Genomic DNA, 71,926 nt, shown 5'->3' on the forward strand with positions numbered 1-71,926 from the left:
GTGACTGAAAAAGCATGGGATAAAACCGGACTCTTTGAACATGGAGGACAATGAGGGCTGATGAGAAGCCAAAGACAATGGCACTGGGTTTTGATCCTACTTCATGTTCTGGCTTTGTGGGAGCCTAGCCAGTATGGATGTTCACCTTCCTAGACCTGGATGGAGTGGGGAGAACCTTGGACTTTCCACAGGGCAGGGAACCCTGACTGCTCTTCGGACTGGAGAGGGAGGAGGAGAGGAGTGGGGGGAGGAGGAGGAGAGTGGGAGGAGGGGGAGGGAAATGGGAGGCTGGGAGGAGTTGGGAATTTCTTTTTTTTTTTCTTTCAATTAAAAAAAATAAAAGAAAGAAAGAAACCTAACTGCAGGTATGTCTAGAAGCCTTGAAGATCCTTGTGTTCTGCCTAGGACATGGATTGAATCTAATTATAGTTTTAAGAGAACACATCAAATCCTGCCATCAAGGACTTGTTCTGACTTCCAAGAATAAGCCCATGATTCCCAGGAGAACTAACTCTGTTGAAGTCCTAGGTGGTCCACAGCATGATGAGTTTATGTCAGTTTACTCAGTGAACAATCGCTTAGCACTGACTTTGCGCCTGCCTTAAACACAAGGAGTCAGGCTGGGCTCCTGGGGATGTGGCTGGAAGAGAGGGATCTACCGTGTGCATGGTTGGAGATAGGATGCCGAAGAGCAGGGCCCAGTGGAAGCTCCGAAATAGGACATCTAATACAACCTCTCGTAAGTCATGGTCTTTTGTCCAGTTCACTACAAACAGATCTCAGTCAATAAATGTTTATGGTGCTCCTGTTCCACAGCAGTGAGATGCGGAAGATGGGTTTCTGTTCTCAAGGAGTTCACAGTCCGGGGGGAGGAAGTCTCCCACAGAAAACACTCCCTGCTGAGAAACCAGGGACCAGTAAGGTGGAGTGTGACCAATCCCTCTGACATCCCAGAGACTTCTTCACTGTGACCTGAAGTGGCTGGAATTGGCGAGGTGAGCATGGAAAGGGGGATGATTTTTTCCTTCTCTCTCCACTGTAGACTTCTTTCTCCTGCTCCTTCTTTTGTAAAGTCCAAACTGGGAGCAAATCCCAAATCCCAAGATGTCCAGGGTAGACCAAAATAGGGGCACTGTTTATGGTCTTTCAGTGACTCAGACGTAGTATTCTGTCCCCGTCAGGCTGTCTAAGACACTCTGGAGTTAGCAGGGACCTTTTAATCTCATTTCAATCATCCATTCCTTACTGAATTTTTAAATTATATATACATATGAAAGAGGAAACAGCATTGCTGGAGAATACTTCCTCTAAAAGTAAACATTTTCCTAATCACTACGTGACTTTCAGTCTCTTTCCCCACGTCTTGCCCTTGCTGTCTCACTTCCTGCCCATATCATAAGAGCTTTTGTTCCTCTTGCTTCCTCCTCACTGCGATCCTGGCAAGATTGGCTTTTACGATTAAATTGACCTCTTGTTTGGTTTTATATTTCTTCTCTGTTTTGCTTTGCTTTTTTTTTCTAATGTTCCATCCACACTCCTTTTCTCCAGAGTTAGTCAAACAACACATAGTTGTTGAGCATGTTAAGAACTAAATCCAGTGAAGGTTACAGAGACTCCCAGAGCTGACCCTGGCTCCAGAAACCATATGATCTAGCTGTCAAAATAAAGACAAGTCAAGACAGATGAAGATAATATGGCTTTGGTTGACATGATGTTGGTGACCCAAGAGGCTTAGGTAATTGGGCCTTCCCATTTCAAGGGAAGGAGACTTGAGTACAGGGCAGTGGGTAGGGTCTGGTAACACCTGGACTTTGTGGGCAGGCAATGACTGAACACTTAATATGTGTTTTTCCTTCCTGTGGCTTCTTGATCGTGAGCAACCTCATGATGGAGCCATGATTATTATTCCCACATTAGACGATTAGGTGAAGGCTTCTGCAGATGAGAAGACACCCCAAGGCCACAGAACCAGGAAGGAGCTGAGTTGGAACTCTAGGCCAAACCCCTCCGAGTCCAAACATCAAGATCATCACACTGTACCATCTCTGGAGCTACCTCTTCTGGCCTCAGTTTCTTGTGTGTGTGACTTTCCTGCCACAGAGCTGATGGGGAGATCAGATGCAAAGCAACAGGCATTATATGAAGTACCTCGTACACAGTAAACTATGACATTACCATCATCATTATCACCACACTCCTCGTTAGAAACCACAAAAGAGAAGCAGAAAGAAGGTCTTGACATTTATTGAGTAAGGAGTAAAAGGCGAATATTCCATGCAGGGTGACAGAAAGGTCAAAGACACACATGGATTTCTCTGGTAGTCTGGCCCAACTGTTGCCTAAGGCCTAGGTAGTTGAGACTTTTATATACTGGGAAACCACCCTTGGCAAGGACAATTCTCTGGTTGGGGAGTGGTGAATCACATGCATGTACATTCGTATGTGCTTCTAAACATCTATTCACCGTAAGTTTTCTATTTTTGTTTTGATTAGTAATAATCAAAACAAATTAGTAATTAATAATTAGTAAATTAGTAAAAACTAATTAGTAATTAGTAATTTTACACAGATTAAAATAAAAACATTCTAGAATGCATTGAGATGTTTCATTCACACCCTGACCTTTCCACCCCACTCTAAAGTCCCTGGAGGCAACCATGAGATTTATTCCAGTATGGGTCTTTATGCAGATATGATCAGACCTATATGCATATTTTCATTCTCCTGATTTGTATGCTATAAATGCTATAAAAGTGACATACTAAATATATTGTCTTTGTGTTCCTTTTGTTTATCATATATCTAGAACTTTTTTCTACATAAAGCATAGAAATGCTCTTAGTTCTTTTAAATTTTATTTTATTGCGTGCTTATTTATTATGGGTGTGTGCACATACACACATACATGAACATGCACATACCACGGCATAGGTATGGAGGCTTTTTGTAAAAGAAAGCAAACTACCTTTTTTCATTTTACATACCAATCCCAGTTCCCACTCCCTCTACCTATCCCCACCCCATCCTCCATCCACTCCTCAGAGAGGGTAAGACACATTGCTTTGTGGAAGGACCAAGGCCCTCCCTACTATATCTAGGCTGAGCAAGGTATCCCTCCAAAAGAGAATGGGTTCTCTAAAAACCAATACAAGAAGTAGGGATAAGTCCTGGTGCCACTGCCAGTGGCCCCACAGACTGCCCCAGCCATACAACTGTCACCACATTCAGAGGGACTAGTTTGGACCTGTACTGGTTCCTCCCTTGTCCAACTGGAGTTGGTGAGCTCTTATTAGCTCAGGTAAACTGTTTCAGTGGGTGTCCTCATCACGATCTTGACCTCTTTGCTCACATTCTCAGCCCTCCCACTCTTCAACTGGACTTTAGGAGCTCACCCCAGTGCTCTGCTGCAGGTCTCTGCCTCTGTTTCCATCAGTTCCTGGATGAAGGTTCTATGTGACATTTAAGATATTCATCAGTCTGACTACAGTGAAGGCCAGTTCGGGCACCCTCTCCAGAGGACAAGTTTTAAAAATTGTTTTTCACCATCCACCTGGTTGAAGCAAGAATCTCTCTTCTAATTGCATAATTCTGCTGAGCTGCATACCTAAGGCTAGCTGGCCTTCTAACATTCAGGCCAGAGTTTCCCCAAGTTCCTCCTGCCTCTGCCTCCCATCCTGCCATAGGGAACGCTGAGATTAGATGCACTTTTACGTCGGTTCTGGATATTGAACTCAGGTGATCAGGCAGCTGGTCTTTCACTCACTAAGCACGCCCTGCACTTAATTCCTTTGTATGGGTACAACTCAACAAACTATAGTTTACCAACTGCTCGGTGATGGGCACCAGGGCTGTGTTCAGTCTTCCTGTTACAGATCATTGGACCATGAAGGCCTTGGGCAGATTTGTCACTTTGATATACTAAGCTGAATCCATAGGATAAGTTTCTAAAAATAAAAACAAAAACAAAGAAACAGAGTTCTTGAGCTAAAAGGTAAATATAATTGTACTTTTGAAAGCTACTGCCAAATTGCCCTCCAAGGAAAATAAATCAGTTAAGCAGTTAAATTCCCATTAGCAGTAGTAAGAATTATTGCTGGTTTTCTGCTTGGTTTGAGCTCCCTTTTCATATCATCTACATGAACTTAACCTGTGGTGTGTGCCTCTTCCTGGTACAGCACTTCTTCTACCAATGTCGTCATTCAGCTTCTTCAGGGTTTATTACTGTTGCTCTTATTGTTAATTTAGGGTCCTTATTATTTTTTTTTTCAGATTGGCTTTGGAGGAATTGCCCTTGTTTCTGCAGAATAGCCAGACAATGACTCAGAAAGTGGGCTCAAACACTAGGGGTTAATTTTCTCATCACATGTTGGAACAGAATATCCAACAAAAGCAATTTAAGGAAGCAGGTGGGGGTTAGTTAGGCTCACAGTTTCAAGGGATGCAGGTCTTCATGGAGAGAACATCATGGAGGGGCCTGTGAAACAGGTCATTTTGCCTCCACAGTTAGAGAGCGAAAGGAGCTGAGCACTGGGATGTGGGCTGGGGCAGGACTCATTCAAGGTGTGTCTCCTGTCGGGGACCAGCCTCAACAAAAACACCTCTTGCCAGGGTGAGAGCATGGGCATTTAGAAATATAGTAAAGAATATGAAGACACGAATAAAAATAATAAAAAGGGGAAACAAATAGGATAGTATCGGGAGGGAATTTTTCGGTGAGTACTGAAAATTTGGCCTCATTTAATTTCTAACTGCTTAAAATACCCCTGACCCCAAAAGGTAGGAGTAAGACAAAAGACTGCATTGATATGATACAAGGAAATTGTAATTCCAGCCTTGGCCTCCGTCTTTGGAGGCCCCTGCCCTGTGCCCACCAAACCTTGAGCCTTCCCCAGGAAAGGTCAAGACCACTCCCATAAGCTATTTAAACTGTTCCCCAGAAAATAAACACCTGGTTTCCCTCTTCCTCTACATTGGTCATGGTCACCTTGGCAGCTTCCCATTTCCCCTCGGGACCACCTGGGAGCTGTCTTATTAAACCCTGATATCTTTTAATTTGGTTTGATTGGGATTATTTTTGCATTATTGGTGGAGTGGCTTGGTTAGAAAATATTCCTAAGAGAAATGAACATACCAATTGAAAGTCATGGGCTACATTCTGTTGCTAGAACAAAACAAGTAGCCAAGTCATGCTCACACCCTAGACCAAAACTCTCTGTAGGCGAACCACTCCTTGGGTGGAATCCCAAGTTATTTCCATAAAGAACTGGAACTTAGTTGGATCCTTAGACTTTTGTTTGAGGTAGGAACAAACTACTCCCTATTCCAGGAGCACCAGGTCTGGCAATTAGCCACACCTGTTGACAATAGCCTTGAGAAAGTGGAACTCTCTTGAGTTACAACGAGGTGGGACCTTTGTCTGAGGTAGAAGCACAATAACCTTGAAGGAAGTAGAAGCGTCCCAACTCTCTGACCTTTGGTCACTGTGGAAATAGACCATTTTGGGCCTCCACGGCCTTCCTTGGTTAAGCCTCTCTAGAAACATTCTCACTAGCATGCCCAAAGGTGTAGCCCATAAATGACTCCTCTTCCAGCCAAGCTAATGATGACTTTTAACATTTGAAACCTTGAGGCAGGCTTTCACTAACAGTGGATGGGGTTGGGACAGAGTGAATGTCCAAAGTACGAAAGGGTTTGAAGTTGACTTTAGCTTTCCATCAGGTCCTCTTGGGCCTTATTGACAGAACCTACTGGTCAGCCAGAGATGTGTGGGAAGAATATGTCCCCTCCTTGAAGCTCTCTTTCTTCCAGATTCCTGTAAGACTACTGAATTGGTTGAGCTTCCAACCAACAGCGGAACAACTTCAGGCCAGCAAAGCCCAGAGCAAGCACATTCGTACTTCAGGCCAGCATGGCCCAGAGCAGACACATTTGCTTTGTATCAAGTTTGCCCCATGTACTGAAAACTCTACTGAGTGCAGAGTTTTGTCCTCTTCTCCAAACCAAGACAACTTTCTATAAAGGAAACCATAGCCCTACTTTACCCAAGCTTGGAAGGAAAGAAGCAGCCTAAGCAAGAAAACCACTTTTCTCATGAATAATCTCAATACACTATTTGTAGCTGATCAACTTCAAGAGCCCTTAAATGATGGGATTTTTTTTAACATAATCCAATCTCACATTATTTTTTTAGAGGGTTTGTCAACCATTTAGCTCTTGAGATTGCTAGAAATCTAACTGAAATTACCTGGTGCAGGTGAGAAGGAAACACAGAACACGCAACAAACTCACTTAGGAGTTTATTAGAGGGTGGTGTACAGGCCTGGGGAAGTTAGTGTGCAGAGAGAGAGAGAGAGAGGAGGAGGAGGCGGAGGAGGAGGAGGAGGAGGAGGATGGAGCATCCAGCTTTTAAAAGCTGCCTAGCACATGCGCACAGGGGTTTGACGTGGCTACATCATATGTAGATGATGGGACTCACGCAAATGTGGAAGGGCTTAGCTGAGTCATACATGGATGGTGCAACCACGCATGCACACAAGGACTTAGCTGAGTCATATATGGATGATCCACATGGCACATGGGTCACACGGGGGCCCTTTAACATCCCCAGGGGCCATTAGGCACTTCTGCCTGAGAGCTTGTCTGCACATGCATGGCCCCTAGAACCTGGAAGTAACAGCCTTATGTGGCTGAAATCATTACATTCCACCCTTTGTTTATTATAAAAATTTGGGGAATTTGGGATCTTTAATGGATGGGAATGGGCTGTCGTTAAGGTCTCTCATGACTGCTTCCTGCTGATTTTGTGGATGTCGGAGAGCTGAGATGCTTGACCATGTCCTGGGGTGGCTGATTATTTTTGTGGGTTTTTTTTGGGGGGGGGGATCTGAGGAACAGGTTGGCTGGCAGCTTGAACCTCAGAAGATGCTAGAAAGGCAGAAAATTATGTCTGGAAAAAAATTTAGGTCCTGGCGATTAAGGGAGGAGAGTCCCAAGATGCAAGATAAAGGGTATTTTTGGAGGGGTGGAGGAGGGAATTTCCCAGGGGTTCCAAGATACAAGATAGAGGGTATTTTGGGGGGGGTGGAGGAGGGAATTTCCCAGGGGTTCCCGAGACCAGGAATGATAAGGGAAAAATTAAATGATACTTATTCTGGGCATGTCTGGTCCATTTAGATAGGTCCAATTGGCTCTCTAGAGCTTATGAAAAAATGTTTGTAAAGAAACAAATTTTAGACATATTAAAAGCTTAAAATTATGATGATATAGTATTGGAATGGAAGACGGTAGGGAGGAAAAGAAGGGGGAATTATTAGACCCCGTAATGTTTTACCTGAAGCAAATCTTTTTTTTTTTTTTTTTGTGGTTTTTCGAGACAGGATTTCTCTGTGGTTTTGGAGCCTGTCCTGGAACTAGCTCTTGTAGACCAGGCTGGTCTCGAACTCACAGAGATCCGCCTGCCTCTGCCTCCCGAGTACTGGGATTAAAGGCGTGCGCCACCACCGCCCGGCTCTGAAGCAAATCTTAAGGCACTTGTTCTCTTTAGCATCATGGTATTACCTTAACATCCAGGAGACACTGCTGCAGTCAGTGATAAACCTGTTATGTTAAAGTCTGTTTTGTGAGTTCTTGGAGTTTGGGCCTGTGAATGTCCCCAAACTCATTTTTGTTTCTTACCACCTGGGATTTTGACAGTCCTTGTACCTCTGGCTCTATGTTTAATGATGGTCCTTGTAATGACAGCTGAGTGGTTAACTGGAAATTTAAACATGACATTGGAGATATAGAGAAGTTGATAAAGCAGATAGGAGAAAGAGGAAGAGGGAGAGCATACGGGGGTTTTGGCACAGGAGAATTGAGTATGGTGATGAGACTTTTATTTTTCTGGAACTGGAGAAAGAGTAGCTGATCTTGGTGCCCTCTGGAACTTAAGGGAGCAGGGCCCTATTTGAGTTACCGTATATGAGGGAGTATCTTGAGCTGGAAGAGTAAAACATTTAAGGTGGGACAGATGGATCCAATGAGGAAGTCCCTCTAGCTTGGCAGCTATGGGAGTTACAAGAATTACTTTAAAAGGGCCCTGCCATTTAAGGGAAAGGGGTAAAGAACATTGGTCTGGGAGAGCGAATAGCACCTGATCCTCTACTTTAATCAGTGGTGGGCATGAATTGACACATGGTTGGGGTAATGAGTTGTCGGTAAAATCCCATAATAGGGAGTGAAGAAGGGATAACAGTAGAGTAAGCAGGTGATCAGGAAGGGGAGAGGTTTTAGGTGAGAGGCTGGGGGTTAAAACCAGCTGCCCATACATGAGTTCAACGAGTGAGAGGGAAAGGGGATTTGGGGGAGATCCCTAAGCCTAAGAAGGGCCAGAGGCAAAAAATTTACCCAGTTGAGGTGAAGCTCCTGTGACATTTTAACAAAAACATTTTTTTAAGGAACAGTTAGTTCGTTCTACCTTCCTTGAAGACTGAGGGTGGTATGGGATATGAAAATGTCAGGGAATGTTAAGAGCCTCAGATAAAGTTTGAGAAATCTGAGAAGTAAACTCTGGGCCATTATCCGACTAAGAAGAGATTGGGATTTCAAACCAGGGGATGATTTCTCGGAGAAGAAAAACGGAAAATGTCTAGGCCCTCTTGTTAGTGGTGGGAAATGCTTCAATCCACCCAGATATGGTGTCCGCCAAAACCAGGAGATTTTTAACTCATCTGGCTGTGGGCATATGAGTAAAGTCAAGCTGCCAGTCAGTTCCTAAAGGAATGGGAGTAGCTTCCCACTGAAGTAAAAAAGGCAGGGGTTTGTTAGCTGGGTCCAGAGCGGAAGTGGAATGTTCTTCCAGCTCAGATGGCATAGCCAGGAACATGTGAGCAGTGAACAACTTGCAAGGACAGAGAGCCTAGACTTAGAGCTTTGACAGTAAAAGGCTTGGATATAAGGAAATTGCTTCCATATGTCTATGCAATAATAGTAGTTAGAAAGTTCCCATAGAATATTAAAAAAAAAGAATATTAGGATCAAAGTTGCCATTAGGCAGCCACTTTAGATTGTTATCTAAATTGTAACAAGGCCAATTTTTGAACAAAGATGGACAAGTGTGAAAATCTGTAAGTAGGACATTAAGGCCTGAGGTTTTAGGACCTCTAAAAGGCATCTTTGGGAGGAGGCTGGATTGATGGGTTTGGATGGCTTGCTACCCATAGCTGAAACTGTGAAAACCTGCTAAAATGGCAACACTACACGGCCTACCGGGAGACGTCTTCCCACTATAGCCAGGGTATAAATCAGTGGAGAACACCACAGGATCTGTAGGAGAGCGTCTTCTGCCTACAGGTGGGGTGCTACAGCCTGATTGGATCCAGTTGGGGTGACTCAGAAGCCAGAGAGGCCCCTAGGCTGCTCCAAGCAGCCTTTCATGGTGGGGGAGGGGGAGAAGGAAAGGAAAGGAAAGGAAAGGAAAGGAAAGGAAAGGAAAGGAAAGGAAAGGAAAAAGAGAAAGAAAAATCTGAGGGGCCCCGGGCCCCCAGTTGCAGAAGGACCAATTTTAGCTAAAGGAAGCAATCCAGAGAATGTCAGTGAAGGGCTCAACTGTAGCCATAAAGACTGTGCTTGGGGGCTGGCCCCCCATTTCTAGGAACACCAGAAGATTTCCAGGAGCTCAGCAATCAATTCCTCGGGTTTGGAGAAATGGTTAAACTGACCAGAATGAGGGAAACTCACCAATTGGAGCTGGTGGCGTACGTAGAAATCACACTCAGGCAAATGGAACACGTGGTTGTTGTGGAAAAAAATACCCAGTTCCAGATCCCGACCCCGGAAGAGGAGCTTGGGGCGGGAGAGCCTCCTGAGTTTCATGGCACCAATGAAATTACCTAGCTTGAGTGAGAAGAAGAAATGAAACACGCAACAAACCCGCTTAGGAGTTTATTAGAGGGGGCGTGTACAGGCCTGGGGAAGTGGAGGGGCGGGGAAGATGGCGCGCCCAGCTTTTCAAAGCTGCCTATCGCATGCACACAGGGGTTGACGTGGCTACATCATATGCAGATGACAGGGCTTACGCATGCATGCAAGGGCTTAGCTGAGTCATACGTGGGTGATTCACGCCGCACATGGGTCCCATGGAGCCCTTTAACATCCCCAGGGGCCATTGGGCACTTCTACCTGAGGGCTGGCTTGTCTGCACATGCACGGCCCCTAGTACCCAGAAGTATCAGCCTTATGTGGCTGGAATCATTACACTAACCTCTTGTTTTTAACAAGAGTTGTAATCAGGCTGTCCACACAAGCTATACTCCACAGTCCTGAAGCACAATTAATAAAAAACTCAGAGAGAGATATTGGGGTTCAACCTGAAGACCAGAAAAACAAAGCAACCAGCCACTGGCTCTTACCTCGACCTCAGTCCAAAAATGGTGATCCTGACACCAGGAAACCTCAGAATGAAATTGAGTCTGAGAGCTGTCCCCTTCCATCTTATAATCCTCTCTAGTTCTGGGATTAAGGGTATGCACCACTACTGCCTGGTTTTTATGGCAAACTAGTGTGACTACTGGGATTAAAGGTGTGTGTCATAGCTGCCTGGTCTGTAAGGCTGGCCAGTGAGGCTATTTTACTTTTCTGAGGCTCAGGCAAGCTTTATTTATTGAAACATGAACGGAATGTCACTACACAGTCCTCTGCATTTTATGAAGTCAGTGCATTATATAACCCAGGAGGACTGCAGTTAAAGTTAGCCTTAAAACCCACACTTTGTGGAAACATTTAAAACATCACGTAATGAGCCATTGTCTGTGCAGCCAATAAGCAGACGGGGGGAGGGGGGGGTACTGAGCAAGTCAGACCCCCAAGCCAGTGCCTGAACCCAAGATTGAAGACCCAAAGGGACAGTAATGCATGCTTTCACGATGTAGAATGTCAAAAGCCTGAGGAAAAGTTACACCTTTATTTCTGACAAGCTGCCCAGACCAAACAGAATGTAGAGTGCTGTTTCCATGGGCTGGATTCTCACACCTCAGTGAGGCGTGTACGGCCTCTCACACTGGCCAGAAGCTGTGTTGGCTGTTACAGATGTTCACACAGCTAACAGTGCATGGCTTCACTCGTCATTGCATAATAGAAGCAGCTTTGCAGGCGAAAAGATCTGCCACACAGAACACCTTGGGGGATGGGCGGTAGGATATTTGAAAACAAACCTAAAGACGGAGAATGAAGGAGAGGCAGGCACTGTGCGATGGACTGCCGATCTGAGAGACTGACTTCTCCTTGGTGCCGTGCCTTCAGTCAGCCCCACTCATCCACCATTCCTTGCATTCCAGGCCCTGGAGAACAGATCCACAGCTGGTACCCTGCCAGAGCTGCCCGACTCCCTCCCCCCACCCCTCGTCATCCCTTCTGCCAGGGAAAGAACCTTCCCTCACAGTGGTGGCCCTGAGAAAGTCTAAAAAGAGTCAAGCAAGGCTAAGGACAGCCATGCCTGGGAGGAGACAGGACTCCCTTTCCGGGGGGTAAGATATGCCACCAGTCACAGTGGGGCAAAATGCAGCAAGCAAACCCCAGGGGGAGAGGGGGTGATGAGCAGGGAGCTCCTGGCACCTGTGGTCGTTAGGCAAGCCTAGAACCTCTGGGGTGATCTTTAAGACATTGCTCAGTTCTAGGGGTCTGCAAAACTGGTCTGCATACACGAACCACATGGAGAGGAAGGAGGAAGCGGCGTCTAGATGGAGAGACCTGGAGGTATTAGGTCAGGGGCAGTGTCAGAGATGTCAAATTTGGTTGGAGGCTGACTGACAGGTGCCTCCTGGCCCTAGTTAGACTCCAAGTTAGTGCCTAAAATCCTCTCCTACCCTCCCCCCAAGCTCTCCCATTCCCGTTCCGAAGCTGATACAGTTGACAGCCATTTTTGCTGTGTACAAGGTACAGTAACCCCTTGGTTAGTTCCAAGCAGCCTCAAGAAGACTGGGAGTGTTGTTCTGAGGAAGGCTGGAGCTGTTTAACTTCACTGAAGCTTCCGTTCCTAGAGTCTGTATTTTTAGAATGGGGGGGGGGGGGGGGTGTCAGAAGAGATGTGACCTCAGGTGACTGAAGGTGCCGAGGCTTGAGGCTTGGCAGATAGGTGGGAAAGCTCATTTTAAACTCTCAAAATCTCACCTTCCCCTTTAAAAAGAATAAATCCCCAGGACATTGTTTGAGGAGTGTGCAGTGGGGGAAGGGGAGGCAGTTAGTTCAGAAATTCAAGCCTACAGCCCTGCAGTCTCAACGCCTCTCCTGGTGCGTGGGTGTCGGATGGCTTCAGGGACGTCTTCAGGTTGCTGCCTCAGTCAGAGCCGCAGTCTGCAGCGCCGTTATGTGTGGCTCCCTCTGGTGGCTGATGGCCACACGTGCACCGGCTCAGTGTGCTTGAGGAGATTTCCATGGAGGAAGGGGTTCATGCTTTTACAGATAACCTGCTAAAGGGGGTAGGAGCAGACTTCATCACCAAAGCCAGACAGCACTGTCTGGGTTACTACTCCATACAGCTTAGCACGCGCTTCCTATGTGCTCGGCACAGGGTTAACAGGTAACGTGGAAGTAACGTGTAGGCAAAAAAAAAAAAAAAAAAAAAGTTAAAGGGGTGGACTCATAAGACTGCGGTAGAGCCTCCCGGGGCACTGGGGACAGCCAGTGAGAAAACCATTGTCCATCCCTGTGCTTTCTGAGTTTGAGGACCAACAAGGAGGCAGCTGGCCCAGCAGAATGAACACAGGGAGGGTGGCTGGAAATGAGGTCAGAAAGGTACCCAGGGACAGATGGTAGAGAGCCTTCTAGGCCACAGAGGACTTTGGCTGTGGTTCTGAGGGTGAGAACAGCCATTGAATTTTGAACAAAGTCATAACACCACCTGGTTTGTTTGTTGTTTGTTTTTTGTTTGTTTGTTTGTTTGTTTGTTTAGGTCTCTCTTGCTTCGGCAAGAGGCGAAGGTAAGAGCAGGGGGCCCTGGGAGTCCACATTTAAGACAACAGTGTCTGGTACTGGTACTGAAATAAGGGATTAGATACCCCATTCAGGTAGATTAGTCAAAGGCTGCATCCTGGGGTTTGTGTCTGAGCAGTTAAGGAGACTTGCTACCTAGAGAGGTGGGGGAGATTGGAGGTGTAAAAAGCAAATGAGAATTTGCAAACCTTGACTGTCTGTTAGACTTTAAGTATTGATGCTAAGTCACCCAAAGAGGGTTCTTCACCCCTTGGCCTACCTTGTGGGCTGGCTGGTTGCTTGTTTGACTTGGTTTTGCTTTATTTTAGACAGAATCTTTCAGTGTAGCTTCAGCTGACCTTGCTGTGTTGACCAGTCTGTCCTCAGATCTCCCTGCCTCTGTCTCCCGAGTGCTGGAATTCTAGGCATGGACCAGTGAGTGCAGTCCTTGCATTTCTTTTATTCTTTTATAATTCCCCTGCTTTTTCTTATCTAAGGCCTGGACTCAAGGCAATGCAGACATTCTAGGGAGCAATTAGAAAAATGTCTTTTCCCACACAAGCATAGGGGCCACCCTCCATGTAGCACAGGGTGCGTCAAAGTGTGGTCCCATGAGCCCTGTCTGTAAGCAGGTGTTCTCCCTGTGCTCCACTCACAAGCAAGATCCAGGTAGCATCTTAACATTCATCACCAGATGCCCATCTACCCAGTGTCTCATGAGTGAGCAAGCCCCTTGAGGAGGGACAGCATCCTTATTTTTTCCTACCACCAACGTCTGTCAGCTCCAGAGTCTTTCCACCTCGCAGACCTAGCCAAAGCATGCATCTGGAGCTCACTTCCAGATGTGAGGTCTCATCACACAGATGAGCAGGAAGAGGGTGGGGGGGAGAGGGGGGCTTCGGTTAAAAAGCCTATGAAACTTTTGTCAGATTTCTGTAAAGTATTGTTTTTAACTCTACAGATGCTGCCAATGAATCATTTTGTTGTTGTTGTCTCCCAAGGTCCTGACCCCAGTGCAGTACAAACAGTGACCCTGAGAGATACGGTGGTGTCCAACCTGCCATGTCCTGTGCTGGGAAGGTAAGAAGGACCCTTTCCTCCTTTGCTTTCCCCCAAGATGTGACCATCCTAAAGAATGCTACCTGGTACCTCCATATCTCCTCACTCCATCTACATTGTCATCCAGGGGGTCTCATTCTCCCCTTGGTTTCAAATGTCCTTCCTTGACAAAAGACTGGAAGCCTCAGCCCCCAGAGCCTCAGCCTCCATCTGATCATTGAGTCAACATTGCCATCTGCTGCAGTAACAATGAGGGCCCTGTTACACTGACCCCACAAGCTCCTACCTGCCAGAGCTTCCAAACTCTGGGGACTGTGCCTTTCCAACAGTTTCTAGCTGGCACTTTCTACCTTTGTCTTCTCTGCCCTCTTCCCTTCTAACCTTCCTTTACTTGAACAAGTGGCTTGAGCCCACACCCTTGCCATTTCTCATCGGGAAGCAACCTTTCCCTGCTTGGTTCCCAGATCCACTCACTATACTACATTTTCTTTACAAATTTCACCATGAATTGCATAACGTTTATCTGAAGTTATCTTCATTATAGTTGTCTTTCTGAAACATGGACTAGAAGAGTCGGTCTATCATCTCTCACCCCATGCCTTCAATGGTCCCCTATTCTCATAAACACAGTAGATCCAAACTCCTCATATGACCCTTTCAATCTTCCTGCAGCGGTCTCTCCTGGTTCACTATGACCTTGCACGATTCATACATCATTGTTGCAGCAAGGTGCCTCAGTTTCTCTGTTCTGTCCGATGTCCCCTTACCCTGGAATTCACTCAGCCATGTAAATTCTTATTCTGCAGATATGAATTGAGCCCCCGGAGTGTTCCACCCTCCTCGTGAAATTTGACTTTTAATAAAAGAGAGATAAGATAATTAAAAAGTGCCTAGGCAGCAAATTGATAGATAAAGGTACATCACATGAAGAGGCACACTGTGTGATAAAGGGCAGAATAATCAGAGGTGTTTGAGATAGATTGCTCTGTCTTCATCCAGCAACTGATGGAAGCAGGTGCAGAGATCCACAGTGAAGCACCGGGCTGAGCGCCCAAAGTCCAGTCTAAGAGATGGAGGAGCAATAATATGAGCAAAGGGGTCAAGACCATGATGGGAATACTCACTGAAACAGCTTACCTGAGCTAGTGGGAGATCACTGACTCCAGACTGACAGTGGGGGATCCAGCATAGGACCAAACTCTGAATGTGGGTGGCAGTTGCAGGACCACTGGCAGTGGAACCGGGATGTATCCCTACTGCTTGAACTGACTTATTGGAACCCATTTTCTTTGAAGGGATAGCTTGCTCAGCCTAGATATAGTGGGGAGGACCTTGGTCCTGCCTCAAAGCAATGTGCTAGACTTTGTTGACTCCCCATGGGAAGCCTTACTCTCTCTGGAGAGTGGATGGGAGGAGGTGGAGAGAGCAGGAGAGGGGAGGGAGTGGGAAGTGGGATTGGTATGTAAAATAGGAAAAGATTGCTTTTTTTAAAAAATAATTAAAATTAAAAAGAAGAAATAGATGGTTCTAGAGAATCTTTCTTCTGGTTCGGAAGGGAGATAGATAGATAGATAGATAGATAGATAGATAGATAGAAAGAAAAGAAGGGAGGGAAGAAGGGAGGAAGGGAGGGAGGGAGGGTAAAACATGTAGATATTCCTGCAAATGCTCAGTCCCCACCCCAGGCACAACAGGAATACCTGCAATTCCCAGCTACTAAAAAGACTTAAACCCAAGAAGGGGGGCATTGCTTTGAGCCCACGTGTTTGAGACCATCTTAGAACATCCACCATGGTAGGCCTTGTGCTTAAAGAAACAAACCTGCTCAAACCTCCCAAATGCCCATCCTTTATGAATGCTTGCTTGCTTCTTTCTTTTCTTTTTATTTACATAGTAGCCCCTGTTCCCCCTCCCTTCCCTTCCTCTACCACCAACCTCCCCCCATTCCACCCCTATCCACTCCTCAGAGGAGGTAAGGCCTCCCTTGGGGAGTCAACAAAGTCTGGCATATCAAGTAGAGTCAGGACCAAGCCCCTCCCCACTATATCAAGGCTGAGCAAGGTATCCCACCATAGGGAATAGGCTCCAAAAAGCCAGTTCATGCACCCAAGATAGGTTCTGGTCCCACTGCCAGACACCCCCCCCCCCAACAGATCAAGTCACATAACTGTCACCCTCATTCAGAAGGCTTAGTTCCTTCTTTCTTACATGCTGTTTTCCAATTGGCTGTCCAGCTTAAGCAACTCTCAGCCTTGGGTCAGAAGCAGATGCTGGCCACTTTGCTTCCCCACCCATCCCTTTAGCATCTACAAACTGAACTAATATGTACATGCCAGGCTCTGCGTCCCCCACAGAGGTGGGCCCAGTGCCCTTGGGACCCAGCCAGGTCAAGACTCATCTCTTCCTTATGCCCCTGGTTCTCATCTATGTGGCCATGGGCAAGTCACCTTACCCTAAGCTTTGGTGTCAGTGTGTCCAATGGGGATGAAAGCAGTGCCAACCTCCTTTAGATCACTGTCCTTCTCACACATGCCTGGAAAGACGAGCTGTGCTTTGACCCTCATCCTGGTTCCGTGCCACCTCCCTTCGGCTCGAGCTTTGTGTCCTACTTTAAATTATTAGAGAAAGAGCTTGGACTTGTTTCTAGGAAGTTCCCCGATCTTGAAGAGGGTGTGGCGGCTGAAAGAGAAGTGATTCTCAGTCTCCAGTGAAGTAGCTCCTCTCTCTCCTCTCCAGCCCACTGTGCTGACCTGAGAGCCGGGAATGTGACCTGCTCCAGACGCATCGGGGGAAGGCCAGCTGTTGGGTGCATGTTCAGGCCTTCGTCTGTCCACCATCTGCAAATTCAGTCAGGGAGATTTGCAAGCCTGTGCTATAGGGTTCAGAGAAGAGAGGAAACCCTTCAGGGCATGAACTCCCCTTAAAGCTTGACTCTGCCTAGGTCCACAGACTCCTGGGGACTCCTATACCACACCCCCAGCTCAGGAAAATATTCAGTTTTCTATACTATCTGGGCCTTTTCCTCTTCCGTCAACCTAGTTGCTGCTTTCTTAGGCACGGTCCCGCACCTTCTACACATGGCCACTGGGTGGCGCTGCAGGATGATCCTGGAACATCAGGTGGTCCAAGTCTCCTGCTTGGAAGGGTGCAGGAGGAGGAGAAACCACAGGGACTCTCCCGGTGCCTTCCCTCCCGCATCCGCACCCCCACCCCGACCCGGCCCCACTTCCGACCTGATCATTGTGCCTCCAGATCCTCTTTCTCTCTCAGTTGCATCTTTGCTCTCCAACACCAGGAAATCATCAGCCAAGATGACTCAGAAGCCTCCTTGATCTTCTGATTTTCCCACTCCCTGCTTCAAAGACTGGGTCAGAGAGGCTGAATCTCTCCAGATCCGTCATCTGAGCTCCCTGAACAAGATCTGCGTTCTCTCGCTCTCTCTCCCTTCCTCCCTTCCTTTCTCTCTCTCTCTCTCTCTCTCTCTCTCTCTCTCTCTCTCCACTCCATGCAAGGTATCCTCCCATTAGCTGATATTCGGTACTCAGTCATCATTCAACAAACATTCGGTACGAAGTAGCAGCCCAGCTTCTGCTCTGACCTGAAAGATTCCATTGTGGGTCTCCACCTATCCCCTGAGCAGGGTGAGCCTATTGTCTCCCATGAGGCCTCAGCACTGCAGGCTCCCTGTGTTCTGCCGTTGACGGCCCTGCTTGGACGTGGAGAACATCATTAGGATGCACTGAGCGTCAGTTTGGCACTGTTTTCGAATTTTTGAGGTACTTGTTTTCCAAGTGATCTTGATTTTTGAAGTCTCCAGATCCTTCCCTTCTAAACAGACAATGGGAGAGCTGCAATGAGAACTGCTGTCCTGGAACTTGGAGAGGCTGAAGCTCAGGTCCCACTCGGTCACTAGGACCAAGTGACCTTGACCTCTGTGAGCCTCATCATCACTCAGTACAGTAGAACCAAGGATGCTAGGAGGGATGCAGGGGGTTTGTCCACTGCTTTTTTGAGATGCTAGGAGAGATGCAGGAGGTATGTCCATTGCTTTCTTGAGATGCTAGAAGAGATGCAGGGGGTATGTCCACTGCTTTCTTGAGGCTCCCACTCCTCAACTAAAGTCAAGGCCACTGTCTTAGAACAAAGAGATCACACATGCATCCAACTTTGACATTTTCCAAATCAGTAAAGTGGGGTATAAAGAGGAGAAAGTGTCCTTCCCCGTGTCATATACTCCATGGTTACCTAGGGAGTAGCAGGAATTGATCTAGTACGGTCAGATCTAGTACAGGCCAGGGCCATCGCTTGATTTTAAGTGGCTTCTCTTGTACCTGCTCTGTTCTCCTTCTCTATTATCAGAGAGGAAGACTAGGGATCAGACTAGCAGCCAGGCACAGATAAACCAGGGTGGAACCTGGATACTAGGGGTTAGTGTGTGCCAGGCTGAATTCATAGAGGTATGCCTACCTTTGAGTCAATTGGGCCACAAACTGAGTTAAGGTGTTTCCATCTGGGGACAATGGTGTGGGTACAGATACTTGGAAGCTAGAATGATCTCAGAGAATGGCCAAGTTGGTGCAGGGCAAGAGAAGGTGAAGAAGCCAGGTTGTACCACAGAGTCCATTTGTCTGCTGGAGTGCACCAGGCCACAGTGGATGCCAGGAAAGCCAAGATAAGAGATATAGCCTTGCCCTCCTAGTAGACAATGGCATGGAATGACAGTGGGGATCTCAACCTGATCTGATAGGTTTATATCCTGGGCATAGGATCAATAGACAGAAACCAGAGAGAAGGCCAGAAAGACTTCCTGGTAGACATAGCATGAACTGAGTATTAGCAGTCACTGAGTGGGCAGAGAGGGTGTTAGAGCTGGCTGAGGGATAACTAAAGCCAAAGCAGGAAGACTTGCAGGTTCCAGAAGCTGTCACACATGTGGTAAGCAGCAGAGGTAAGAAGAAATGGACTCCAAGCCTGTCTCATTTCAGATCTTAGCCTTATACGTCTAGATTAAGCCACTTGGACCTTCAAGTCAGTCTAGTGTGGTGCCTGCATAGGCTTCTAAGGTGGAGGTCATGGAGGACAGAGGACCATCATAGAAGGCTTTGGTTGCCTTTCAGGAAATGTTGGTTGACGCAGCAATACAGAGTCAAAGAGGAGTTAAAGGGATACATGATCTGGTGTGCACCCTAGAAAGGTGACTACTTCCCCTTTAAGGAGAGGAGAGCAAATGGGGCCCTTAGTATGAAGGCAGAGGGCCAAAATGGGTTTGGAGAGATGTGATCATGCCCGCTGGTGGCCAGAGCTGACCAGACAGGAAGGAGAAGTGAGGGAGAGCATGCAGGGAGGTCGAGGCCAAGTGTTTGGCTGGACGTAGAGGCCGTCCGCATAGAAGAGGAAGCATAGGTCTTATAATGACTTTCAGGTGACTGGATTAGACAACAGGGGACATGACAGTGTCTCAGGGAGCAAGGGACATGACAGAGACGTGGGCCTGGGAAGTGAAGCTCACACAAGTCTTAGGCGGAAGGCAGAGAACTCGGGGAACTTGTAAAGAGTACAGCTACCAGGTAGCTTGGCTGCTTGGAACCCAGGCCCACAGAGCAGTCAAGTGGCCTGTGGCATTTCACATTTTAGCCCATTCCAACTGGTCTTCAGATGGAGCCCTTACAGGACCTTACAGGACCACCATCCTGGCCACACTGAGAACTATCGAGGAGCCACTGGGTGACATGAGCTGTCTAAAGAACGTGTGTTGCCAACCTCAAAAAGAGCCTTGAGAGAGAAAAACCAAGGGACAGTGAGTGAATTTACCTGGGCATTGCACTCACAGGCACCTTATACCATAGATGGTCTGAGAACCCACAGAGTATCTGCCCTAACTGCCTGGTGTAGACCATTCAGCTCCCATTTCCCACAGAGGATGGTAATACTGTCTGTGTTACATTTGCGTCTGCTTGGACAGGCTCCACTCCAAGTGGTTTATCCTCCAGCCTCACCCTGAAAGTGCATGATTGAGGAAACTGAGTCACAGCTAAGGCCCAGCAGGCTGGAATCAGGCCCCAACCCACTGGCATTGTTTCATTCACAGGTACTTGGCGGGCCCACACTGAGCAGGCCAGCCTTAGGCAGAGGCACACCCTCTGCAGCCAGTCTTGAGTGAGGAGTACGGGACACAGCAGACAACTCAGGCCAGTAGCCAAGTCTCCGGCTCCACCCAGAGCTCTTTGGAACCAGCTGGAGTTCATCTAGACACTTCCTACTTCCTACAGAAACTGACCTTGACTTTTCTGAGTTGAGTAGCAGATTTGTGAAGTCGGTAGGGCAGCACTCTACTTTCAAGGATGTTCTCCGATGTCCGTTGATACATGCCTGCAGGGCCCCACCACAGCAGAGCAACGGCAGTGATGTTCACGGTAGACTCAGCCCACTGGTGAATCAATTTACCAGTGGACTTCGCCAAACCCATTCTTAAGTTCCTTAAGCTCCTTGATCCTTTGAGATTTGAGATTTCAATACGCACTGGCTGTAAACATAGGTTTCAGTCTTTCTGCCCTTTGTCCTCCCCCACCCCCACCCTCATCATCCCATGAACAAGGACGTGGGGCTTGAGAGATTGCATACCTTATTTCACAACTGAACTCCTGAAAAGAAAGGTCAAGTGAATATCCCCTGGACCACACAGCTCTGCGCACCAAGACTGAAACCAGATGTCGTCTGGTCCTCTCCTGAGCAGTGCTTCAAGGCTGTGCAAATATGAGAAGCATTCCCCGAGCCTTTGCTGGAACAGGCAAAAGAGGATTAGAGTCTGGAAGCTCATACCACTGATTCCAGTCCCAGAGTTAACTTGTGGCCAGTTAACCATTGACATGAATCCCTTTCTAGAGCAATCTTCCTGCCATGTCACAGTCCCTCCTCAGGATAAGAGGATGTGCCTTCAGGGGTTTCTGATGGTCTGAATCCACATCCTAAATGGTGAAACCTGTTATCCGGTTGGCAGGGTGACTTAGCAACCTGTGGACTCGTGCCACTTTGAGTTTGGTCCCAACCATACCACTTACCAGCTAGCTTACCCTGGCCAGCGTCTGGTCCTTTCTGAACTTCATTGTCTTTCTCTGTAAAACAGTCAGTCACATCTTTCCCTAAGCCTGGCTATAGGCATTAGATCACATACCCACAATGCCGCCCTGCCCTGCCTGCCTGTGCCAGCACACAGCAGGTACAGGAGCACCAAGAAGAGGTGCTGCCCATCCTAGCAAGGCGACTCCAGTACAATCAGGGAGACTTTCTGGGCCCCTAAATGGTGTTAAATGGGAGGGACTGGGATTTGGAAAACCTTCTTTTCTGTTTCTGAGTCTAAAACTCAGATAAATACTTTATTGTTGTATGCTTTATGTACAATAAATTGTATTGCTTAAAGCATAAAATTTGAGACATTTTGACACAGGCATAAGCCTGCAAAACTGTCAACACACTCGAGATAATAAACATAGCCCTTACCCCCCCCCCCGCCTCAAAGAAATCACTGGCAGTACATCTCCCGTTCCCTTTCCAGTACTTCCATCCATGCAACTACAGACCTGCTTGCTTCCTGCCTTTGTAGATCACTGTTTTTCATCTTCTAGAATCCTATACAAATGGAGCTGCACCATGATTCTGATACTTAGTGTGATTGTTCAATATTTATCTACATAAACCGTTTTTTTCATGACTACTTGCCACTCCCTGCAGTGGTCACCACAGCCTTTCCCTAAAGGCCAAGCAGGACACTAAACAGAAGGGAAAGGAGAAGTCGCTTGGGGGGAAGGGAGAGGAGGGAGAGGGATGGGGGGGAATCTCACAAAAGAAAAGGAACAAGGGACAAGCTGGTTGTCCCTTTGGAACCAGGACTAAGAACTGGAGATCTGGAAAGGGAACTTGATGATCAAAGCCCTTCTGACTTAATTTACCCATGAAGCTGGTTAGCTGTCCCCTCCTTATATCCATTTCTACTCTGCAAAGGGGCTTTGCTTCCTTGTTGGGCAGATTAGGAGACTGAAGCACAAAGATTTTTGATGACTGCTCTCAAGTTCTCACAGCTAACAAGTGCCTGCATTTGGAATTGAAACTATGCTCTTTCCTACTGTGTCCTCCCCAGCCCTGATGCTGTCAAATGTACCCAGAGAGCTGCCTTTCAGGGCAAGGGCTATTGTCATAGCCTTTTCTTCTTTTCCTTCATTAGCTGTTTTATTCCCCGTTGTCATTCACACTTAGGTCAGATTTTAAAGGGAAGGGAAAAGGGAAATGCCAAATGAGGGGACAATAGCAGGGGGCAGAGGAAATTCCCAAAGGGAAGTGAAATTCAGACATACTTGGTACACACGCACACACTGTGGGGAATCGGGATTCCCCAGAAAGATCTAATTCAAGACCCAGAGCCACCGTATCTTGACCTCGCGCAGGTCACTTTCCTCGCCCTCTGCCTCTATTGCCTTCCCAATGAATGGCACTGACAGGCAAGTCAGAAGACTGAGAACTGAGTGTTGTGGGTCCCGGGGTCTTAGCATAGCGCTGGCCACATGGTAAGCACAAGGCAGCAATTAAGATTATTAGTATTAATTCTCCCTCAAGGGTTTCTCTGCTATCCACACCTTTTGCTCTACAGTAAAACAATGAAAATATGTGCACACTCTCCAGTGAACATAAGCATGACAAATAGGAGAAACATAAACCCTCAGGGGAATCTCCCAGAAGGAGTCCATAGCAGGAGTGGTGGAGAATGTTTTTGCTGCATAGCTGAGACCATGGGAAGCAGGAAGAACAGGAAGCACACACCAGTGGCTAGGTAAGAGAAGAAACAAACTGAAGGCTGGAGGTCTGAGGAGAGTGGGCAGAACACTAGGGATCAGTGTTTACTACCTGGTTTTTGGATGCTAAACTCCTCATACGCAATTTAACACTGACAGGTTGCCGCTTCTGTAGTAGATTTACTTATCCAATCACTGTCAGAGATTAAAGTCTGAGATTGACAGGTAAAACACCCAGGCCAGATTCTGGATCCTTCATTGACAGACCATTTCAGGAGTCAGAAGCCAAACTAGTACGGTCTTAACAGCCATCAGTTACCCCCAAGTCTTCTCAGGGTACTCCGTGCAGCTCTCGGTAGGGTCCCAATCTTAAAACCCACTCGACAGACTACCACTGGGGAATGGCCACATCCCTCAGACCCTTCCCTTGCAGGGAAGCAGGCTTTCAGAACTTCAGATGCTCTCATAGAAAGGGTCGTCTTAGCAGAGAGGGCCCAGGAACAGTCTTAACCACACTAGAGCCCTCTGAACACCAGAACTCTGTGGCCAATCTCAATATGTTTCTCTGAGGAGCACCGATGTAGACAGGGGCCTGCAGAAGTGAGCTAGTGAAGTCTTGGAAAGCTTTTGCATGACTTCTAAGGCTACCTGGACTCCCAAAATACCATCACCTCCAACTAAACCACAGACTTGCTACATAAATTCTTTCAGAGACAGAGAGTATCCTGCTCTACCCACGCCAGGATACGGTGAGCTGCATCCTCAAATTCAGATTAAAACGTGGGTCAGCTAATGTTGTCATATCTGTGAGAGGGCATTTGCAAGGAGCTGGCCCCTCCCAAGGGCAACTGTGTGTCCCCCAGCCTTCCCTGTCCAGAGCTCTAGGGAAAAGAAATCAGAAAGGCAAGAGGCTGGCCCCTCATTTCAGTTGCTCCTGCTGTTCTCTCAACCCCCTCCCGGTGAGGGGCAAAGAAGGCCGGTGAGTTTCTACCACACTGCAGCCAGGCCCTCACCTGCTGCATTGCCCTGAGAAGCCAAAGCTGTGCTGGGTAAGATCTAGGTGGGGCTCAAGGCTATAGGATGGGGGGGGGAGGGGGTTGCAGAAGCAGGAGGTCAGGGGAGCCGCAGGGGGTGGGGGGGCTAGGGTCTGCAAATCCTGTCTGGCAGCATCTTAATAATAGAAACACATCTCCCGCTGGGCTGAATCCCACCTCAGGCCTGGGATAGTTAGTATTGATCGGTTCTTCTTGCCTACTTCATTATGTTGGCAAGAACCTCTCTAGAGCTCCTTAACTTCTGCACTCTCCACCTCTCCTGGCCCAGGCAGCACCTAGTTGAGCTCTGCACGGAGTTCTGGTAGGTAACCTACGTTCTGCCAAAGAATGGGGTGTTTTCTTTGTGATAGGGGTCGGGGACACGGGGGGGGGGGGGGGGGGATCTAACCCGATGGCCAGCTCGGTGGCGCCGGCGAGCGACACACCTCGCCGGCTCTGGCCCCCGTCGGTCCCTTTAATTCGAGTTCGCTGCGGGGCCAGGTGCGGCGCTGCGTGGCGCGGTGCGGCGCGGTGCGGCTGCGGGCGGCGGCCGGGCGCTCCGTACGCGCCGCCCGCGGGACTGCAGAGTCTGCTCCCGGCTGGCCGCCCGCACCCCGCCGCCACCACCGTCACCGCCCGCTGCTCGGATTCTGCCGGCACTGGCTGTCACCCAGGAACATGGAGGCTCAGATACCCATCTGCAAGGGTAAATCAGTGTCCGGCGTTCGGTTGCGCGTGCTGCCATCCTTGCCCGGCTGCAGCGCCCTAGAGGGGCTGCAGAGCACCCCGGTAGTCTGGGCGGGCGAGCTGGTGCTGACCCCTGCTGTCGACCTGGAGGGCTATGGACCCGCGCCGGTCACGGCGGGTGGGGAGGGGGGACTTTCTCCTTCTGAAGAGTGCATGGAATGGACTCGGGGACCCTGTGGTCTGTGCGTGACTTAGGGCGGAGGGCGCAGATTGGAGGTGGCTGGTGATGGGAAGTGCAGCTGACTGCATAGCCATGTCTGGTAAATAGTGGGTGGGTAGGATAGGACCCGAATCACTTGGGTCCTCCCGGTTGCATTTGCCTCTTGGCAACGGAGTAAAACAGGCTTCTCTGCAGTCGCTGTTTTTCCACTTGGCCGGGGTGGTGGGCTGCCGCGGAGTCCCCCTTGCCTGAGAGGAAGCTAGATCTGGGGCAGCTGCCTGGAGAAGCCTGCTCTGCACTGTCAGAGTTCAGGCTCCTGTGTATTTTGGGGTGGAGACGTGTCTCGGTGGTCCCTTAGTTAGACCTCGCAGGCACCAGCTAGGCTGTCCTCGGGCCCGCAGTGGGAGCCCACTGCACTGCGCAGGAAGGGGTTAAGGTGGCACGCTCAAGCCGGCCGACGGCTGCAGGCTCCGGTCAGCCGCGCGGATTCCGGCGGGAGCGCGCCCGGCGGAATCCCGGCCGGAGCCCTGGGCGATGGGAGAGGTCCCAGACCCCTCCCGGTACTGGGGCCAGCGGGATTGGGTCGGCGGGGGGCCAGCCCGGAAGCCAGCTTCCTCTAGGCTCCCCCTCTCCGAGAAGCCAATCCGCCTGGCAGCCTGGCAGTTTGAGCGTTTGTTCTGTGCTTCCCTGCCGAGATGTGAGGGATTTTCTCTTGGGAAGAAATCAGTGGTCGAGTGCCTGCCCAGCTCAAATGCCACCCAACCCAAAGCAAGGCCTGAGGCCTAGGGATCCCGGAGGGAGAGTAAGTTCAGCGACCCCGGCTATCCAGCATTCTAACAGAGGCTATCTGGCTGTGTGCGGGGGGGGGGGGGGGGGGGGGGGGGGGAGTCTATCTCAAGCTGGGAAGGAGTGTGTGCTGGGGGAGGAAAGATTGCTTCTTCACCAGGTCGGCGTAGCTAAGGTCAAAGAGGAAAACCCTTCTCCTGGGAGATAGGTGTTCTAACACCAGGATGGAGAAAGCTGTGTCGCTCCTGGTGGCAGCAGAGAACTAAGGGGAGAAAGTACTTCAAGCTGATGAGAAGAAAGGCTTACCCAGGAGAGGCTAGGAGGGTACAGGGTAGTTCTCTCGGTCTCTGGCACCATGGAAAGCAGGCATGGGGGTTTGCCACTCGCAGAGAGGGTATCTGCCAGAGTGCTTCTAAGTCTTGGTTTCAGGTGCCAGAAACCCCTGGTTTCCACCTTGCTGCTGTGTTTTCCAGGCAACATCACACCTCCTGAGGACAACCAGGAGAACTCTGGCTTTTGCTGAGCTGTGTGTCTTACCTCCTTCCTTCCAAAGGCTTCAGACCCAGGCTTTACTCTTCTCAAGTCCTGAATGCCCCTGGCCAGGCATCCATCTGTCCCTCCAGCCCTATCCAGCCCTAGAGCACATCTCCGGGACCTGGAACCTGCCCTCCTGCTCAGGGTGACTCACCATTATTCCCAGCTCAAGTGAGAAGATGTGACAGGGAGCTGAGCCGCCTATCTGTGTATCTAGGATTCCTGTAGCATCTGATCTGCCATTCAAGGAACAGCAGGCGCCTGCCTGGCCAGGTAAACCAATCCATTAATTACAGCTTATAGAGGTATTGGGGATGGTATCAGGGACGAAGACCCAGGCCCCAAACACCTTATCATGAGTACCTCCTGTGGTGCAGGTGTTGGCAAAACATTAGCATAGTGCCTGGCAGAAGGCTCCCTTCTCGCTATGGAGCTGTGTCCCAGGATGCTGTGTGGTACAAAGGAGCATGTCTCTGTCACCTGCCCCCAGTACATGCCATTCTATAATTGAAAGATTGTTCCCTGAACCCTACTGATCCCTAGGACAAGTTACATGGCGAAAGTAGTGTCAGTGGCGGGGCTGATGGTATGCTAGTGTTCCTGAACTCTTGGCCGAGAGATGGGGGCATCAAATGCAGCTCATGTCAGGTTGCCAATGACTGGCGGTCTCATGCCCTTACCTGCCTCTGTCTTTCAGCCAAGCGAGGCTGTGTCTCCAGCTCTCAGAGGGCTCTGGGGCTCTCCTGCAGGAGCACAGCCTGATGCTTCTGTGTTCCCTCGGGCCCAGTTACCAGCACCCTGAGCCCCCTGCTGCAAGCAGCCGGACAGACGGCATAGAGTAAAGCACTCTCCTCAGTCCCAACTATGACAGTGGCTACCGGAGACCCTGTGGATGAGGCTGCTGCCCTCCCTGGGCACCCGCAGGACACCTATGACCCAGAGGCAGATCACGAATGCTGTGAGAGGGTGGTGATCAACATCTCAGGCCTGAGGTTTGAGACTCAGCTAAAGACCTTAGCCCAGTTTCCAGAGACCCTCTTAGGGGACCCCAAGAAGCGGATGAGGTACTTCGACCCCCTCCGAAATGAGTACTTTTTTGATCGCAACCGCCCTAGCTTTGATGCCATCCTCTACTACTACCAGTCTGGGGGTAGGTTGAGGCGACCTGTGAATGTGCCCTTAGATATCTTCTCTGAAGAAATCCGGTTTTATGAGCTAGGAGAAGAAGCGATGGAGATGTTTCGGGAGGATGAAGGCTACATCAAGGAAGAAGAACGTCCTCTGCCTGAAAATGAGTTTCAGAGACAGGTGTGGCTTCTCTTTGAATATCCTGAGAGTTCGGGGCCTGCCAGGATTATAGCCATCGTATCTGTCATGGTCATTCTGATCTCCATCGTCAGCTTCTGTCTGGAAACCTTGCCCATCTTCCGGGATGAGAATGAGGACATGCATGGTGGTGGGGTGACCTTCCACAGCTACTCCAACAGCACCGTCGGGTACCAGCAGTCCACCTCCTTCACCGACCCTTTCTTCATCGTGGAGACCCTCTGCATCATCTGGTTCTCCTTTGAGTTTCTGGTGAGATTCTTTGCCTGCCCCAGCAAAGCTGGCTTCTTCACCAACATCATGAACATCATTGACATCGTGGCTATCATACCTTACTTTATCACCCTGGGGACGGAGTTAGCCGAGAAGCCAGAGGACGCCCAGCAAGGCCAACAGGCCATGTCACTGGCCATTCTCCGTGTCATCCGGTTGGTAAGAGTCTTTAGGATTTTCAAGCTGTCCAGACACTCCAAAGGTCTGCAGATTCTAGGTCAAACCCTCAAAGCCAGCATGAGGGAACTGGGCCTTCTGATATTCTTCCTCTTCATTGGGGTCATCCTCTTCTCTAGTGCTGTCTATTTTGCAGAAGCTGATGAGCGAGAGTCCCAATTTCCCAGCATCCCGGATGCTTTCTGGTGGGCAGTCGTCTCCATGACAACTGTAGGCTATGGAGACATGGTTCCAACTACCATTGGGGGAAAGATAGTGGGTTCCCTGTGTGCAATTGCAGGTGTGTTAACCATTGCCTTACCAGTCCCTGTCATAGTGTCTAACTTCAACTACTTCTACCACCGGGAGACAGAGGGAGAGGAGCAGGCCCAGTACTTGCAAGTGACAAGCTGTCCAAAGATCCCATCCTCCCCTGACCTAAAGAAAAGTAGAAGTGCCTCTACCATAAGTAAGTCAGATTACATGGAGATACAGGAGGGCGTGAACAACAGCAATGAGGACTTTAGAGAGGAGAACTTAAAAACAGCCAACTGCACATTGGCTAACACAAACTATGTGAATATTACCAAAATGTTAACTGATGTCTGATGAAGCCTATTATAATGTACTCACAGCTCCACAGGACTAATGCAGATGTTGCATAATAGCCTGCATTGTAGTCAGTGTCCTACAGTGTGCATCTGGTTCTGCATGGAAAGCAATAGTCGTGCAAGTGACTTTTGACCTTTTGATTTTTGATTTAGAACACAGAATATTTATCAATGGCTTTTATGAGATCTTCATCACTGACGTACAGGTTTCCAAAGATGGGAGTCACCTATGGAGCCAGCATCTCATGGGCACAGTGCCGCCACCTCATAGCCCACACACAGTCCATCAGATCAACGCCAATCCTAACACCCTAACTAAAGGCAAACACACCTGGCAGGTGCCTTCTCCCTGCCACACCCTACCACCCCACTTCAGCCCACCCACCCCTGCACAGAGGAGCGCTACCATGGCTTAGTTTGAAAGTTCTGCTGACTGCTCCAAAGGTCATTCCCATTTTTGCCTTGAAAAGAACACACAGTCCTGTGTGTTGGAATTTCTTTCTGTGTCACAGGCTGGGGTTTGTAGATTGCAGTTGCCAACTCGATGCTCCGGAGGCTTGTGTTTCGTAATGGAGATGCAGCATTCTGCTTTTTTCTCTGCAGTGTTGGCGTGGGGGAAGCCCAGGGGGTGGGGGAGGGACAGTTAATATGACCAAATATGAGTTGTCAAGTTTTACATTTGTTCCCTTAGGCCTATGGGGAGAAGCTACCAAATTCAGGGACTTCTCAGCTTCAGATACTGTTCTTGCAAGCTTCAGGGTCACAGAACATGTTCGATTTCTTCTCTTACTCTGCAGTTTGCAGGCATCTGCTTCCCCGATGGTGTGGCCCTGCTCCACTACAGTGCAGTGGAGTGTACCAGTCATGCAATAGAGCTGCATGGGTGTTCACTGCATGAATATCAATATTTAAAACACAGAAGATAATCTCTCTTCCTAGTAGCCTATACAGTATTCATACGTAGAGTATTAATAGCCTTGCGATGGTATTGAACTAGGCTTTTTTTTCCCCATCAGAAGGCAAAAGCCCTCCATCAGGGAAAAGCAAACAGACTACTTGGAATGGGGAACCAAAACTTCTGGCTGGCCCCCCCAGCCCACCCATCTCTGTTCTTTCAATGGGAGCAAAGACTCTGCCACACCAGGTGAATGAACAGAAAAGTCAGAGTCTAAACACTCACGTGACTGAACAGTAGGAATTAATCCAGTCATGGGTATGACTACAAAGCTTACCAGGACACTGATCCTGAGGACAGGCAGATCTGTGGGTTCAATGTACATAAATATATATCAGCTATCTATCTTTCTCTCTCATGTGTTCCTCTAGTAAGCTATAGAAAAATTGCATTTGAACATTGTATAAGCTTATGCAATATTTTGACACAGGGCAATTTATGCATGTGTTTGACTATGTGCACTAGAATATATATATATACATACACAAGTGTGTGTATATGTACATTATACACACACACATACACACATATATATATATTCATTCTCTGGAGTGCAGATTCAGGAGCAAATCCGTTGCTTGGTGGGTTGGTTGTATAAGAAGCCCAATGGGTACGTTAAAACCCACTGAACCTGGGTTTGCTGTCATTGCCTCAGACACACTCCAGTGTTCATGGATTCTTAGACATTAGAATTGTCTTTCTGCCCTCCATGTGCTGCAGCTTCAGTTTCCCATGGCTGAAGCTTGTCTTACTGAGTGCAGTGCACAAGGGTCCTATAGCCCTCACAGCTCCAGCTATCCTGGGTCAAGCCCACCCCAGGCCTCCTCTCTACAATTCATCCTATTAATCATTTCCATTATTATCCTCTCCCCCATTTAATGCTCTCTCATTTGCCTCTGCATCCATCACTTTCATGAACCTGTCCCTAGGATGGATCCTCTGCTTTGAAATCAAGGAGTAAAACTCCTTGGGACCAGATTCTGCTGAGCTAGACTTAAAGGAAGCCTCCTATTGGTGGAAATTTCCAAATTCTGGAACCAAGGAATGGATTCCCTGCACAGCCCAAAGCATCATTTTCATTACTAAACTCAAACTCCCTAGCACACTGGTAATAAGAGCTGCCCTTTAAAAAAATAAGAGTTGTCCCACCTCAAGGAGATGTGCTAGACTTTGTTGACTCCCTGTGGGAAGCCTTACCCTCTCTGAGGAATGGATGGGAGTGAAGGGGGAAGGTGAAGGGAGCAAGAGGAAGGGAGAAAGTAGGAGCTGAGATTGGTATGTGAAATTTCAATTAAATAATAATTATAAAGGAATTACCCCCACCCTAAGAACAGGTAAAGAATAAATGAACATGGTAGAGCCTCAATGTAGAGAATGTATTGGCCTTAGGAAGTGGAGGACAGCTTGTGCCTCTCCATGCTAGGTTTCTTTGCCTTTTGACACAGTGGCTTAAATTCCCCAAACACAGTGAATCACAATCAGACTGTTCAGTATCAATTCCAGCCCAGACACCACTGTTCGCTAGTTGGTACCTACAGTTGTCTTAGGGGAGGGGGGGCGCCAGCCCAGGGTGCTAGTCCAGGGTGCTCTTTAGTTCCTGGTCACCCACATCCCCAGAGTATCCCATGTCAGACACAAAGCCTCTGTGCTTCTCTTCTTCCCCTTAGTGGGAGGTGGTGCTGAACTTCATAACGTGGGGTGGGAGGGACATACTGGAGGATAGAAAGTTAAAGCAACCCATACAGAAGTCTAGGTAGGAGAAAGTTACCTATTCACAAAATCCTTGGCCTGGGAACCATAAAATGTGTACACACATGCATCATAAAATAAACGATACGTCATTGTCACACAAAAATATAAAATATGCAACATATACGCAAAATACCCATAGGCCAAAATAATATAAACAGTATACAAATAAGAGATATACAAAACAAACACATTGCCCAAACATAGAATGTGCATACCAACACAGAATATCTGCAAGAGATATATTTAGCCTGTGTGCAAACACACAGCATACAACTCATATGCAAAATATACAAATCCAACTGGGGGACAATGGATATACATCAAAATGCATAAATGATGCTTTATTATTGTTTCTGTATACGAGCTCAGCATGTATACACAGTGCACAGAGTTATATTTATACTAGATACACACAAAAAAAGCAGTCAACATGCCCAACAATACACATAAAATTTAGACATTGAATCACTAACCATGCATACACTTCCACATCTAAAATTTGATGGACAAAAGCAAGGGATCAGATTTAATTGCTTTTCCTTTCCTATATCAATAACCCTCAACATTCTCCAAGGAGCCTCTTCTTTGACATCCAGCCTCATACTTGAGACAGGACTCCTGAGGTTTCAAGCAGAAAGATGGGCCACTACATTAAGCACTGAAATCTCCTGGGTTTGCTACCATTCACCTTCTTTCAAACAGCACTCAGAGTGCAGGGTGTGTGAAATGACCTGCAAGAACTAGCAACCTAATATGGGCTTCCATGATGTACCTTTTCTTTCAGAGAAAATCCACACTGATGACTCAGTCTCCCCTCCAAGTAGTCACAATCTCCAGGTTTATCCCTATTCTCTTGAAGCAGTGATGGCTCAAGAAACTATAGGGTTCTGGACCCTAAGCCAGGTTGAAATACCCCAACATTCTTTGAGCCAAAAGATCTTATTGCCCAGCCTTCCAAAGTACCTCTTTGTCTGGAGCCACGTCAGAAACTTGATTCTCTATATGGACTTAGCTCCTAAAATGAGACACCTTTTCTTGCTCGTGGCATTTCACTCACCTTTGGGCACAAATCCAATAAGTCAACTCTTGATCACCATCTCTGAGTGTTCAGTCTAGGCATGCTTCCCCACCAGGGCTCCCAGGGAAGCCCATTCAATTGTGGCGCCTTGACAAAACTGCAGACCAGTTTAGTTGAAGTAAAATGTGACAAGGGACGCTAACCTATGGCTAAAAGAGCATTAGCAATCTTTAGAGGACCTGATTTTTATCCTCTATTCTAACACTAGATTTAAACACTAGATTTACCCACCATCATAGAGCCCCAGGGGCTGCTTCTTCCTGCTCGTAGGACCAGGTAGGGCCTGAGTGCCTTTTGGCAAAGGTTTTATGTAGCCTTGGATCAAGTTTCATGGCTCTACTTCTACAGTTCCAGGTTTCTGAGCACTCCCTTCAAGGTTCCAGAGAGGAGACAACAAGAGCCGAGAATGGTCATGTGATCCAAAACTTGTGCACTGGGACTTGTGTTTCCAAAGCGAGATACCAATTTCCACCCTAACTTTGTGAGATGCTCTGTGGCCTCGGACATTTTAAAAGTTGGGGTTTCTGGGAAGTTGGGAAGGAAGGAGTCGAGGAAAGGCAGAGAAATTGTCAGGAAAGAGAAAATAACTGAGCAGTTGACTTTTTAAGTAAGTTTATCAAGAACCAAGTTTTCATTGGTTAAATAAATTTAATTCAGGAACCCAACTTTAATTTAGCTCTGTGCCTTTCTGGAACTTCAGTGGGGTATGAATGTCAAGTCTTGATGAGAAAATCTGGCTCTTCTAAGGATCCTCTGCCTGGGAACTCAGTGCCAGTTACAGCCATGGAAAGGAGGTGGAAACTGATCTTCCCCAGAGAAAGCTAGAGGAAGTGCAAAGGGCATGTGAAGGTCATAAAGAGTGCACAGTGCTCTGACCTGCTAACCTAGGAAGGAGGAGGACCCCAGAGCTCTCCTGTGGACCCCTCTTCCCCTGCCGTAACAATCTGAGTGTGGCAGATGGGATGGCTACCTGACCTGAAAGGGGTCTGATGTCTAGGCTACTATTTCCGGTTACACAATCGAAGTCCCTTTTGCCTTGATAAAGTTTCCATTGTTCAGGTTCAAATTCATGACCTTAGTTCACCAACATCACTAGCCACTCGAGTCAACCAGCAGGAGATACGTGCTGGAAGCTGTCTTCATAGTTATTGTGACTGTCATCTGTACCCTCAGATTTGGTCCTTGTTTAGACCCCCCAACCTCCATGGAGCAGAAAGCAGGGAAGGACAGGAGGGGTAAGGAAATCCCTTACAAGCACCTCAACTAACCTAGTCCACTTTGCCTCTCTGTCCCCCTTTCCCCTGGAACTCAGCTCCATCCCTCATAGTTTGTGTCTAATGTTTTTAAAGAGGAAATGCGCAATAAAAGCAATAGTGACTGTTTTCTTTAGCAATAGCTCTTTCAAAATCTTGCTCTCAGGACTGAAAAGTGATAGATAGTATATAGACCACCAGGTAATGCCCTTGACCTCTGGACATTTGTTCCCAGTTTCTGTAGTTCTTCTTCCCACTTGATCCCATGATTGATTTCTGTTTGCTGAGGTCTGACCTCCTTCCGGAATGAACAAGTACACAGAGATGCAGTGTTCCCCCAAGGAAGACCCTTGACAAGGCCTTCTTTTGTAGTCTTTCGGGCTCTTTTTTGTGCACATCTCTCTCGGTATGTGTCTCTGTGCCCCTCTTCCACTGCATCTCCTTCCTACCTGTTCTTTCACAGCGCCCTAGAGACATCTAGGCACTGGCACCCTTGCATTTGAGTGACCTCATGCCAGCTCATCTTGTTGACTTTGTGTCCGTCTGTCAGGTATAATGGAAGCCTATAGGAGAACGCTTACTGATAGATGAGAATACAGCATCCTGAGCCATTATAGAAGATCCTTTCCATGCAGTAAAAGCCATTACTTGATTCTTTTGCAGCCCTCTCCAGGGAGATGAATATGAGGGAATGTAGCCCTGAGGTGTACGCCTGGGATCAGTTACTTGAGCAGATTTGGGGAGTGCCCTCTGACTCTCCTTCACAATAGACTGACTTGCTCAACCATATAGACTTTATCAGCACTTCAGAGCAAAGTAAGTCTTATTGCTTTGTAGAGAGGTGGACAGGCACAGAGGTGTGGGTGGTCAGGGAACAGCATTCGTGAAATAAACCCCACTTGCCGCTACAGGGTGCAACTGTACAAATATTCCACACATCACCCAGGGCTTTGAAAGGGATCCCTTTCTTGAGACATCTGTGAGGTGAGCTATTGCCATTCAGACTGGAATCAGGGAAGGCTGGCGACCCCGGGAGCCCATTCCATTCCTTCTTAGTTTACTTTGCTCCGCACATCCTTGTATAGCCTGACCTTGGGAAATCTCAGGGAGGAGAGTGTCCTGAATGCTTTGCAATCTGGTTATTGGAGGGGAGATGGGAAAATGTGTGGTTCAGCTTTTGTGATTGGAAAGTAGTATTTCCGAAATAGGTTAGGATAAACTCTTGCCTTAGTTAAGTAGAGCGTTTTGAGAAGACAGAAGACCTTGCATGGCTCAGCGTCAACCTTCTAAACCTCAGCGCTTGGTGTATGGAAACGGAGGTGAAGCAGACCAAAGAGACAGGCTAAATAATGCTGGCTGCAAAATAGATGTGGGCACATCATAGCTTATCAGATGATGCTCTGTTTGCCTCTTCCTACTCAAAGTATAGAAAGACAACATAATTCCTGTCAATAAGGATTTTAGTTAATTGGTCCTGAGTTATTCGAGGTTTCCCATATATACATATACCTGTGTGTATATATGTATAGTGTATGTATATATGTATGCCATTATTTCAGAAAATCACACAAATAGAGGTAGACCAATCTCAGTTACACTAGTGTGGAATAAATTTGGCATTCTTAGGAATAAGCTGCGTTTACTTGAATTTCAACGTGACCTTTTTCGCATTCTTTCCACCTCTCCAGCTCTGTGCTTTTTCTGCTTAAGAAACTATCTAGAAGGCATTTCTTCAAACAAAAGGACAGGCTCAGGGTTGCCTCTTTCCCTTCCCTGCCAGGTGGCTGCCTGACTCAAGGATCAAAGGGAAGTGTGATCCCCGGACCAGGTGCTTTCTTTTCCTTTATTCTGCCTGCCTTGTTTGGCTGTAACTTCATCCCTCAAGACCAGAAAAGTTATGCCCAACTTTGTAGCTCTAGGGGAGTGGAATATTCTGAGACTTGGCACAGGGCTGGTCTCTAGTTTTTTCTTCATCGGTGTTAGAGTCCTAGGCTTGAATGTCTTGAGTTCTGACACAACCTCAGTGAAGAATGAAAAATGTGGGCATTGTGGTCATTGGTGAAATGAACCCAGTAGGCAGTTGAGTCCGCTTAGTGTAAACAGAGGGCCAGGCCTAGAGCAATTAAGACCCACTTGTCTTCTTGGGGGATGAGTTGTATACACCATTCAAGAAACTTCTGGGTAGAAGCCTAAACATGCCCTCCTTGCTATCCTGTCTGGCAATGTTAAAACTCCCAGGGAAACACTTTTCTCAGCCTCATCTCTGCATTAAACTGTGTGCACTCTACTTGGAAGTTGGTGGGAGGGATTCCTCGCTAGTATCTGAAGGTGATACAGGGGTGGCTGTCATCTGCCCGCCTTCCCAGAAGCTCGGCAATCTGGTCAAGTGAGCCACCATCCAGGAGTGGAAGCCTTTAGCCTCGACTTAGCATGACCAGCTGGTGAGTGCCGCCGTTGGCCTATCTAAATGGTCCCCTCTCATCCGGCGTGAGCCTCGGCATGGAAACTCATCTACACTCCTAAAATAGTCGGACATGCTCCACATGAGTGTGCAGCTGAGAAGTCCTTGCATCATTCGACTGACGGATGCATAGTGCAGGTGTGATTACATAATACTGTGAACAGCTGCTGCAGTAGCTCCGTAATGAAGGGGAGTAGAGAAACGGCTGGGTGATGGGACCTTAGGTAGCTACCCAGAGGACTCCACGCTGTGTCTCTGGGTCCTTGTGAGAGGCCTCTAAGCCCTGCTTCTCCTTGAAAACGGCTCCCTAGACACTGCTGCCGTGTTTGTCTGACTGCGTAAACACTCGGAACTGCAGAGAAAGCAAAGGAGGAGCTTAGGGAAGAGCCTGTTCAGGAGCATGCTTTGCTGGCAGACAGTTTCCATATTTGCTGCTAGCGTGACTGGCTTCTGAACTTACGAAGCCAAGGGCAGACTCTTTGGCCTGCCAGGCGAGGCTAGAAGGGAGCACACGAGTTCACAGCTATTCGCTGGAACAAAGAAACGAGAAGCGAGGCCCGGGTGGCTTTGGCAAGGGTGAGTCTCAGCTCCTGAGAGTTTGAACATGCTCCGTGCCTGCCCCAGTTCTGCCTTCACGTGGGAGCCAGCGACCCAGTTTCTTTTTGTTGTCGTGCTTGGATGGTTCCTTCATTTGAAGGGCTCCAGGAAGCTGGAAAGTCCCAGGATTGAGCTCCAGCCCTGCGGAGCAAACAATGCCCCAGCCAAATTGGCCTCTTCCTGGGTTTCTGCGTCCACGAACCCCTCTCTCCCACTGAGGGTGATCTTGGAACAGCCAGGGTTAATGGTGCCAGCAAGCAAGGAGGATTCTCTTGTTTCCATTACAGACAGAGCTGTAAAGCTCTTAAGTGGGGGGTTGTTGCGTGCTTATGGGCTTACTATATAGGCTGCCTCTGGAGACCATATCTATATATAATATATTATATATATATATTATATACGTGTGTGTATAAATATCTGTGTGTATATTTATACACACAGTGTGGAAATAGGCTCATGCAGCACAGACTAGTTAGGGTGTCCACTGGCTTCTTTGCTGCTCATGCATGACTCTGCAGCTGCCCTCCCATGTCCTGTCTCTTAAAAAAAAAATTACCGAAAACTCAAAGAGGAGAGGAAGATAAATAAGCCTCTCTGAGATCAATAGGAAAAGGAACTCCAAGGCCGATGGCAAAGCTTCCTAAGGATGATGCTGAAAGGGAACTTGGGTCTCCATGGTGATAAGAGACCGAGAACCAATGAGAGCTGAAGGCGGAGCAGGACTTGTGAGGAGGACTCATGGGAGTTGGAAGTCATTTAACTATTTGTTTGCTTCATGAAAATTTAGACACCAGCTGTAACTGCATTGCACAGGATGTATAGATGTTAGCTGTCTTGCTGACATGGTCTGGAAGCTTTCAGCCCCACCAACACTGCCCCCACCCAGGACTTGTGCAGCTGAGAGTTCCTGTGTCAGTAGGGTCTGATGTGTGTACATAGATTATACATATACGTGTACATATGTGCCTCAATGAACATTGCCTGTTCACCTTATCGTGGGTGTACATAGACTTCATAGAGCTCCACAGTCTTTTGTAAATATTGACACAAGTAAATAAGTATATAAATATATATTACTGAGGATTTATTTTAACATCATTCTGTGTGAAATGACAAAAATAAAATTTTTGACAGACACCAATGCTTTCTGCCTTCGTTCCTGTTTGGATTGTTGTCTTTACAAGATAAAGATGTGCCTGCTTTACTCTCCCTTGTCTGAAGCTGTGAAGGCTCATCAGCCCAGGACTGCCCATCAGTCCTGGTGATGCATCAGGGACCACCTTGGCTATATACCCATTTGCTGTTGCCTGCAAGTCCCATGCAGACACTGTGGGACATGGGGAAAGCAGAAATGGGTTTGGGATCTCTGCCATTACATCTGCATCTTCTACATAACTGGAGAATGTTCGGAAAAGGGGGGACTCGAGTACAGAGTCCCAGTGCAGCCTAGGTTCATTTAACTCCTTCGTTCACCTTTGTCTTCAGACCCAAACTCGCTTCTCATTACTGCAGGTGCCATGCAGCTGGACCAACTAGATTCTCAGCTCTCAAATGGTACTGCCTCCTTGGCTTCTCAACAAATATCTATGGCAATGTAGCTCAGGTGATAGAGCGCTTGCCTACCGCTTACACAACCCCCGCGTTCAATTCTCAGCACTGCGTAAACCGAGCATGGAGGTCCATGCCTGTAATCTCATCTCAGCAGTCTGAAGGCGGAGGCAGGAGGATCAGAAACCCAAGTCCATCTTTAGGTACATACTGAGTCTGAGGATAGCCTAGAGCACATAGCACCCTGTCCCAAAAACAAAATTTAAAAGGACAGAGGCAACTTGATTCTCTAGCTCTACGAGGTATCTCTTGGAGAAAATTCTGGCACATATTGCTGAGACACATGTGTCTTCTTGCCTTTCGGGGCTAAGTGCATCCAGAACTGGACTTCCCAGCTTTCCAGTGGCTCAGAAGCTGCCATAGTATAGAGTATGACCACAGCAAGGCCCTTGTCCTTGTCCTGCAACCTATTTCACCCGGCACCCATCCTTCATCCTGCCCAGGTATCCCATTCCAGACCTCAGTTTCTCCTCCCGACAGCCTGCCATGCTCTGTCGCCAGGAAACAGGCCAAGCACCTGGTACATCATAAAATGTCAATTAAAAATATATGAATATATCTTCTCCCGAAATTCCAAGCTGAAAAGACCCACACAGGGCAGGATACTGAGCACTATTGGATGTAAATTGAAGGATTTGGAGCTGGGGAGATGCTTCAGTGGGTAAAGTGCCTGCTGCAGACTTGAATACCCGGCACACATGTAAAAGCTGGACAATGAGGCGTGCACAAATGTAATCCCAGGGGTGGGGAGACAGGGGCTGGTGGATGCCTAGAGCTCATTGGCTAGATAGTCTAGCCAAATGGATGAGCTCCAGGTTCAGAGAAAGACCTTGATCAAAAAATAAAATGGGGAGTGATGAAGGAAGACACTTAGATCAACCTGTGCCCTACACACGTGCCGTGTATGTGCATGTGTGTGCACACGCATGCACGCACATGTCACCTTCTTTCACTCTAAGGATTCCTAATCTAACCCAAGATTAACCCCGGAAGACTTGAAACCTCTAAAAAAAAACACATATGGCGTGCCATATTACAGCCATTTTTCTGTAGAAAGTGTCCATAGTTATCCACAAGACCCCAGAATTAAAACTACCGCCCTGTCCTAGCCTGAGATGGCTTCATCTTGTCTACAATGTCCAGGATGGAAAAAGATACTTTCCCAGAATTATTTCTTTTTTTTAATATTTATTTATTTATTCATTTATTATGTATACAGCAGACTTCATTACAGATGGTTGTGAGCCACCATGTGGTTGCTGGGAATTGAACTCAGGACCTTTGGAAGAGCAGGCAATGTTCTTAACCACTGAACCATCCCTCCAGCCCCAGAATTATTTCTTTTATTTAAAAAAAGTAAAAGCACCTAGAGCTTAGGATACTCTTGTCTTGTGTATCCTCCTGCCACAAGAAGAGAGGAACTCACCCAACAGTGTATTAGTGACGGCCACAGAGCCAGGCCAGACTTTGCCCATCATGGCCTACCCTACCCCACCAGATGTCTCTTTCTACGAATCTGTCCTTCTGCAATAGCTGTGCCAGGGCCTGAGCTCCAGAATTCGGACCTGAAGTGTCCCCAGGCTGGTTTAGCATAGCTGTCGGGAGGAGCACATATGTTCTGATGTGAAATTCATGCTATTTAAATGATATGTAAATGCCAAGTCTGCATCTCTTTGATCCCCTCTCAACCCGACTTTCTCACCAGGGCTATTACTCCCTTTTGTTCCCTCGGGCTACCTCCTCCTCCCTCCACTCCTCTTTAGGTCAGTAACCAGCTGCTTCCACAAATCACTGCCTTATCAGGAAAAGATCAAGGCTCCTTGGCCAAGTACCTGTTCCATCCTGAACACTAGCCAGAGCTCTGAATGCTTAATGGTTTGTAGTGGAGTTAGGAAGAAGATCTTCCATCTGCACGGCTGCCAGCACTAAAGGAAAAGCTGCCTCTCTCCAGGTCTGCTGCGATGGAAGATTTACACTCTCTTTTGCTGATCATTTGGGGAGCCAACAGTCGTGTGAGAAGGAAAACTGCTGTGAGTTAGGGTGCCTTCTCTCCTCTCCTAACCTCAGCATCTTACATACCATATCTACCTCATTAGCCCCTCGATACCTCGTATCTGACCCTGGTCCAGACACTGAAGATCCACTGAATGAATGAATAAATACACCTCTCAGTCACCATGGCAATCAAGCTATCCATGTCTCTGGTCCCGCAGAGACAGGGTGATAATCTAGGGCTCCTTTACCTCTATGAGCTGCTCTGAGTCCCCTTGATTTAAATGGCCCTTGATCAAAATGCCCCCTATTTCCTACTGCTCTGCCCCACATGTCCCAGAGCATCTAAGGTCTAGAGCTAAATCCCACAGAAGCCCCATGGCCAAGTCTGACTCAAGGAACTAGAGCTCAGAAAGACTCCCATAGGACTTTCAGATTCTAAGCCTGAGAAAATCTTGTGGCTTGGGAGTTAGCATTGGGTTCCATTCTCTGTTCTACTGCACAGTACATAAAGGTTACAAAAACAAGACATATGGAGGTATTGGAGGGCAGCACAGTGGTCATAGGGGGTATGTGGTGCCTTGCATGTGCCAAGGACTTACTGTGTAAGTACACTGTGTACTCCAAAATGTGCTTCCCAAGAGGTATGTCATTAATTTACCTGCAAGTTCTGTAAGAAGGGTATAAGTTACTGTTTACATTTTACATGTGGAAACTGTAACCAGGGTTGTATTTGTAAGTCAAGGTCACACTGTCAAAGAGCTGGCAGAGCCGCTGTGCCACTGAAGCCCTTTCTTAATGAGCCTTGTAATCAATAGAATCCTCCTGTTACCACTGTCTCCTTGCCCACGTCACTGAGGGCTTCAAAGTCTTAGAGGAAGACAAATAAGAAAACCTCATCTGCATTAAGCAACCTTGATAACAGTCAAACTATCCCACGTAGCCTGGCAGAGCCAGGTTGGAAAAGACCTTGACTTTGACTCTAAGTCCATTTGTGCAGATACCTGGAAAGTGACAGCAAAGATCTGTGGGGCAGGGAAAGGCTCCAGCCTAAAGAAGCAGTTCCTCCCCCTGCAGAGCAGGAAGACAGACCAGGTAGGAACTGAGCTAGAGCATCACGGTCCAAGGGTGTTAGATGAATGATCTCCTGCCAGGCACAGTTCACAAAAGCAAGGCTAGGACCCCAGCTAAGTGCTTCCCTGTTTTAGGGGGCAAAGCCCCATTCAGATCCTGGTCAACTAGGAGTCCAAGGCAGCAGGTGGCAGGCACCTCACCTACACAGTCCACAACCCAACCACCCAGGCTTGTCATGCTTAGATTGCTGCACCAGTAGGAACAGAAATCTGTGAGAGACTGGGAGGTAGGCAGACAGACAGGGAGAGGGGCATAGTTAGCTAATAAAGGTAATGAATTCCAAATATGGCCAACTTCTTCCTCACCCTCCTGCCCTGAGACAAAAGCCTAGTAGTTTAAAACAAAGGCCTTGTTGGCTTTTATCATGGACTGGCAGGCCCCCTGCTGACGGACTAGCTCATGGAGTTACAGGCCAGATCAGGACCTGTCACACAACAGTTCTGAGCCAATTAACTGCCCTAAATTTCTTCAACTTGACAAACCCTAAATTAGGGGAGAAAAACACGTCAGAGACTTTTAAAACCCAGCCCTCAAGAAGAGAGTGGATTTTTCAGCCTTAGGAGTCCTTTGTCCCTCTGTCGCCCCCCACCTCTCCCCGTGTATCTGTTGTGTGCATGTGTTTCCTCATCCCCAATAAACTCTTCTTCAACTGCTGATTCTGTCTGGTGCTGTCTGCGGTGGCTGAGACTTCTCCGCGGCCACCTGTGGCACTCGAGAATTTTCCTGCCTTTTAATTCTTTAACTAGCAGAGCAAATGAAATCAAGACCCCCAAGACTATGTCATTAGCCACACAGTCCCTCATCCACAGCTGTCCTCCCTGTTCCTAACACTCCTTCCTCTCCAAGATGCTTCAGACAGTAGCTGTGGATCACTTTTCTGCCTCTCTCAAGGGTAAAGAAGGAACAGAACCACTGTGAGACATACATATGTTAATGCATACATGCACACACGTGCATGTGCACACACTCGTGGGCCCCCCCACACACACACACGGTAGATAAATACAAAGTCCTAGATGACTCTGAAAGATGACAAGAATAAAAGGGGCATTGTGTGTACAGTAGATTCACTGACTAAATACATGACTTAAATCTGCTCATGAACACCAACCACATGCAGGCACTGTGCCCTGCGCTTTGCCTGTGTAATCTCATTTAAGTCTATGAGGTCACCGTCATTATGCGAATTTTTAGATGAGGAATTAAAAATGCAGGGAGCCAAATTAATACCCACTCATTCACAGCTAATGAGGAACACGTTTCGTAGTCAAATACAAGACATCTGGGGAGCACTGAAACCCAGAACAGGAAACCACGGCCACCTTGGTGGGGCCAGCCCCCAGGTGGGAGTGTTACTGCCACCACATCTGCCAAGGACACTGACTCTGTTCCCCTGAGCCCTCTGATACATGGACTCCTCCAGGAAAATAAAGGAATGTCACCACCTCGATGCCTTAGGGAGGGGAGTTAGGAAGTCTGGGGATTACAATGTGCAGCAGAATTGGATCACCTGCCTTGGGTATTTTTATCAATGGGACTCATGAGGCTGCAAGGTGTGAATGAGCAATTGCTATATTAAAAGTTCCTGAAAAAAAATCTTCCTCCCTTGGGCCTCAGGTCCTGAGAAGGAGAAAAGACAAACGGGGCTGCTGAGCTTCTTCTCAGGTCCCCTCTTAGCTTTGTGTTGGCAGGGTCCAGGAAGTGGATAAAAGGATCGCCTGCACCATCCATCCCTCTAGGTCTAACCAAATCTCCTGGTTTATAAATCAAGGTAAGAGCAGGAAACGTGTCTTCATGGTGAATTCACTTAGCACAATGCCTACCATGCAGCAAACGGTAACTTCCTCTCAGGAGAAGAAGTGCCCTATAAACCAAAGTGCCCAGCTCTGTGCCCATGGGGGCCACACTGACCATCTTTGGTTTTTCTGTTTGTGTAACTGGGCCCACCAACTCCCCCATCTACAAAGTGAGGGGACACTACTCACGCCCCAGATTGCTGAGAAGATAAGAACCTTGTATAACACACCTCTCAGGGGGCACACAGATCACAGCAGTTAATTTACTCTAAGTTCTGAGGCCTGGTCATCAAGCCAACACGCACGAACGAGACAGAGCACACCCCGGCACTTCAGTCGCCTTTACACAGAGTGGTAGTCTAGGAGACGACACCATCAGAGCTCTTGTGAGCTTGACTCGGCCTTATGGTGGGCAATGTGTGAGAAAACTAGAAAAAGAAAGGAAATGGAATATAGTGGGGCGGGGGGAGACACTCATATAGGGCAGGTGGGAAAAGCCTTATGGATAAGAAAGATTGTCAGAAGGTCAGGGAAAGAGTTTTGTAAACCCAGAAAGAGAAGGGCAGAGTCCCCATGAGAGCAGAAGGTGTATGTTCAAGACCAGGGTTACAGAAACAAAATGATTAAAGAAAATGAAAAGCAAAGCCTCAAGGAAGGTTGGAAGGGGACTTGGTGACCACTCGTTAGCAGGAAACAGGATTCTGGGTTATGCTCTGGTGGAACAAGAAGTTGTAGCATCTTTTTAGCATGTTGAATTTGGTGGGGCTTGTCCCTAAAACTGTCTGAATCAGACTGCAGGGTGGGAGTGGAGACCCAGCGGAGTGCAACAGCGGAGTGAGCATGTCAGCTTAGATGGGGACCGTCAAGAGGTGGTAAGAAATAGATTCTGGATGATCCGTGAAAGTAGCGTCAGCCGGTCTATTGCTAGACTGAGTGTTCAGTGTAAGGGAAACAAAGACATTCAGGAGGACTCAGTGGTTTGCTCCTGAGAATCTGGTGGACTGGAGCCATATTTTCTAGTGATGGAGAAATCCATTGGCAAAACCAAGGAAGGCTTTAATTTCCCAAGTGACTCACCGAAGCTCTTACCATTTAGCTTTTGACAGTCTTGGATGTGGACAACTGAGTTTTAGGGAACTCCCTTTAGACAAGACTAAGTCAAGATTGCCCCTTGCAAGAGATCCTCCCATGAACTTGCGCCATCATAAATCCTTTGCCTTCTCGGAGGCAAACTTGGTCTATCTTGGAAGCCAAGAGCGAAAGCCCAAGCAGGGACAGAGCCCAGATGGTCAGCCAGGCATAGTCCTGATTTAATTATAAGATCAATCGGACCAGCTGTCCTGCCAGCAGGAGTGTCCCTGGGCCTCAACTTGGCCAGCCCCTAGGGTGCAGTTCCTGGACTTGTCAGAGGGAGTTAGGCTCACACACTGCTCCCTGGGCCCTATCCAGCAGGCTTGACTGGCCTTGCCACGGGCCGCTCAGAACCTGACACTCTTCCCTCCCAACTGAAGACAGATCTAGGACACTGCGTTGGTTACTTTTCTCCTTGCTATGACAAAACACCCGAGAAAAAGAGTTTAAGGTAGAAGGGTTTACTTGCTCACGGTTTGAGAAGACAGTCCATCAGAGTGGGAAAGCTGGGGTGGCAGGAGCCTGAGACAGCTGGTCACATGCATCTGCAGTCAGGAAGCAAAGAGAGACAGACATAGGCGCTCAACTCACTTTCTTCATCTCTTCCCACACAGGACCCTAACCCATGAGATGGTGTGATCCACCTTCAAGGTGGGCCTTTCCCCCTTCAACTAGCCCTCTCTACGAGCATCCTGACAGGCTTTGTTTCCATGGTGATTCTAAATGTAGCCAAATGAACAATGAAGATGAACAGGACTTGAAACTTGTGGCCTGGGTCTACTGAGACTTGAGCATCTAAGGTTCCGAGGAAAGGAAAAGAACCATAAATAGTGGACTTGAATCATCTGAAACTGACTGAGATGCAGGGTTGAGATGGGAGAACATCTTAAGTGTTGATTTGGAAATTCAAAAGGATACTTATTACTCCACAAGGAAAACAGGGCAGAGAGCTACTGTGTACTTGAGCTTCCTGCAATGATGGAACATGCTCAATTGTAAAGTGTGTCAGAGGATCTGGCTAGAAATGAAGCTGCAGCCTGTTGAAGCTCAGCACACCAGGGTCAGGTAGGAAGAAGAAGGCAGAGGAAGGCAGTCTGTATGATAGGGTAGAGAGATCCCATCGCTGACCTCAGGGCAAGCATATCCCAAATTTGCATCTCTCGCAAGTTCCAAAATGGAGCCACCAATGGTCCTTAGATCCTCTCCTAAGGTAAGTGTCACGCACATTTTCCAACCACAGTTCTCCCACCAGGCCCATGGCTATCTTCCTCTGGGACTCCCTAAAGATAACTCATATCTATTGTTTCTGTCCAGTTGTAAACCTATTCTTGGTACTTAGGTGAGCTGACAGGGCTATCACAAAACGGAACAATATGAGCAGGCAGAGCCTTTAAAAATTGCCTGACTCATAAGAATAAGGAGTCTGAGGCCAGTAGCACGGGTACAAGTGGATAATGAGGACAAGGGTCCAGGACGCTGGAGACCCCATTCAGAGCTATCACTATTTCCCACCATTATCCGCATGTCCCCCTACTCCCCAGAGCCCCTCCCCTGGTCTCAGTGTCTGCTTTTCCACTAGCGAATCCCGACCAGCAGCTCTCTCTAGCTTTCTTGATCTCTTATTCTTTTTCTGAACTAATCAGATTTCTTCCCTTATGATAAAACATCTGAGAAAAATCAACTTACCTGGAGGAATAGGGAGTTTGTTTGGGCTTGTGGTGTTAAGGGTTTCAATCCCAGATTACTTAGCCATGTCTCTTTAAACTTGGAACAGCACAGCACACCATGACAGAAGCTTGTGGAAGAGAGAACTACTCAACTCATGGCAGCAGGAAAGCAAGGAAGTAGGGAGAAAAGTCCTGATACATCCTTCGAGAGCCCTCTCTTCCACGATATCCTTTCCTCCCACAAAAAGCCCCACCACCTCCCAAGAGTGCCATCGGCTTGAGATCAGAACTTCCACATATAAGTCAAACTGCATGACAGCCGTTAGCATCTCCCTTAGCTTGCTGGATGATGGAACAAGCAGATTATTGACCCTTTCCAGACAAGCACTTGCAATGCTTCTTGCTCCTGGAGTACAAAATATGAGGCAGTCACGATGTACTCTGCTCTTTGAAAGGCACGTCAGTGTGTGTGTAGTTCATAGAGTGGGCACTGCACCCTCTTATACAGAGCTTCAGCAAAGCTTCATCCACCTAGAGAATGCTGTGCAGAACCTTGGACCTAGGTGTGCCTGCTGTCTTCTCTCTAACAATCCGTGCTTGCTAGTTTTATGTCAAACTGATGCAAGCTAAAGTCATTTTGAAAGCAGGAACCTCAACTGAGAAAATATCCTCCACTCCCCCCCCCCCCAATCTACCTGTCAGTAAACCTACAGTACCTTATCTGTGGCTCATCCCGTAAGGCCAATCTCACTTCAGGTAGTGTCATCCGTGGTCTGGTGGGGCTGGGTGCTGTAAGAAAGCCAACTGAGCAAGCCATAGAGAGCAAGCCAGTAAGCATGGCCTTCCATGGCTTGTGGTTCAGTTCCTAAGCCCAGGTTCCGGCTCTGAGTTCCTGCCCTCGCTGCCCTCAGTGCTGAGCTGTATTCTGTGAAGTGCAATAGACCTTTTCTTCACGCAAGCTGGTTTTAGTCATAGCACTTTTATTTGTTTGCTTACTTAATTTATTTATTATGTGCATGGTGTTTTGTCTGTCTGTATGTCTGTGTACCACATTCATGCAGTGCCTGAAGAGATTAGAAGAGACCTTCTGATGTTCCTGTAACTGGATTTACACACACTTGTGAACCATCATGTGGACATTGGAAATCAAATGCAAATCCTCTGGAAGAGCAGACAGTGCTCTTAATCCTTGGGCCATCTCTCCAGTTCCCTAGACATGTGTTTTAATATAACAGTACAAACTCTCCCTAGGACACCATCACTCCCCTGTGATAGGGGCTGAAGTGTGACCATAAGGTGAGTTCTACCTCGTGGGCCTCCGTTCCTTCTCTTGAAGAATGACAAGACCGAGCTGCACTGATCCACAGAGATTTCTCTGAAAAGCTGGTAAGGCTGCAATATTTCCAGATCAGATGTAGATTCAGGTTCATTTGCGAGCTTAGTGAGGCTGAGACTGAGCCGGTTCCTTCCCTCTGTGAAACTGGGCCATCCTACCTCTGTAGCACTAATGCCAAGAGTCACGACATACAGCCGGAACCTGCACTGCTCTTCCTCTGTTCCTTCCAGATCTGCAGAGACTAGAAAAAGTACAAACCCAAGTTCAGTTTCCTCTGGATTAGTGCTCCCGGACACTGACTTTAGCATCATCATTTGACTCCACTCAGCAGTTCATGAGACTGAGCCCCTTCCTTTCCCTTAGGAGACCCAGTAACAGCCCACGGATGATATGTCTACCCTCTGATCCCCAGTGTTCCCCTACTGACTGTCAGAAAAGTCCCAGCCAGCCCTACCTCTGCCAGCTGGGAGGGGTAAGATTAAGGACCAAAAAGAACCTTGCAATCTTGCTTTCCACCCCCCAGAGGGATTCTGCATTCTCAATATAGCCTGAGCCTTGCACTAACAGAGAGGTGTGAACCATTATTCCCTTCTGCAGATGATGGGAGTGGGGCCAAAGACACAAAGAACTATGTCAATATAACATATGCTAATGGATGGAGAGACAGAGGTAAGCAGAGGGATCCAAAGCATTGTCATGTCCTAACAGGTCACAGCCATCCTGGGAGCCAGACGTGACCTGCTGATGGAAGTCCCTGAGATCCTGTATGTTCCCTGAACTGCAAAAAAGCAGAGCTCACAGGGAATCCTGGGCTCTGACTCCTCACCAGGTCCTTGAGGCTTCCCTACCAGGCTTGAGAATCTTTGGAGTTGACCACAAACGGAGTAATCGATCAAGCAGATACATTGCTATAAGTAATGCAAGAACCTACCTGATCCAGGCCGGGTCTTAAAGTACAATAGCAGAGAGCAGACATCTTTAACATGTCTGTCACTCTGTATAAGAGGCTTGGGTACAAAACTGGATACAACTCCATTCCACAGACGAAGGGACTGCACTACGGAGTGAGTCACTGAAGGCGGCACAGCTAAGAGGCGCTGAGCAGAGAGAGCTGTTGATGGAACGCTCATCGCTGACAACCTTCTGCTCTCAGCTTAGATGCCACCATTGCAGGCAGGTCTTTCCTAAACAGTTCTTCCATATACGCAGGACTCCGTGTTCTTGGCATCTGCACTCTGTTTATTTTCTTCTGAACATTCATCACAACCCACAATCTGCTTCACGTATTTATTCGCCTGTTTATTTTCTGCCTCTCCCACCAGAATATAAGCTCCAAGAGGACCTGTCTTGATTCCTGTAGTGTCTCTAGAATGGAGCCCAGCACACAAGAGGCACTCACTCGTTGACTGTTTGCTGAGTGACTATCGACCGACTTCCAACAGTGGCCAACAAGAGTCTGGTAGGAGAGCCGTGTGTCTGCCTGAGCTTGGGTATGTGGAGAGGAAACAGGGGTTTGGAAGTCAGGCAGACCTACGTTCCAAACTCTAGATGGACCAGCAATGCGGTCCCTGGCTGGCTGCAGACTTGGGCTGTCTCACTGGCAAAGTGGATTAGTTTGACTTGCCATGGAGGACTGCAGCGAGACTTAAAGAAGAAAACAGGTTGTGAACGCCGAGAATGGATCCCAGGGTGTCCTTCTGGACAGAGCAACTCTCCCCTTCTCTCTGCTAGCGGTGAGTACCCAAACGCCAGGCTAGGTAAGATCGAGGACCCTACTTGGGTTAAGGCGGCTGCTGCTAGCCCAGCCTGGAGCCAGTTACTGCACCCCCACCCTGTGCATGCAGCAGCCAATTTCAAACTATGTAAATATGCCAGGCTGCCTCCTCAGCAAGGGAACAGCTATACTTAGTGCAATTTGCATGTATTTTAAGCTGACTTGTTCCAGGCAAAGAAGCCGATTCATGAATTTAATAACATTCACAGATTCCCAGAATGTCAGCGCTGGAAGAGACGTCAGAGACCATCTAGCCTAGCCCCTCCTTTGGCAAAGGGGACGCCAAGGGCAGTGGTATGTCCAAAGTCAGGCAGCTCTGAGGTAGCTGGGCTGGCAGACAGCCTTGGCTTCTGATCTCAAGTCCCAAGTTCTTTTCAGTTATGGTCCATATGCCATTCTATACAGCACCAGCACTCACTTTAGCAGGGTGTGGTTTCCAGTCTCAGACCCTCAAGTTTGCTGAATATCCCAGCTCCAGAGGGCAAGTTGGGGTAGCTTTGAGGCAGAAGTGAGGCAGCAAGGGTGAAAGTGGATGAGGGAACCATTAGGGTTCAGGCCATACACAAGACACAAAACAATACAAAGGAAACCAAGTCCATAAATCCTGCCAAGGCATGGAGTGAACATACAGTGAAATCTTCTAAGCCTTCCCCACGCCCCTGTATAGCCCATTAAGATGATGCATTCGATCATCTAGGGATTTACCTAGAGCATATTTTTAACTCTAGCCGACAGCAATTGCATTTGCCTGTCCAGCGATCCTTCTCCCTTCTGGTAACTGCACACGGTTGTTGCTTTATGGGAATAGTCCCTCACTACAGAGTGCACTGGGGCTGTCAATCAAAGGGCCTTAAGGGTCCTGCCATGGGGCTGCGTTTGGGACCTAGATCCACTCTATCCTTTAGTTCAGATGTGGTCGCGTGACACAAACAATTGTTTGAAGGGAGTCAGATGTGTGAGCTAGCCTCCTGGGAGAGAAAGTGTTGTTCTTTGCTCTGTAGCAAGCTGTGGGAGCTGTGGGATGTTGCAAGCCCAGTGCCAACAGCAGCTGCCTTTGCAGCCCCAGGGAAAGTGTCTGCGAGAGACATCAGCATAATGGAAGAGAGAGAGAGAGAGAGAGAGAGAGAGAGAGAGAGAGAGAGAGATGCAGAGACAGTGCACCAATGCCAATGCCAGCATCATCCACATCCAGCTGCACCAGCTCCACCCCCCTGAGCTTCCTTGTTTCCTCAAGCTGGCTTGGGTTGGGTTTCTTTGCTCAACTCTGAAATACTCCTAACTGAGGCTCTAAACCACACCATCCCCTAGGATAATAAATCCTATGAACTAACCTCTGGCCATGCAAGAATACACTATTCTGTAGGAGAAACCCTTAAGTGATCCTCCTAAGCATGGAGAAAGTTTTCTCATTAGGACCTGGAGCCTACTCTATGCTTGGATGGTAAGAACTCAGTCATTTAGCTCTCCTTTTTTTCCTGAAATCATCATTATCATCATTGTTATTAATTATTACTAGCCTGGTTTGTGAGTTAGGCTCATGATGGTCAAGTACATTTACCAGGGTCACATAATACTTAAAGATCAGAAGTGACCTCAAATCAAGGTATTTGCACTCCAGACGCACTCTTGAAAGTATCAGCTGACGATAATGAAGATGTTTGCAGGTGTGATGATGAAGCACTCTGGGTCTGCCAGGCACTATGCTGTTCACATCAATCTCTCCTCTCGGTAACCTTGAAACCTGACAGCAGCTGAAACTGAGGCTCAGGGTATCTCATAGGTAGGAGGAGCGCGGACTGGCTCTCACAACAACACCGCAGCCCTTGTCTCCAGGATGCTGGGTTTTGAGGTGATAGTTACATGTGTCCAGACTCTAATGAACTTACAGACTCAGTTAACAGGTTTGGTCTCTCCTCTCCTGCCCACTCCTGTCCCTCGGCTTCTGTCTCTCTGGGCCTAGAAAGGATCTCCTGTCTTAGGGCTGCCTCCAGTATCTAAGTTGAAGGTTAGATACTGGGTTATTCAAGTCAGTTTTGTTTTTATTTTATTTTTTTTTTTCAGTCAGAACAAGCTGCCCAGGCACAGACCCTGTCACCTGGATCCTCACACTCCGAACCTTAGGTCAGACGACAAGGATCTGAGACTCCTTTGTTCGCTGCTTTCAGCAAGGTTTAACAAAGTACGACCCAGAGTTGACCACAGTGCCCTCCACATTCCGTCCCAGCTCTTGTGACTCTGCCCCTCTACTCTGGGAGCCCTACCTGGAGGTGTGCTGGGCTGCAGGTCTCGGGGGTGTAGGCCATGCCTGCAGTGCACTTATTTACAGAGCAAGAATGGCGGTGCCCGCCTGGAACACTGGCACACTGCCCGCCTTCTAATAATAGCTCGGTGACCCAGGCCAGAGAGGCCCCATATTTGGCAGAGGGAGGAAAATCTTTACGCAGGGAGCAGCAGAATGGTTGAGAACTGCTGTCCTTTGTCAAAACTCCCTCTCCTCAGGCTCCAGGCCACAGTCTCTGGGGACGGTTCCTGTCCCCTGACATGGCCCTGGACAGCCCTCAGAGAGGCAAACAGTTAACAAAGGACTGTTTTTTCTGCTGGCTGTGACCTGCCTGAGATGCCAAGGAGAAATGTAGGCAACCACCTGGCAGGCACAAACTTGGTCTTTGGTCACCGAGTTGGCCAGACGGTTTCTCAGGGTAGGATTGGCCTAATAATGCCAAGTCTGCCCTGGAAGAAAACATCCAAAACAGCAGACACAGATGGCTCCATCAGGGCTAAGCCAATGAGACTCTCCTTAGTGACCACTGGGGTCAATCATCCAAACCTTAGTTTTTACTTTGACTATACATAAGAAGTTATAGACACTGTTTCTTAAGTCCATGGGTTCTTTGAGCCTCATGGGAGTCTACCTTTCTCCCTCCTTGCCTCTTGTACATCCTTGAGTAATGGAAGACAGTTTGTTGGAGTGGACAGAGCACCGGCTTCAGGGTTCTGCCTGGTTTGGATTTGAGCTTTCCCTCTACGGCCTTGAGTCGTTAACTTTGCCTTTCTGAACTTTGGTTCTCTCACCTGTGTGAAAAGGATGGTACTGCCTGCCTCCCCTTGCCAGATAGCTATAAAACTTGAAAAGTGTCTGTATTTAAATTGCCTGGCATGGATTACTGCTCAGTAAAAGCCAGCTATTATCACTTTTGTTATTATTATTAAATTTTCAGCCAGTAATAGCCAGTCTTCCTCCCAGCAGACCTCAAACCCTCCACAGCTGTTTTTCTGGATAACAGTTTCTCCGTGCCCTCTGCCTATACCCTGTGCAAGCCCTTGCCTTCCTTCGAGAGACCTCGTCCCATTTCCACATGTCCAGTCCAACGCCTGCTCTCATCCTTAGGCTGTTCAGCCAGCGATATCTACCTTCTTCTCCTGCCTCAGACTGCAGAAGACTGCATCACCACCACCCACACACAGCAAGCCGTCAGTGGTCACGAACACTCACGCCATATGTGAAAATGAACTCCAGGTGAATCCCAACCCCGATGGTCAAACAAAACCATGAAGCATCTGAAAGGAAATGGATTAGAAAGATCACCCAGGCGTCCACGCCGTTGGCTAAAAGCACAGGCCAACTCTACCAAAATGAAAACTTTTTGCTCTGTGGAAGGGATGATTAAGACTAAAAAGACACACTGGTAGAAACCCTTGCAAATGACATATCTAGCAAAAAAAAAAAAAACCTTAAATCTAGTTTGCACTTTTTAATAAATCTCAAAACTTGATAATAAGAACACAAACAGCATCCTCTGAAAATGAGAAAAGCATTCAAACAGACATTAAACACACACACACAGACACACACACAGAGATGTGAATGGAAAAGAAGCCCATGAAAAGGTGTTCAATTACCTTAGGAAAGATGCTCATTAAAACTATATATGAGCCAGGTGGCACACGCCTTTAATCCCAGCATTTGGGAGAGAGAGGCAGGTGGATCTCTGTGAGTTCAAGACCAGACTGGTCTACAGAGCAAGTTCCTGGACAGCCAGCACTGTTACATAGAGAAACCCTATCTCGAAAAAACAACAACAACAACAAAATATAAATACAAAATACCACCACACACCTATCAGAATGGTGAAAAATGCCCTGGCTATTGCAAGCGTGGCCGCAGCTGTGAAACAACTGCCTCTCACATGTGACTGGCTGGCTGCAGACTGTGCTGCCACTCGGGAAATAATCGTTCCCTACAAAGTTGAGCATACAGATAACCTAGTAATCCCACTCCTAGTTGTCTCCCCAAGAGAAATGAAAATGTAAATGCTCACACAGACCACTGTGTGGATAACGATGGGCGCTTTGTTTGCAATCTCCGAGACCTGGGAACAACTCGCATTCCTGAATAAGCAAGCTGGTGTGTTCAGCAATAAAATGAAAGGAACTCTATTCACACAGTGACGTCAATGAATCTCAAGTGCATGTTGCTAAGCAAAAGAAGTCAGACCCCAAAGCCTATATAACATATCTCTTCACCTATTTTTTCTAGAAAAGGGCAAACTCTGGGGATAGTCTTTTCCAGAGGGTAGAGGTGGGAGCCCTAAGAACTGGCTATCCAAGGGAGATCAGAGGGAATGATTCAGGGTGATGGACTAATTTGTCAGAATCCACCACAAGAAGTGAAAAGATAAGAGAACTGAAACAATCAAAGTGGAGATGGTCTAGGAAGCGAAATGAGCCAGCTCCAAAAGGCAAAGGCTGCATTATTTTCTTACCTGTAAAATCTAGACTGGGCGAGGGGCATGAAAGTGAAGGGGGTTTATATAGAGGGAGGAGAGAGCAAAAAGGACCAAAATGTGTTGGATATACACCTGACAATGTTTTGTCTTATAAAAGTAATATATACTAGTAATCTATTCTAATTTTTAAATATTGAAAATATAAATTGACTAAAAATAAATAATAAAATTTATATAAACCAAATAACTTATACAAAAGCTCTCAACATATGACAGACAGGATAAAGGGAATTATAAAATATGAGAGGAAAATAAAGGCTACGAAATAATTGTATAGGCCAGACAGTAGTGGCTCACACCTTTAATCCAAGCACTCCAAAGGCAGAGGCAGGCAGATCTCTGAGTTCAAGGTCAGCCTGGTCTACAAAACAAGTTCCAGGATAACCAGGGCTGTTACACAGAGAAGCCCTATCTCAAAAAAATAATAATAATAATATAACACAAATATTCAAAGACAAAATAAATATCATTGCCATTTATAGAGAGGATAGGTAAAACTGATAAAGAAATTTAGAAGACAGCAAAACAAAACTTTCCTGAAAAGCCTGTGTATTAAAAAACAACAGCAGCCAAGGTAAATAGCATTTAAGGAAGTAAGAATATATAAAGAGCAATGAATAGCTAAACCTTCTACTGAAAGTATTGAACTTTAAGGGCAAAGAATCACAGAATATTTTTTAAAAAAGGTATACATAATGTGGAAAATGTCAATTTCTTGGTTGAGTTGTTAACTGCTTGCCCATGTTGGATGTGTGTTGCTTGGGGTGAAATGATGGACCTAAAGGAAGTTCTTGATCCAGAAAGCGTCTTCACGGGATGAGGGACGGAGGAAAGAGCAGCAGGAAGACCCAGTCTTTGCAATCCCAGTGGTTTCCTGTGCTCACCCACACGCTCAGAGACGGTGTACTAGCACGGGTTTTAGTTTGAACTATAGAGGCCGTTAGAAAGTCTCCTGGATGAGGACACTTTCCCATCCATGTCTGAAAGAGATAAAGAGGAAACAATAAGGACATCTGGAGGGTAGAGTGTTCTGAAAATTAAGTGAATAAGAAAAAAATGCTAAGTTGGGATTGACACCTGCTGTTTCAAGGGTCAACAAGACATGGTTACGACACAGCGGGCAAGTGACTGGTGGTTGGCCGAAATGATGTCAGAGGGGTTGCCTGGGTAGGATAACGTAAAGTCTTATGAAAAATGTATTTATTCTAATTTGATGGAAACCATGAGAGGCTTCTGGCCGGGCAATGGCACAGTTTTATTTTCAAAGAAAAACTGGGTGTTTTTGTAGGATGGGATAAGAGAGGGCAGAATAGAAGCAGGAAATTAGCTAGAAGGTATGAGGTTTTATTGGGTTTCTTTGTTGTTGACTGTTTTCAATCTTTTACATATTCCAGACATTCAATCTTTATCAAATGAGTGGTTACTAGAATTTTTCTCCCATTCTGTAGGTTATTTCCTCATGCGATTGCTTCCTCTTAGTTCCACATCGTTCCATGTACACTCATGGAGATGAAAACACTAACCACCCTGATGTAGTGTTCTCACACGTGGGCACATATGAAATTATCACACAGCACCCCCAAACCATGCTCTATTAAAATAACAATGTTCAGTAAAAAACCGTGGGGAAACAAATGTGAAGGCTTGAGCTGGGGCAGAACCAGGGGAAGAAAGGTGAAAGGGCTTGGATTTGCTACATTTTGAAGACAGGGTCATTGCCTTTGCTTAAAAACTAAGAGGTGTGAAAAGACAGAGGGGGGCACTGGAATAGCTGGGGAGGTCACTTTGGGGTCACCATAACTTTGCATATTCAGACCATCAGAAACATCACAGGCTTCGATTTACTGCCCCTGGGCGTCACAGACAACCAGTTGTCCACAGCCGTGGATTAAACAATTAGAAACTGTAACCAGAGAACAGAAGAAGCGTGTTATTAAGTTGGGCGACATCAAAGTAACGCATTGAATGAATTCTTGTGATGTGGAAGGGGAAAGAACAACAAGCTAATTTCTTTATTTCTCATAACAAGTGTCTGAAATTAAAATCTTGCCTGAAATGTTATTCTACTTTCTTAATATTTATACTTTTTTCTTAATTTTGCAGGGTATTTTAAAAATCAATATTTCTTGTTTTTTAAAAAAATATATCTGAGCCAGGTGGTGACGGCGCACGACTTTAATCCCAGCACTCGGGAGGCAGAGGCAGGCGGATCTCTGTGAGTTCGAGTCAGCCTGGTCTACAGAGTGAGTTCCAGAACAGGCTCCAAAGCTACAGAGAAACCCTGTCTCAAAAAACCAAAAAAAAAAAAAAAAAAAAAAAAATCTATCTGATATTCAGAAGTTCTGTCATTCCTTGAGTTTCTTACTGTATTATTTAAAATTCTGGTTAATTAAATTTAATATATCTTAGTAAAAATACTAAATATGGCAGGATGGAATTCATCTTGATAAAATCATTTTCCTATGTCTCAATTTCATGTACCTCTTCTTTATGAATATCTGCACAGATAGAAAGAAGCTTCCCTCAGTTGGTTACCTCAGACTTTTAATAATGGTCCTTTCGAGATTATTATGAATTGGGTAATTTTTTTTCAATTGAACATTTTCTTATATAATCAACTGCTTTTATATAAACAAGGGAGAAAGGACAGTTAATATTTAAAAGTGAGTAGCAAACATAGTCTCTGAAGGTGGGTGATGAACAATATGCAAAGGTCCTAGGAGGGGAATGGTACCATAGGCATCATCTGGTGCTGGTTTTTCCTAGACATTTACCTGAGCTCCATAGGAGGAAGTCACTGGCCAAGCTTGTGATGGAGTCCTAGGGAACCCAGGGCTTCCCTTGCTGAGGAAGTTCTGTAGCACTGAGATTCAGAGTCTGGTCTGCTGTGTGGCCAGAACAGAGTATGTATTATAGAAGCTAGGGAAAGGGATATTGGCTGTTCTAACCTTACTACTGACAATCCTCACTTCCTCTCATCAGCTGTGATATTTTTGTTATGTATTATACATTAAGAAGTTAGAAACAAAGCAAAAGCACTGAAAACTCTATCACAGAGCCAGCAAGATTCTTGTGTGCCCAATCGGCACATCTGATGTCAGGAAGACACTCAGCAGAGCCCCCCACAAAGTCCTGTAGACAACTTCAAGAAGTCTCCAGGCATCAGGGGTCATGAAGGCTGCATGGTGCCAATGTCCTTCTCGTCCCGGTCAGCAATCTCAGTGACCATTTGGATGAGGAAATGGATGGCATGCTGATCAAACCTGAGACGGCATGAAGCCAAAAGAGATGTCAGTGTCCGTCTTCTACAAGCCCTTAGGCTTAAACAGTATGCTGAAGAGTAACAAGATCCGCTAAACAAACGTAAGATGGGAAATGCCTGGATTGGGAACATCTCTCCAGGCAAAGACTCTGGGACTTTAGTTGACTCACCCCCTTGTAAACTAAACAGATCCAAAAAGCCATGACTTGCAGATCCCCACACGCTGTCCTCACTTGAGCTATCTGAAACATGCTGTCTCTTCTGCCTAGACACCCTTCCTCTTCATCAGAGCATCTCCTCTATAGACAAGTGCCAGTCAGCACCTTCAGACAGGCCCTGTCCCCACTACCACTGCTCTTCGATGCTGTCTATCCTAAAGCCGTTACAGCCCTTTGTCTGTTTGTTTATAGTCTTCTGCCTGCTGTGCCCCTATCACTGAATACACCTAGTACACAGCAACTAATGAATAAATACTTGATAAATAAACAGATAGAAGAATTGGGTGAAGTACAGTGAGAGATGCAAGCAAGGCCTAGAGACAAATGGCCCACCTTTTGTGGCCACAGTCTCCCAATGTCAGTGACCTCATAACTAATTCTAAGCTCAGAGATAGAACCTCAGAATGATGGTGCCTCTGAGGTTTCTAAGCAGAGCCAAAAGTTATAACCTTAGTTTTCTCACAGATGAACAAATGGGTTTGGCTGCTCCAAGCAAGGCTTCCTTCATGGGCTTCCAGAGCAATCACACTGGTCCCCACATGGCTTAAAGGTCTTCCATTGCCATCCTGAAATTGTCAAATTTAGATCAAGTTTCTTGGGATTTTCATTTTGCACCGGGCCCTGCAATGATGTAGTGGAACCTGTTCATTTACTATAATCGTTAATTAGGATTCTTTGATGAATATTGAAATCACCAATTTATATCTCATCTTTGTCAATTCATTGAACAAATATAGGCCTATGTTTTATGTAGTTGTCATCAGAAATGCATAAGACCTAGCCCCTTTCTACTTATTATTTTGTACATACACACTTGTCCATACCTTCACATGGTTTATATATCTTTTATTTTTAATAATGACATCATATTCTAAAATGTAAATACACTATGAGCTTCAAGCCAAGCTCCAATGTCTGGGCATTTGGGTGGCTTCCAGCTTTTATAAATAGCATTTGTAACTAAGTACAAATTCTTTTCTTTTTAAGCTTTTTGTTTTCCTTCTGAGTTTATTCTCAGAAGTGAAATTATCAGGTCAGGGGTTAGAAATAATTTTATAATGCTTAAATATTACTAGATTATTCTCTTGAAAGACTGGATCAATTTATGGAATACTCAACAATATGTGCCTGTAACTGCTTCTAAAGTAATGAAATAATCATTTTACTAGTTTAATAGGTGCATAATGATTCTTAAAATTGAAAACAGCTTAAATGTTCAGCAGTAAGAAAACAAGGTTTTCAAAGCATGATAATCTTTAGACTTATTTTAAATATTGACAATAAAATCAGTTAAACACACACACATCCCCAGGCCTGGCTCATGGTCGGTCCTTTCTGACTTCAGCTTAAATTGCTCTCTTCTGTGGCCGTAAGCATGGGACTTCCAATGAGTGGAAGCTCTGTGTCCCATTTTTGTACTACAGAGGCAGACAAGACAAGGCGAAGTCCACACCCATTTCTCTCTGTGACTCTGGCCTTTACCTGTGAGTGAGAGACGATAATAGCCAGGCTCACAGTGTTGAGAGAAAAGTATATTTGGCTTTAGTTGCTGTCTGTTGTTGTAATGAAACACTGACCAAAAGTAACTTGGGAAGGAAAGCATCTAATTGTCTTACACTTCTCAATCACAGCCCCATCATTGAGGGAACCCCAGGTAGAAACTCAAGGCTGGAACCTGGAGCTAAAAACTAAAGCAGAGCCCCTGAGGAATGCTGCTTACTGGCTTGCTCTCCTAGCTTGCTTAGCCTGCATCCTTGTACACCTGCCCAGCAGTAGTGTTGCACACAGTGGACGAGGTCCTCCCATATCTACCATAAATAGGAAAATGCTCCCACAGATATGTTCATAGGCCAATCGGATAGAGGCAACTCCTCAGGTGAGGTTCCTTCTTCACGCGTGACTCGAATTTGTGTCAAACCGATGACAACTTAACAGCACAATAACATTGTATAGCAAGCATGCTCTCTGAAAGCCACCAGAGTGGTTGAATGGTTGGCTGTGCAATCACGGTTCAACTTGAACTTGCCTAGTACAATCTCAACCTTCCTTGGAGAGGAAGAAACAACTGTGACCCCGGTCTGTGAGCCTCCAAGAGAGAGAAGGCCACTCTCACCTCACTTAATTGTGCTACGTATTTATTCAATTTATTCAGCAAAAAGTAGATAAAGCACAATATGTTGTGCACTCTTCCATATGTTTGGGGAATTAACCATTTAATCACCTAGTCGTGTGATATGCAATAACAGAGATAAGGAGATTGAGGTTGCAGAGGTTGAGGAGCTTGCTCACCCAGATGTCTAGATATGGAACCAGGATGCAAGCCCAGGCTTTGTTCTCTAGATCACAGACTACACACAAGTTCTACACATTATACTATTTCGAGACGAGTAGAGGGACTCCAGAACCAAACAGACCCTGGATATTGTATACTCTAAACCCTTCTGTTGTATTGCTTTATTTTTGAGACAGGGTTTCCCTGGGAATCTCTGGCTGTCCTTGGAATTCACTCTGTAGACTATGCTGGCCTCGAACTCAAAGAGATCCACCTGCCTCTGCCTCCCAAGTGTTGGGATTAAAGGCGGACACCACCACTCCCCAGCTAAACCCTTCATTTAGAGATAACTAAGGGCTCAGAAGAGAAGCCATCCCAACCCAAAGTGTGCAGTGGTTGGGACAGATGAAACCCGGGCCTCTAAGTCCTGGTACAGCTCTATATCACATCTCACGATGACACCACCACAGCCTTTGGCTGTACGAGTGGGCTAAGATATTTGTGTTGCAGTTTCTATGGGATGACCCTCAAGGCCCCCTTGCAAGTTCTGAGCAGTCTCTGTGCTGATGGAAAAATCGGACTAGACAGGCCAGCAGTAGACAAACCACGCTGAGACAAGTGCTTTCTGGAGAAACACCAAACCCATATTTTGCTCTGGCAGTGGAACAATTTTGTTTCAGGTTATTTCTGTCCAGAGGAGTCAAGGGCTGGACAGAGAGAGAAGTAAATCACATTTGTCTTAAAGAAGCTAATGCAGAGCGACAGAAGAGGGAGGGTTCTCCAGGACCCATTCCATTAAACAGGAAAGGCACTTTCTACCAGATCAGTGCCAGGCTGGGCCCTCCAACACCCCTTCCCTCCAGTTCTACCCACCCCCCCAGTGCCAGCTTCCCCACAGCCAGCCCTCCCATTAGAAGCCCACCCTACTCTTTGGGCATCTCTACTGCCGCCTCAACCTCTGCTTCTGTGCGCCTTCTTTGAGTTCCTGTGGTTATAAATAAATGATATCTAGATTGATTGGAGGATTGGCTTTCCCTCTAGCACCAACCCTGACCTCCCATTTCTGAAACCCTGCTGCCCACTAGCGCCACTCAGGTTTCTTTGGCACTGGGACATTAGTGGAAGGAATCCTCACCTGGGAATGCAAGATCACTAAACCTGGATTCAGGAAATGGGGTTCGAGTCTTGGGTTTGCTGCAGACTCTGCCTTCTTTAAGGCAGATTTAAGACAATTCTCTTAAGCTTCAGTTTACTTCAGGAAAGGGGATGTGGGTTGTTGACCGCTAATTTTTAGAGACTTTTGTGAGAAGTAAATAAGATGGTGTGAAAATACTATGAACTATAGTACCCAGTGCAGACCATAGAGCTGTCCCTCATTGCGCGTGGCCTGAGGAAAATCCTGCTGATTTTTCTGTCCTTCACTTTAGAGACATCCACCCCTGTTCCTCTCCATTACCTCCCAAAGTTGTTCAGGTAGGGAGATAAACATGGCATCTACATAAGGACAATGTTAAACAGTATAATCTCTCTTGTTGACAGTGGTTTCTGTCCCGCCCAGTCCCGCAGCAGTTCAGCCCCAAAGAAACACATAGAGGTCTTCATTAATCATAAACTGATTGACCTAGTGTCTCGGGCTTTTCCTATTAACTAATTCTTACATCTTAAATTAGCCCATAATTCTTGTCTGTGTTAGCCACGTGGCTTGGTACCTTTTATCGGCGAGGCCTTCTCATCTTGTGTTCTCTGCTTCCAGGTGAGGACTGCAGACTGAGTCTTTCCTCTTCCTAGAATTCTCCTGTTCTCATCACCCTGCCTCTACTTCCTGCCTGGTTGCCCTGCCTCTATTTCCTGCCTGGCTACTGGTCAATCAGCATTTTATTAAAACAATACAAGTGACAGGCTACAAGACCACTGTCCCACAGCACTCTCTCTAATATTACATGTTTTTAAATGAGGCATGTAGAGAAGTTTATTATATAAAGAAAAAACTCAAGAAAGAGATGAAAGGAAAGATACAGTACTAGCAGCAGGTGATTGAACTGTGGTGTTTTTCTTCACGAACTCTTTTTTTTTCTACAATGACAACATATCAATAATTAGCATGGTGAATTAGAAAATAAAATATTTTTATTAAGGTTGTTTTTTTAAGTTGTTGAAAATTCTTATTCTCAAGTTGTTTGGACAGGGACATTTTTGTGACAGCAAATGATAGCAAAACCACTTTTGTAAAGACCATTTGATGTATGAGGGAGTGTGTAGGGGTGACCATAGAAACAACCAGCCCAGGAACTACAGAGGCACCTGTTTGTGGCCCAATCAGAGAGAGGTGCCTATTTGTGATGTCATGGCAAGGCTAGTGGGGCTCAGAGACTCCTACTCACCTACACTTCCCCCAGGACCCATTTACAGACAAAACAGGGGAAAAGACTTGTCTGGGGTGCCAGTCATTTTAGTTCCTTCTGACATAATATTCCTTCTGTGTCTTCTCTGGGATCTGGGATCTGTTTGACCCAATCACCACCACCATATCCACCAACCACCGTTCTCACCACCAACCACCACCCTCACACCAACCACCACCCTCACACCAACCACCATCACACCAACCACCATCCTCACCAACCACCACCCTCACACCAACCACCATCCTCACACCAACCACCACCCTCACACCAACCACCACCCTCACCAACCACCATCCTCACCAACCACCATCCTCACCAACCACCATCCTCACCAACCACCACCCTCACCAACCACCATCCTCACCAACCACCATCCTCACCAACCACCACCCTCACCAACCACCACCCTCACCAACCACCACCCTCGCCACCAACCACCACCCTCACCAACCACCATCCTCACCAACCACCATCCTCACCAACCACTATCCTCACCAACCACCATCCTCACCAACCACCACCCTCACCAACCACCACCCTCACCAACCACCACCCTCACCAACCACTATCCTCACCAACCACCACCCTCACCAACCACCATCCTCAACAACCACCATCCTCACCAACCACCATCCTCAACAACCACCATCCTCAACAACCACCATCCTCACACCAACCACCACCCTCACCAACCACCATCCTCAACAACCACCATCCTCAACAACCACCACCCTCGCCACCAACCACCACCCTCACACCAACCACCATCCTCACCAACCACCACCCTCACACCAACCACAACCCTCACACCAACCACCACCCTCACCAACCACCATCCTCACCAACCACCACCCTCACCAACCACCATCCTCACCAACCACCATCCTCACCAACCACCACCCTCACCAACCACCATCCTCACCAACCACCATCCTCACCAACCACCACCCTCACCAACCACCACCCTCACCAACCACCATCCTCACCAACCACCACCCTCACCAACCACCATCCTCACCAACCACCATCCTCACCAACCACCACCCTCACCAACCACCACCCTCACCACCAAAGTTGATGCCTTTCTGCTCATTGACAAGAAGGCACCCAGATTCTCAGTTCTCTGTCAGGACATCCATGGAGAAATCAGACACAGTTGATATAAGTGAATCTGCCATTCCTCTGTCCAGGAAATAAGGCCTTTGTTTCCCCACCTCCACTTTTTCCTCCCCTTCACGTCTCCCCTGCCACTCAAGTTAGAACCTTACTCTCTCCAGCCAGGCTTCCCTAGCTGTCGGAAGTATATCATCAATTATGCTTCCTCAACAAGTGAGGGACAGACACCCCTGATCATGATATAACCCAGGTATATCAAAAGGGTTAAAGGTGAAAAACCAATCATAAGCACTGCACAAAAACACACGACAGTGCCTTTACCTTGGACCAGGAAGGGTCCCTGGAGCCCTTCGATGGGAAAGGCAGCTGCAAGTCCTGTGCAAGAAAGTCCAACTGATGGCTTTTCAAGAGAAGAAGCTGTATAAAGACAATTGAGGCCTCTTTCAGCAGAGAGATGAGAATTTCTCCCCAACAGGATGTTAAAAGATGTCAGACTCGCTCTTAATGACTGGTAGACCCCCAAGATCTGCCCTGAGGGGGGCAGCGTGAACCTCTCCAGGCTTCCCCAACCCACTGAGTAAAATGTTTTGACTCAAAAGCAAAAGAAAAAAAGATGTCAGACTCAGGACATCTGACATTCACTAGAACATGTGATTATACGGGGTCTCCCACCAGGGGTGTTCATTTCTCTCAAGCCACCCCCAGTCCCAAGGTGAACACCTTAAAGTTGTCTACATGTTACCAGTGAATTCCAGTCTCTAAAGGGTTCAATGACCATACATCTGCTCAGTTTCACAAAGATAAGCCAAAGGGTTAGGGGTCCATAGGAAAAAGAAATGTGGTTCCCATCTTTAATATTTCCAATCACGAAGAAACTTAGGACTAAAAATACACAACTTAGAAGAGCCAGTATCAGGCCAAGAGACTTCAGAATGAAATCTATAGACGGTGTGACTTGGGCATGAATTTCACCACACTGAACAGTGTGGAGTACAGAGACGGAGATCAGTAAGCAAGGATGTCACGGAGCCGTAGCACAGCAGGGTGCAGTCAGAGGCCCTCTATTGCAAACCTCATGGGTCCTTATAAGCTTGGACCACTATGCTGTACTTACAAAACCTGTTTCTCAGCGGAGAGATCACAGGGTACAGATTATACTCAACAAGAGAGGCCTGCCAGGCCGTCAGAGAGCAGGGAAAACTAGCTTGGCCCAGTTTAGCTAAAAATTAGAGCCTACAATTTCTCATGTCCCTGAGAAAAATCTTCAATGAGATCAGCTGTCTCCTTCGCCCTTGACCTTAGGAAACACCACACTTCCTTACTGTACCTTTACTGTCTCCTTATGCTCTGCGGCCAACTCTGCTGTCTATGTGCCTCTAAGAACCCCAAGTTCCATGGTGTATTCCTCTTTCTCAGGCCCACTTACGGACATCTTCCTGCACGCCTCTGTCTTTCAGCCTGTTACTCTTGAGCTGATCCTAATGGCCACTTCTTGCAACCTCAATCCGTTTATCAAGTAGTCTGATCTAATTTCTGCACTCTTCATCCCTGCCTCTGGGACCGCTCCCAGAATCTGCACGACCAGCAGCTCTCCCCACATCCTGGCTTCCCACTCTGGTATTGGCTGGGCTTGTCACATAATTCTCACTCTCATATTAGCCCAGGCGAGGGGCCTCAGCGGGGGCTACTCAGCTTCATCAGTGCATGGTATCAATGAATTAAAATGTCAGTAAATGCCTTCGCTACTCAAAAAACCTCTGGTTTCCCCAGTTTTGGAGTAAGCCCACCTCTCCTGCCATTTCAGCCAAAGCCACTCACTGCCCAGTAGTCTTTAGATCCTAGAGAGAGGGGAAGTCATTCTCCAATCACAGAGGAACTCTGACATCCTGGTGGAGGATCTAAACTACTCTGGAGACTTATAGCAGACAGTTTGCTCTCCCTTCTTCCTCTGCATATGCAAAACACAGACTTGTCAAACAAACCTAGCCATTTAGACTAGGGCATTGGGTCACAACCCAGCGAAAGCCAGAGCATCCCTGCCAGCCTTCCCTCCCACAAATGTGGGTGCCACAGATGCAGTTTGGCTGCCTGCCCAGGAAGCTCCCCATCCTCTGCAACCCCGCTTACCACTCACCTGGAGCCTCCAGGAAGTAAGTACCCAACAAACTGACAGCGGCCACAGGCCACCCCACATCCCCCTCCCCAGCCCAGAAAATCCCATTCGAGGCAGACAGGGCTCCTTCACAAACAATTAGCTTGAATTTTTCATTAGCTGCTACTTCCTTTGCAGTTCCTGCCTCCAACCTTTCATATCTCTAAGCTATGTATAGCCGGGGAGGCCCTGGTTGGTCATAGAGGAGAGCCCAGCGGATATGTGGGTTAAAGCATCCATGAACCCACCTCTGCAACAGACCTCTAATGAAGCCGATTATAAATTAAACCCACTACTCTATGTAGCCAACACGTGGCCTGCTTCAGACAGGCATTTCCGAGCACACTAGCGAACTTTACCCCGTTGCAGGCAGCTTTACTGTTGCCTACTAAGGATCACAGTGATGGTGAAGGCGGTAAACGTGTTGAAAACAGGACAGAGGTCTTGCGCTAGTGCACAGCATTGCTTGCAATGAACCTTCCTATGCAGACCTCATCCTGGCCTCTGAGCATCTGTGGTCATTATCATCCACCCCAGGATTATAGAAGAGGATTGAGCTTTAGGAGTGGAATGACTTCGTCTAAGGGACACAAAACGAGTAACCGGCTAGGGTGGAACTGAAGATGTACTCCAGTCACATTTCCCTGCTGAAATCACAACGTGGGGAAATGGATCATGTTCCTTTTCCTCCCTGAGCCCAGATCTAGGAAATACTGGATGAGTGGATGGGTGTGTTCAGGGTTGCTACTCCCAGCAGACTCCTTAGGGATGATTGAGAGGAGAGACAGAGAGTCAGAGACAGACAGAGAGAGAGGCAGAGACAGAGACAATCAGAGACAGAGACAGTTAGAGACAGAGGCAACAAGAGACAATCAGAAACAGAGAGACAAATACCTCTGTTCCCACATATATACAGACTGTGAGGGAAGATCAGACACACACAATCTTACAAGGGTTCCCTACTAGCCTTTGGGGAGGAGGTATCTAGGTCCTGATGTTGTTTGCACAACCATGGCAGGGGTAGCCACCTGAAATCAGCAAGACAGGCTTCTTCCAGACTGCATGTCTGTCCTTTGGGGGCCCAACAGAAAGGTAGCATCTGGAAGGAGAACAAAAGGGCCCTGCTCTTTCTAGCCCTGCTCTCCACCCCTGAAGAGAGGACCTACAATCCACTTAGCCATCTGCCTAATGCCCTGAGTTCATTCCAAGTTACCTCTGGACCTCAGATAGAAGCAGAAAAAGAGCTGGTCATCCATCCTTAGGTTGCTCTGGTTGCTCATTGTCTCTTTCTGTCTCCTCCATCAATGACCCCTTGTAAATGAGTGAATATCAAGAAGAAGGTCACAGCCTCTTCCCCCTCACAACAGCCACCCTTCCTCCACAAGCCTCAGCGTTACCTCTTGGGAAACACCATGCTCTCTTACTGTTTTCTCTTCTCTCCTTGTTTGAACTTGAGTCAAGTACCTGCTGAAGTCAATCCTGTCCTCTCTGCTCCTGGACTTCAAGGAACATGTGAACAATGGGTGAGCTGGCTTGGGGCAGGTGATCAGAAAGCCAACACAATGGAGGTAACCCTCCACCAATGTGATCTGAAGCAAACCAACCGTTATGCCCAGATCACGGAGTCCTCCCAAAACCAACTGGGAGACTGAGTCCTGTATGTAAAAGCAAAGAGTCTTTATTCTTACACAAGTTCTTTTTTTATATTTTTTTTTATTGAGAAAAGGAAAAAAAAAAAAACAAGTTTCCGCCTCCTCCCAGCCTCCCATTTCCCTCCCCCTCCTCCCAACCTTCTCCCTCTCCCCCTACTCCTCTCCCCCTCCCTCTCCAGTCCATAGAGCAGTCAGGGTTCCCTGCCCTGAGGAAAGTCCAAGGTCCGCCCCCCTCCGTCCATGTCTAGGAAGGTGAACATCCAAACTGGCTAGGCTCCCACAAAGCCAGAACATGAAGTAGGGTCAAAACCCCGTGCCATTGTCCCTGGCTTCTCATCAGCCCTCATTGTTCGCCATGTTCAGAGAGTCCGGTTTTATCCCATGCTTTTTCAGTCACAGTCCAGCTGGCCTTGGTGAGCTCCCAATAGATCAGCCCCACTGTCTCAGTGGGTGGGTGCACCCCTCATGGTCCTGACTTCCTTGCTCATGTTCTCCCTCCTTCTGCTCTCCATTGGGACCTTGGGAGCTCAGTCCAGTGCTCCAGTGTGGGTCTCTGTCTCTATCTCCATCCATCACCAGATGAAGGTTCTATAGTGATATGCAAGATATTCGTCAGTATTGCTATAGGATAGGGTCATTTCAGGTTCCCTATCCTCAGCTGCCCAAGGAACTAACTGGGGACATCGCCTTGGGCTCCTGGGAGCCACTCTAGGTTCAAGTCTCTTGCCAACCCTAAGGTGGCTCCCTTAACTAAGAATTGTGCTTCCGTGCTCCCTTATCCAACCTTCCTTTATCCCAATCATCCTTTTTCCCCAAGTTCCCCCCATCCTCCCCTTCTCCCTTTTCTCTCCCCATCTCCCCTTACCCCCATCCCACCCCACCCCCAAGATCCCAATTTTCTCCCCGGCAATTTTGTCTACTTCCCATAGCCAAGAGGATAACTATATGTTTTTCCTTGGGTTCACCTTCTAACTTAGCTTCTTTAGGTTCACCAATTGTAGACTCCGTGACCCTTATTTATGGCTAGAAACCAATTATGAGTGAGTACATCCCATGTTCATCTCTTTGGGTCTGGGTTACCTCACTCAGTATAGTGTTTTCTATTTCCATCCATTTGCATGCAAAATTCGAGAAGTCATTTTTTTTACCGCAGCATAGTACTCTAATGTGTATATATTCCACACTTTCTTCATCCATTCTTCCATTGAAGGGCATCTAGGTTGTTTCCAGGTTCTGGCTATTACAAATAATACTGCTATGAACATAGTTGAACAAATGCTCTTGTCATATGATAGGGCATCTCTTGGGTATATTCCCAGGAGTGGTATTGCTGGGTCCAGGGGTAGGTTGATCCCGAATTTCCTGAGAAACCAAAACACTGATTTCCAAAGTGGTTGCACAAGATTGCATTCAAGTTTGCAAACTCAATCTCTCCATGTGTCCAATATATTGGAGTGATCTTAGAGCCCCGAGCTCAGTTGGGGCTCAGTTTTTATAGTAGCAAAGGTAGAGGTGAGAGAAGGTTTAGGACCCCTGATTCGCTGACATTTGTCTAGGGGTGTCCTGATGAAAAGCAATGGGTGTGTGTTGGCAGGTGATCCTATCTACAATGGTTAGAACGTTGGGAATTTCCTCCCTGGTGAAAAGGGATGGGTGTGTCCTGCCCTAAGGGACATCTCTCCCTGGGTGGAGCATGGCTGGTCTTGGTTTTTGGTCTTTCTTAGAACCAGGTATTGCCTTAGTGGTAAACTGAGACTCATAGAGCCTGTCTGGACAGGTGAGTTCCAAGCCACCCTGCATCCTACACAAACAAAAGTTCCTCGGTGGGTGCCTGGGTGGCCCATTGTGACATAGTCTGTATTCTCCCAGGGAAGACTTACTAGATAGAATCAGGCTTTAGTATCCTCCAGCAGGGTCTTCCGTGTGCAGCCTCTTTCTGAGTGTTCCTTCTTCCTTTCATCTTTCTGGATCCCCTCAGATATGCCACCTGCCCAGGATACTGAGTAATTCCACCCATCATTTTTATTTCCTACACTGTATTCAGGATGGTATCTTTCTACCTACAAATGGAAATTCCACAGCCAACAGTTCATGATATCATCATAAAGACAGAGGGTGAAGCACTGACCCTTCCATAGACTGTACTGTGCACTTTCAGGCCACATTTCCTGGCCTCTTGGCTACCCTCTGAAGAGAGCAGTACCCTCTTACTTTCCAGAAGCACCAAGTCTGGGAAGAACAGGTCACCAGCCACTGTAACAGACAACCACTGGCCAAACTAGAAATTAGACCTCACTTGATATCATATAGGAGTGTACATCTGCCCCTAGGGTGGCAAAGTGATCACCAGAACATCTTGAAGCTGCACACAGTCCTGAAACTGGCACCCCAGAATCCCATGCCAGAGCTGTAACTAGACCAAATCCTGGATTGTGGGTACAGGAAAGGTGAACAATGACAGCATGCATGGCGGGCTGAGAGGCTCAAGGGCTCAGGCACCACATTGTGTAAGCTACATGTGCTGACATGAGAAAAGCAGGTGTTTTCCTAAGGTCTTCTGAAGGGTGAAAGCTCAGAAGCAGGACAATTGGGTTCCCATTTCAGAAAGACTTCTCAGCTTCTCTGTCGTCACAGGACGACTTGACTAAAAATCCAGAAAGACGAAAATAGCTGAGGGCTGAACGAGGGCCGGTGATACAGGATGCTGAAGATGGGGATGCCTGAGAAGTATGAGAGATGAGAGAAGAATAAAGTAGAGCACCTCCAGAGCTCCTCTGGAGCAGCTCCTACCTCACCTCCTCTCCCCAGCACCAGCAGTTCCAAGGAGCCAGCCTACAGAGGATATAGCCCTACACTGTGGTCTCTGGCAGAGAATAGAAGTCTAGCCTAATCAAGCCATGGGTGGGGGAGGGGCTCACCTTACCAAGGTCTGGTCAGGAGCTCTGGGAAAGAGGAGGCTACCTGCATTCCTGTCCTGAAGTCTCTGCTGGGCATCTCTGCCCACTGCAACCTGTGAAATATTTACAGTCAGTCAAGCAGGGGAAGCAAGGGGAGATGGGGCATGAATTATTGACAGCTTCACTCTCATCTTGGCCCAGGCTGCTTGGCCGAGCCGAGGCCCAGGGGAGACTAAAGGCAATCTATGGGCATTAAGCGGTGTTCTTGATGAAGCTGGAGGTAGAGGCTCCTGACTATCAGAGGGCCAGAGATAACTTGAGCCTTGTACCCCCATGCCCCTTTGGGGTGCCTAGTATTTGTCAAGTGAAATGAGAGTAATTATTAAGGAGCCTGCCGCTCAAAACCCTCCTCCAAGCCCAACCAAGCTGCCCCTTCTTCTCTGGCTGTCTCCCAGTGGCCCAAAGACTTGGCAGCCAGAATGTCACTAAACTCCTGCAAGCTGCACTGTAGCCTGTCATTACAGAAGCCAGCTGTCCTTACTGAGCTCATTCAAGACATCCAGTCTGGTCCTGCTGGGTACCAGAGCCAGTGCCTGACCCCTGGACCAGCCCTAGCAGGTGGTTGGTCACACATTGTCCTTCCCAGGCCAAATGCAGAGGACTACAAAAGATGCTGACGCCTTCCCAAAACCTCCACCTAACCCTCCAGGGAAAGGTCCTTGGGCAACTGCCTCCTCCTCAGTTACCATCGCTATTTTCTGCCAGGAAAAGAAGAATAAGGGTTCACTGCAGACAAAAAAAAAGGTTAGATAAAGAATCAAAGGACTCTAGTATTGTAGGAGGAAGGGTCGTTTGTTCCTCCCGGCTGCCCAGCTAGCTTAGACCCGAAATAATCACACATAAACTATATTATTTAAATCACTGCTTGCCCCATTAGCTCTAGCTTCTTATTGGATAACTCTTACATATTAATTTAACCCATCTCCATTAATCTGTGTATCGCCCTATGGCAGTGGCTTACCGGCAAAGTTTCAGCATGTCTGACTCTGGCAGCAGCTCCATGGCATCTCTCTTGACTCTGCCCTTCTTCCTCCCAGCATTCAGCCTAGCTTCCCCTGCCTACCTAATTTCTGCCTTGCTATAGGTCCAAAGCAGTTTCTTTATTCATTTATGGTAATCACAGCACACAGAGGGGACTCCCACATCATAGTATTAGTTAGAGTATGCCTGGCCAGCCATGGCCCTGAGCCTCAGTTTCCTCCTCTGGATCTGGAAGACATCTGCAGGAGAGTACAATAATGACCCAACTCAGAGCTATTGTCTTTATGAGCCAGCTTTTCCCTGCCCCCAACTGAAGCTGTAACTTCAACCCTCCCAGAAACTGACAACTTGACCGCCAAGGTGGCAGGCCACCCAGCCGTGTGACTTGGCCCCAAGACCAGAGGCTTTTTATATTTTCACATTTGTCCTTCCAGGACATGTGGTGCTAGACTCCCCCTCTCTCCCTCCCTGCCTCCCAAGCTGCGCTGAACAGCCCAGTCCTGAGCCAAGGGAAGGAACCAAGATGGGGAGGGGGACAAAGTAGTTCCTGACCCTTATATAGTGGCAACAGTTCTGAAAGCCCCACCTAGTCCGCACCCTCCTGAGATTCTGCCTTGAGTCAGGCACCAGGGGGGGGGGGGCCACAAAGAAAACTAGAGGATGAAGAACAGAACTCCCCTGTGCAATTCCTGGAAACCCACCTCCTCCAACCCTGTGGTCAAACCTCCTGCTGCAGAAGGGAGTCAGACCCCAGGCAGATGGTCTAGTTATTTCTCACCTACTTTCCAGCTCTTGTCCCCAAGCTAAAGGCAAGTAACCCCAGATCTTCCAGAGGAAGTGAAAGGGGGCTGTGTTAGCAGGCTGTGTGTGAAGGGGAACAAGCTTGGGAACAAAACACCACAAATAAGTAGTATAAAACAATCCTTTTGAATAAACTCTATTTCTTAAAGAAGACATGACCTTTTCTTTTGGAGCCAGAAGAATTCCTGCTTATACAGAGCTGTCCTTCATTGCAGGACACCAGAATATGTCTCCTTCCTAGACACGCATGCTCTAAAAAGTAGTCCTTCCTCTCTAGGTAGAATTACAACCCTCAGATGTTTTGTGGTCTCCAGGGAAATAGTACTGCCCCTTGCAGAACCACCATCAAGGGTTCTGTATGGCAAGGAGATAGTC

At 47.3% G+C, this 71,926-nt stretch overlaps 1 protein-coding gene across 4 annotated transcripts; it reads left to right on the plus strand.

Moving 5' to 3' along the window:
- The first annotated feature begins 24,331 nt into the window (after positions 1-24,331).
- On the plus strand, positions 24,332-37,651 carry LOC121437747 (potassium voltage-gated channel subfamily A member 2). Of its 4 annotated transcripts, none has more exons than XM_041637818.1 (3): positions 24,332-24,527; positions 25,988-26,321; positions 26,746-37,651. In XM_041637818.1, exon 3 carries the CDS (start codon positions 26,913-26,915, stop codon positions 28,410-28,412), a length of 1,500 nt encoding a protein of 499 aa, XP_041493752.1. In that variant the 5' UTR covers positions 24,332-24,527; positions 25,988-26,321; positions 26,746-26,912; the 3' UTR covers positions 28,413-37,651. The 4 variants fall into 4 exon arrangements, with proteins under 4 accessions (XP_041493752.1, XP_041493754.1, XP_041493753.1 ...); XM_041637820.1 differs by lacking the exon at positions 24,332-24,527 and adding an exon at positions 24,763-24,828; XM_041637819.1 differs by lacking the exon at positions 24,332-24,527 and adding an exon at positions 24,859-25,530.
- The last annotated feature ends 34,275 nt before the right edge of the window (positions 37,652-71,926 follow it).

This window comes from Microtus oregoni, unplaced genomic scaffold (assembly GCF_018167655.1).
Source record: "Microtus oregoni isolate MIOR12 unplaced genomic scaffold, Mior012 000054F_ref0000373, whole genome shotgun sequence".
Taxonomy (NCBI): Eukaryota; Metazoa; Chordata; class Mammalia; order Rodentia; family Cricetidae; genus Microtus; species Microtus oregoni.

What these genes read in the sequence shown, in the direction of transcription:
- LOC121437747 (XM_041637818.1), top strand. Translation starts at nt 26,913, where the DNA reads ATGACAGTGGCTACCGGAGACCCTGTGGATGAGGCTGCTGCCCTCCCT.